General features: G+C 51.5%; 1 pseudogene; it reads left to right on the forward strand.

Moving 5' to 3' along the window:
• Positions 1-9,783: 9,783 nt before the first annotated feature.
• Positions 9,784-51,274, forward strand: LOC136157331 (myosin-16-like; annotated as a pseudogene).
• Positions 51,275-55,098: the final 3,824 nt, after the last annotated feature.

Genomic DNA, 55,098 nt, shown 5'->3' on the forward strand with positions numbered 1-55,098 from the left:
CATCCCTTGGGGTATGCAAGATCTTAGTTCCTTGACCAAGGGTGGAACCCGTGCCCCCTATAGTAGAAGTGGGGCGTCCCAACCACTGGACCACCAGGGAAGTCCCATGAGTCCAAGTTCTTGACCACCACCCTGCAGTACCTCCCAGGAGAGAGATCAAGCCCTGTCATCACCACGCTTATGTTCTATGAGGACAAGACCCCCAAGTCACCTAGCAGATCTATAATGCATTGTTGGATAGTGATAAGTGCCAGGAAGAAAAACAAAGTCACGTCTCAGAGGCTGACTCCTGTGTGCTTTCTTGCAAATTGCTTCATATTCCTGAGCCTTGGTTTTCTCATCTGCTAAAAGCAGGTCATTTACTCATCCACCCGACCCACCTGCCCAGATTGTTGAAGGATCAAAATGAGCTCATGGACAAAGGAGCCCTTTGTTTTCATGGTTGAATCAACACCAACCCCTGACTCCACGAAATTCTCCCCCAGGGGATTTGGGTCAGCTTACCTCCTACAGAAAGACATCACTAGACTTCCCGCAGATACCTTTAGGAGCCAGACGACTCCAAGCCCAGTGCGATTCTTAATGTATTTTTATACGCAGAGAACAGTGCATGCGCTCACTTACTCTTGGTTACCTTGGGGGCCTTCCCCAGACCAAGCACACTTACTGAAATGGAACTTTCTGGCATGCTGACCATTAAAAACTCCTCCATGGAGACGTCCCTAGCGGTCCAGTGGTTGAGGCTCCACAATCCCAATGCAGGGGGCACGGGTTCAATCCCTGGTCGGGGAACTAAGGTCCTGCGTGCTGCACAGTGGGGCCAAATAAATAAATAAATAAAATGGAAAAAAAAAGATGTTTTTTTAAATTAAAAAATTTAAAGAACAAACCTTCCCCATGAGAAACTCAAACCACGGGATACCAGGGGGGCAGATGCTGGATCCCCTAGGTTTGCTTCAGGTCTGTTTGTCACCTGTGGGCCAGCTGATGCTCAGAGCTGACTCATTGGAAAAGACCCTAATGCTGGGAAAGATTGAGGGCAGGAGGAGAAGGGGGCGACAGAGGATGAACGACATCCTCTATCTGTTGAATGGCATGGACACCGTGTCCGACTCGATGGACACGAATTTGAGTAAACGCCGGGGGTTGGTGATGGACAGGGAGGCCTGGTGTGCTGCAGTCCATGAGGTCGCAAAGAGTCGGACACGACTGAGCAACTGAACAACGGCAACAACATTTTGCCACCCATCACCACCCTGTCCGGTGTCCCGGGAGGCTGGCCTCCCCTGGCCTCCCAGGTCCCTGCGCTCCCACTGGGTCTGGCTGGGCGGTAGCTGTGTCAGCCCCTAAGGGCCACGCTTTTCTACAGCTGTATCCAGCTGGCGTGGCTTTGCAGTCACCCCAGGGATGGGGGTGGCCCCTCACCATCCTCCGCTGGTTTCCCGTTGCACTGCCCCAATTAGCGTGTTGTCTCTTCATCCAACATCCTACAGCAGTGTGTTCTTTCTTGCTGGGTTCCCCCAGGCTGAAGAACCTCCTGTTGGGAAATATCCCTTCCCAGAACCATGGCGGGACAGGGTCCAGGCTCTTCTCACTGGCCTCTCACTCGTTAGCCGGATGAGAATCCCGAGGGAAGAAGCTGGGAGCGCCCCGGGCTCTGGGTGGGGCATTGCACTCTGAGGATGGACTCCAGGCTCTGGCTGCTGGGGAGGGGAGGAGGGCCCCCCTTGCCCCCCGCTTCCTCTCCTGGATGTCTGGGCGCTGTCCTCAAAGGCCTCCTCCTTGCTGTACCCAGAGAAGCGCCACTTTCATCTTTCACAACCCAGACTTTTGCACAAAGTTCTGCTCTTTAGAAGCCCTGCTGCTGAAGAGATGAAAAACAACCCCATCGGGTGAACAGACTCTGAAGAGCAGCAGGTGGGAGGGAACAGCCATGCTGGGAGGAGTCTCAGCCAAGATCTGATTTTTACCTTTGGGGAAACTAGGGCCCTGCTCAGGAGAAGTGAGGTTCATCCTCAGGTGTGAAGTATTCAGGCTGAGCGAGTGCTGGTAAAGGGTCGCTTGCCAATATGATTCTTCATTGATGGATTCCAGTTTTCAGAATACAGTGACATGCTCTAGGAATCAGGTGATAATAGAAAACATATGCAAGACATTACTATGTGCTAAACAAAAGGTTCTTTGGGTCTTAAGTAGTTGGTTCCCACGTCCAAACCTAGAGAGAAAACAGGGAAATTAGCTCTGTCTTAAGTGGGTTCCTTTTTCCTTTAGGAGTGAATTCAGGGATGTCCCTGGTGGTCCAGAGGTGAAGACTCTGTGCTTCCATTGTCGGGGGCCAGGTTCAGTCCCTGGTTGGGGAACTAAGATCGCACATGCCACACATGGTGTGGCCAAAAAGTAAATAAATAAGTGTGAATTGAGGCATCAAACCTAAATGTAAAAGTTAAAACTATACCACTCTTAGAAAAAAATGCTGGACAAATCTTCATGACCTTGAATTTGGCAGTGGGTTCTTAAATATGAAACCAAAACCACAGGTGGCAAAATTAAAAAAAAAAAAAAGATAAGTTGGACTTCATTAAAATTAACTTTTTGTAAAAAAAATAAAAAAATAAAAAAATAAAAAAAAATAAAAAAAATTAACTTTTTGGGGGGTAGGGGAAGGAAAGATTGGGAGTTTGGGATTAACAGATGCAAACTAGTAAATGTGTTAATAGGATTGATAAACCACAAGATCCTATTGTACAGGGCTTCCTGGATAGCTCATATAGTAAAGAATCCGCCTGCAATGCAAGAGACCCCGGTTCAGTTCCTGGGTCAGAAAGATCTGCTTGAAAAGTCATAGGTTACCCACTCCTGTATTCTTGGGCTTCCCTTGTGGCTCAACTGGTAAAGAATCTGCCCGCAATGCGGGAGACCTCGGTTCAATCCCTGGGTTGGGAAGATCCCCTGGAGAAGAGAAAGGCTACCCACTCAATATTCTGACCTGGAGAATTCCATGGACTGTACGGTCCATGGGGTTGCAAAGAGTCGGACACGACTGAGCGACTTTCACTTCACTCACTGTATAGCATAGTGAACTATATTCAATATCCTGTCATAAACCATAATGAAAAAGAACATGAAAAGGAGTATATACGTGTAACTGAGTCATTTTGCTGAACAGCAGAAATGAACACAAGGTTATAAATCAACTACACTGAAAAAAAATTAAAATAGATAAATAAGAAAAAATAAATAAAATTAACTTTTGTGCATCAAAGGACATTATCAGAAAACTGTAAAAGCCCACAGAATGGGAGAAAATATTTGTAAATCATATATATGATAAGGGTCCAGTATCTAAAATATATAAAGAACTCTTCCAACTCAACAACAGAAAGACAAACCAATTTAAAAATGGGCAAAGGACTTGACATTTTTCCAAATATATGCAAGTGACCAATTGTGAGGCTGCCAGGGTTAATACCATGACAGGCAGCCTGGACCTAAGTTTTAGCTTTCCCCGAAATGGTAAGATTCCCTACCCCCATCAGGTAACCTGGAGCCAGCCAATCAATATGCGCCCAGTAAGAAACAAAGGGAGAGCTGAAAGAGCCCGCGAACGCCCAGGTTTGAAAAAGCCCGTGAAAGTCTGTACCAATAGAATTGCTTTGCAAACATGTAACCAATCCGCTTAAGCCAGCTACTAATTGATTATGCATATCTTATAAATTTGCGTAACAGCTTGGGCTCAGGGCTTTTCTGACCCTGCACCACTGTGATGGGTGAGGCAGAAGGCCCTGGCTTGAGTCAGTAATAAACTTCCCTTTTTTTGCGAGTTGCATTGTCTTGGAAGCCTTCTCTCTTCCCGCTCGGGGATTCGGACATCGGGCATAACACAATGAGCATATGAAAAGATGCTCAACCTCATCAGGCATCAGGGAAATCTATATGAAAACCATAATGAGACACCACTTCCCACCCCTAGGACGTCCATAGTTTTTGTTTTTGTTTTTAAGGAAAATAACAAATGTTAACGATGTATGTGTATTAGCTGCTCAGCCGTGTCCGACTCTCTGTGACCCCATTGACTATAGCCCACCAGGCTCCTCTGTCCTTGGAATTCTCCAGGCAAGAATACTGCAGTGGGTTGCCATTTCCTTCTCTAGGGGGATCTTCCTGACCCAGGGATTGAACCCAGGTCTCCCGCATTGCAGGCAGATTCTTTATCACCTGAGTCACCAGGGAAGACCAAATGTTAGGGAGGATGTGGAGAAATTGGAACCCTTGTGAATTGCTGGTGAGAAGGTGAAATGATTCAGCCTCCTGTCGAAATAGTTTGGTGATTCCTCAAAAAATTAAACATAGAATTACCAAATGGCCCAGCAATCCCATTCCTAGGTAAATATCCAAAAGAACTGAAAACAAATACAGGTACACCTTTGTTCATAGCCGCACAATTCGCAGCAGTCAAAAGGTGGAAACGAGGGACTTCCCTGGTAGTCCAGGGGTTAAGAATCTGCCCTGCAATGCAGGGGACACGAGTTCAATCCCTGGTCAGGGAACTAAGATCTCCCATGCGGCGGGGCCGCTGAGCCCACACGCCACAACCAGAGAGCCTGTGAGCCACAGTGGAAGATTCCACATGATGCAACAAGGATCCCATGTGCCCCAAAAAGACCTGACACGACCAAATAAAAAAATTTAAAGAAAAAAAAAAAAGGTGGGAACAACCTAGATGTCCATCAGTGGATAAATGGATAAAGAAACTGTATTCCGTCACGCAATGGGTGCAAAGGATGATTATTCAGCCCTAAGAAGGAGTGAAGTGCTAATACATTCTACAATGTAGATGAACGTTGAAACCATTATGCTAAATGAAAGAAGCCAGGCACAAAAGTCGTTGTACGCCACTGTACGGTTCTACTCCTGAAATTCCTAGAAGAGGTAAAACCGTAAAGACAGAGAGCTGACTGGTGACTGCCTGGGGCTGGGTGAGAAACTGTTTGATGGTTTGTAGATTTCCTTTTGAGCTGATGAAAATGTTTTCAAACTGTTAATAGATGGAGGTGGTAAGCAGCTACAGGACATTGAGAATATACTAAATGCCACTGAGTTAGTTACTTAAAATGGTTAATTTTACATTTTGTTAGTTTTGTATCAATTAAAAGAATAGTGAATTAGGGATCAGAGGGTGGAGATGGGGTGATTGCAGATGCCAATAAGGAAGTTCCCTGGAGAAATTTCTCCCTCCAGACCCAGAGAAAATCACAAAGAATTCTTGCTGTGCTTAGTCACTCTGACTCTTTGCGGCGACCCGTGGACTGCAGCCTGCCAAGCTCCTCTGTCCATGGGGATTCTCCAGGCGAGAATACTGGAGTGGGTTGCCATGCCCTCCTCCAGGGGATCTTCCCAACCCAGGGATCAAACTCAGGTCTCCTGCATTGCAGGTGGATTCTTTACCTTCTGAGCCATCAGGGAAGGACTCTTAAGGTCCTTCCATCCCCCTTTAAGGATGGAGAAGACATGCCCTAAGAGGACAGGGATTTGTTCAAGGCCTGGAGAGCAAGGAAAACCACAGAAGAATTAGAGGTAAAGATTCAGAACTCAAAGTTGGCATTGTACCATGGTGTCCCATGGGCTCTGCTGGCCATGGTGGGCTGGAGGGGGCCCATGACCACTATCAGATGAGGGAAGTCCAAGCTCACACTTCTGACCTGAGCATATGAAAGGGACTGAGTCATCAACCAGCTGTTATCCAGGCTCATCCATGCCCAAGGCCTTGTATGAGCCCACCCACGTCTTCTTCCTTGAGCGTAAGCCCCCTGCACGGTGCAATTACAGTTTTAAGAGGAAAACTCATTAGCCACCTCTTCTATTTCTGCCCACTGCCTGCACCCCCGGGCTGAGGTCATCAGTTTCCCCACAAAGGCAATGGGAGGAAGGCAAATGTACTAGCAGCAGGGCATTTAATGATCCCCGCGGAGGGACCCAGGAGCGTCTAGTCAAGCCCTGGAAGGGGAGGCCTGCTGAGCCCGCTGGAGCCCTGGAGGGGTTCTTTTCTTCTTTTTTAAGTTTTGCTGGCTCAGACCTGCTGGGCAGGTATCAAAGGGAAAGGCCAGCCTCTGGGGGGCACCCAATCTCTTCCAGTGTGGTCTCAGGTGAGTACCACAGAGGTGACTGGGGGAGGTTGGGAATGGGGAGGGGGTGCCATGGAGAAGCCGCCCAAGGAGAGGAGATGTAACAATGAGAGATTCGCAAGGGGGAGCGGGGAGGAGGCATTTCTTGAGGGGCTGCAGAGTGGGCACGTCACTCAATGCTCCCAGGGCTCTGAACCTAGGGGACAGGAGAGAGCCGCCTCGTTCCACAGCGAGACAGGAGCAGAGGGGTTTGAACCGCGATCAGCCCCACTCCACTGCACAACCCAGCTCCCACCAGGGGACGGAGGGGATGTTGGATTCAAGCTGGGTTCAATCCCCACCACCCACTTCCCACACTGTGCAATGCATCTCTCCTCTTCTTAAGACACTTTAAGCTTTTGTGTCCCATGCACTGAATGTTTTTTCTCTGTTTTGTGGTTTGTGGTTTTGAAAAATGGGTCTTGTTATCAAAGATGCCTGGGAAAAGCAGTTGTCTGGGGGGCAGGGAGCAGGAGTTGTTTAGATGCAGAGGGCCCTGGAAGATGCGGTCACAACTGAGCAGGAGGCTGGTGGCCACTGAGAGGGGTGGTTCCTGGTGTCAGAGGCCTGCACGGCCCTCAGGGTTCCTGGTCCCAGGGATCTGTGCCCCAGGCCACGAGGCCAGGACAACGGCCAACACACCTTAGCCTGTGGTTTGTGGCAAAACCACCACAAAAAAAAAATACAAGCTACTTAATTGGAATAAAGGAGAATTTCTGACCTCTCCTCCCCAATTAGGACAATTGAAAAGGAACCCAGAATAGAGACAGGAGTAGTTGTTCTGTTTTCAAGACAAATCGAATGCATTTTAAAAAATCTGACCTTGCGGGTACTCGCATTTTCTTTTCATGTGGATTTTGGTCTCATCTCCCTGGTGACTTCCATCTATGTCAATCAGAACCACTAAAATGAGACCACAGAAAGGCAGTGTGATCGTGCCGCCAGGGACAGCAAATGACAAAAGGAAGTTTATGTCGAGACAGCATATCTTCCAGAAAGGGGGTTGGGGGACGCCCAGCGAGGCCGCTGAGCTGCCCAGGGTGACTGGGGCAGAGCCGAGAGCCTGGTCTCCTAGATGCTGGACGAAGGCTGTCCAAAGCTACTGGGGACCTCCCAGCCCCATGCTCCCCGTCAGAGATGGGACTCTGGGGGGATCAGGTAGGGTTCCCACCCTGGGCTTGGGGGTCTTCAGTAGGAAAACAACTGCATCGTGATGTTCACTACCTTTACCTGAAATGTATCATTTCCTCCCCTTTCTAACACAGGTGACAAGTCACAATCATATTAGCAGTGCCTGTGACTTTGTCAGCAATGGAAATCACCACTATTTTCACATCATGTCACAGTTATTGCAGAGAGCTCAAAAGATTGCTAATTCTCACGGCTGCTTTAGAACAAAAGTTACTAGACCTGCTGTGGTTGTAGCCACACATTCCGGGAAACAAACTCACTCAGAAGGACAGTTCAGATGGTGGAGTGCAGTTTATTACACTGGCGGGCCCAAGGCAGAGTCTCCTCTTAGCTAAGGACCCCGACCAGTTTTTGTGAAAACCTTATATACCCTAAGTGTATAAGTTTCCCTGAAACTAGTCTGAATAAAGGAAAAAGAAAGATACAATCAAAGTTAACCCGTGATCATATGCCTTAAGCCTAGGTAGTTAACAGTGGACAACTGTCAATAGGCCTGTGGTCGTACCCCAATAAACATAATAGAATGTATGATTCTATTCGACTACACAGATAATTAGAGTATTCTTTTAGGCAACGGCTTCCGGGAGGGCCTGATTTTCCAGTTGGTATGTCGTTTCCATAGATACTGGGCATAGAGCTCAAAGTGCACAGTCCGGCCCAAGATGGAGTCCTGCTTTCAAGATAGAGCCTGTTCCGTGTCCTCCTTCACTGTTAGATCGTGTTATCTGATAGCTTCGTAAAGAAGTGCGTGTACTACCGTATCATGCATGTTTAATGCTGTGCTCATTACATTTCGATGTCATTTGTTTCCTTGGTGATCTTACTCATTTTATTCACCTGAATTTAAAGTTTTGTCCAATGAGAGCACAGACATCACCAGATGGACAAAGAGGTCAGTGGTCCACAAAGGCACAGGACCCCTAATACCCCTTCTCTCATTCTCATTTTCTGTGAAATGACCAGCTTAAGGATTGGGGAACCCAGGCTTCAGTCAGAACTCTCTAACCTGGACACCACACTGAGATGAGAAGGGGAGAAAGCGTCTGGCTTTGCCTCCATCACTTTCTAATCTCAACTCGGCCTCTTTTGGAAAACCTGGCAGGGAATGCTGGAGCTCCCCCAAGGATACCTCAGTGCAGTAGGGGTCCAGGAGCACCATTGTGAGAGCCTCCATCTCCAGCTTAAAGGTGAAGGCTGTCCCCTTGGCTTGAGAACAGCGCTGCTGGCAAAGGGGCTCAGAACCACCTGCTCCCCAAACCTCCAGGGAGGTCCTTCACCCTCAAGACAGACTGAAATGTCCCTGACTTCTCTCTTTGCCACTGAAAGTCCTCAGTCCTCTGCCTTCCTGAGAGACTGTCTGCATTTGGAAACCAAGAGGCCCAGCCTTGACTCCGGGCTGGCCTCATATTAAGAGAGATAATCACTGAGCCGGGACAATTATTCAGCACCAGGGACTCACTTAGCACCTGGTAAAGCCTGTGGACCTCTGCTCGGGTTAGTGTTTTTAAATGCACAAAATAAACTCTTTATTTTGGAAACCAGGGGTATTAAAATTCAGTTATCAAAATATTTTTAAAAATCAGTTTGTGATATAGCATTTCAAAGTAGACTTTACTGTTAGTAGATTTAGATAACTTCTAACTGAGGTTCTCATGAGACCATCATTTCAAAGTTGAGATGAGTGTAAGTCATGCTTAGAGATGCCTGCAGCCATGCTACTGTGAAATGAGAATAGCTGTGATTTCTGTTGGGGACAGGCCACAGCAGAGCAGGACTGTGGTGGCTTGTGGCCTCTGCTCAGACCTTACGGGAAAATGAAAACCAAACGGTAATTGTTTTCTCGTCCCATTTCATGGTTAAAAGTCCATGCTTTAACCTCTCTTGGTCATCATCTTCTCCTCCATAACATCAAATCCCTGATCCCTACCTCACAGCCTTAGTGTGGGTGCATACGGGACCACAGACGCAGAAGCGTTGTGTAGTGGTTGGGGGTACACAACTCGGAGGAGTTATCAGTCTATTTGTTATTCTCAGTGGTATGTGTGTGCTTGGTCACTCAATCGTGTTGGACTCTTTGCAACCCAGTGGACTGTAGCCCACCAGGCTCCTCTGTTCATGGGATTTTCCCGGCAAGACTACTGGAGTGGGTGGCCACTTCCTACTCCAGGGGTTCTTCCAGACCCAGGGATCGAATCCTTGCCTCTTGCATCTCCTGCATTGGGAGGTAGATTCTTTACCACTAGCACCACCTGGGAAGCCATTATTCTTGGTTATTAAGACCTAATAGCACCAAGACAATGAAAGTGACATGAGAAGCAGCCCCAGCCTGTACAACAGTTTTCTAAACCACCCTCTCTTTTTCCTCTAGAACCCAGGGAAGCCCTGGTTCCCACCAGTGGTTCCTTTCTGCTCCTCTCTCAGCTGAGCCACGATGCCCGGTGCATACAAAGGCGAATGTGGGGCTAATGTGGACCAGTTGCCCTTCCTGGCACCTCCCGATAAGGGGAGGATCGAAGCCACGAACAAGCCCTATGACATCAACAGGTCCGGGTGGGTCAAGAATGAGAAGGGGGGCTTTGTCGCTGGGGAGAACCAGTCTGAACAAGGTGACCAAGTCATCATGAAGATGATCACCAACCAGGTGGGTGGGAAATGATCCCCAGGATGAAACTGAGCTTTAGGAGTGCTGAAACCCCAGGACTCAAGAGGCAGGGTGGCAAGAAGAGCAGATGCCTCTGAGTCCCCTGTGCTGGGTTCAAGTGCAGACTCAATGACACTCAGCCTGTGGGGCCCTGAGCAAACCACTTTCCCTCTCTGACCTTTGGTTTTCTTACAGTAGAGATTCGAATGGGATAGGACATGAAAGCACTTTGTATGCTCTGTAAAACAGTGAATGTGTGGAAGAGATCATAGCAAGAGTTGCGTGTGTGCGCGCTCAGTTGTTTCAGGCATATCCGACTGACTCCTTGCGACCCTATGGACTGCAGCCTGCCAGGCTCCTCTGTCCATGGGATTCTCCAGGCAAGAATACGGAAGTGGGTTGCCATGTCCTCCTCCAGGGGATCTTCCTGGCCCAGAGATCAAACTTGCATCTCCTGCAGCTCCTGCATTGGCAGGCAGACTTTTTACCACTTGAGCCACCTAGGAAGCCCATCATGAGAGTTACTTATCTTTAAAGCCCCAGACAGCTCTCATGTGGAATCAGTTTTCTAACAGTGAGAAGGAGCATCCCTTCAAGAGTGAGGAGGAGCATCCCATCCATCAGGAATTGTGTGATGTGCCCATGATGGCGTGAGGACTGTGAGACAGGACCTGGAATGCCCTGGGCAACCCAGCTGAGCTCTCCAGTGTCATGAACTGCAGACAGTGGCACCGAGCCCCTTGCTGCATGGTGGTGCTGAGCTGGGGCTGCCTTGTCCTGGCTTGAAAGAATCCAACCCTAAACATTCAGGGGCTTTGCAGGTGGTCATTAAACCTTTGGCATCCTGGTGTCAGCCATGGTGGAATTGACAAAAGCTACAAATCATGGATTTTTTTCCCCCTGTATAGCTGGTTTACTAGCACAACCCTCTCTGTTGGTCCACCCTGTGTCCAGCTACAAGGACGGACTTCAGAGAGTGGCTAGAAAATTTGGTTTAGGAGACCCCTCACCTGGGGCAGACTCCTGGGGAGGCACTGGATATTTTGCTTAATCATTTTAACAACCTTATGGTGGTAGGATGAATGAACCCTATTTTGCAGAAGATTAAAGAGATTTTAGGGAACTTGCCTACAGCCACAAAGACAGTGAATGATGAATTCAGATTCAAAGCTTGCTGCATCTGGACTCACAGAGAACAAACTTAGGGTTGCCAGGTACGAGAGTAAGGGGAAGAGATAGGGAGTTTGGGGTTGGCATGTACACTCTGCTATAGTTAAAATGGATGGCCAACAAGGTAGGTCCTACTACATGGCACAGGGAACTCTGCTCAATGTTATGAGGTAGCCCGGATGGGAGGGGAGTTTAGGGAAGAATGGATACGTGTATATGTATGGCTGAGTCCTTTTGCTGTCCACTTGAAACTATCACTATACTGCTAATTGGCTATACTCCAATACAAAATTAAAAGTTAAAAAAAAAAACTGACAAATCAAAAAAAAACACAAACTGACAAATCTGGAAAAAAAAAAAACCCAAAGCTTACTGTGTCTGGCTCCAACGTCCATGCCCCTTCTACAGCGTCCCTTCATCTTCCACGTGGGCTGCGGGGGATGGGGGTGGGGGTGGTGCATGTGATCAGCCCTCGGGTAATTTCAGGAATAAGGGCACAGAGACCTTCCATGATCAGAACTTGGCAATATCTAAGCTTTACTCTGTGCCTCTCCCCTCTTTGAGAGGAGCAGCCACAGGAAAAAGGAGGCTGCCGCTGGGGCCCAGTGGGTTTGAATGTGAAAGTCAAGATTAACTTGTGGGAGAAGCATCCTTCTCAGAAGGGCAGGGCACTGCAGTGTTGCCAGCAATGATGGATGATGAGAGCGAAGCGCCAGAGGCCCCAGTTTGGGTACAATTTAAAGACAACACAACTTCTGGGAGCATCTGCAGTAGACACGCATACAGCAGGGTTTGGGACGGAAAAGACTGACTCATCTGGCTCTTAATGATAAAGGCGCAGAATTCCATTTCTCTGCTGGGGCTGAAAGACAAGTGTTTGCCTGTGGGTGAGGCCCAGAGATCAGGAAATTACCAGAAATGGACCCTGAATGAAACCTAGCTGGATTTACTGTGGGCGTGGTGACCATTACTGGGTGGATTTTCCAGAGCCGTCAAGATTTCAAATTATTTACTTGTTGAACTCATAAATTATTAAAAGTCCCAGAAATCCCAGTAGGTGTTTGAGCCTCACATCTCAGGCTTCAGGCAGCAGAAAGATATTTGTTTTCTCGATCACATGCCTTGAGCTCTGGTCCCAGATGCTGCCACATAAGAGCTGGTGCTAGTTTTCATTTACAGAGGAAAAGCTGGGGTGCAGAGTGGAAATGGGAATTGGTTGTATTATTTTTACCCTAAAATATCTACTGTTCATCATTGTTGTCTTTTTTTCTTTTTGGTCTTGTTTGCTAGCTTGCTTTCAATTTTATCCTTCAAGGTGGTTTAGTGGGAGCAGGGGGAATGACTTTTTTTAATGGAAAAGTTCATTGCTATTTAGAAACCACTGCTAATTCTCAAGGCAGAGGGCCAAGAGTGGCATCTCTGCACAGGGTCCCTGGGAACAATGAGCAAGTTCAGCTACCAGAATGGACTTGGCTGAAAGAGAAGCACCGGTTGGAGGTACTCTGAACATAGGCAGGGAACATCAGGGTCTTTATACTTGATGCCACTTCAGTTCATATAATCCTCCCAGCAACCAGCCAAGGAAGCCACTGTCATCCCTACTTCAGAGGGGAGGCACCTAGAGCTCAGAGGGCCATGGATGTTCCTCCCCATCCCAACTCGATGGGACAGGGCTGCACCAGGAGTTGGACCCACTGATCCAGTTTTTTGCACGACGCCAGAGAGTGGGTGGTACTCTGCCCCATGCCGCCGTGGTGGTGAGACAGTACTATTTCCTGATGCGTGTGCTGTGTTTTGACCCCCAGACGCTCATCGTGAAGAAAGATGACATCCAGCAGACGAACCCTTCCAAAGTCTGCCAAGCCAGAGACATGGCTGATGTGACTTTCCTGAACGAGGCCAGCGTCCTGGACAATCTGCGTCACTGCTACATCAACATGAGGATCTATATGAGTGTCCGGGCCAGGGTGGGGAGGAGGGGGTGGCTGCAGTTCCTCGGCCCCTCTCCTGACAGGGAGGGCACAATCCCCTCCCCAACAACCCATGCATGTTATGTCTGGGACAAGGGCAGAGGGACCATGTTTTTGACAGATCAGAATTTCCACCCCGAGGCTTTGGCACCTCAGTGATGATACGATCTCTGTGGGCAGCTGATACACCCTTTGCTGAGGCTGTCATCCACAAGTGCTCCTCCTGACCCATCCCAGCAAACCCTCCAATCAAAACATCATTTCCACCCAGTGACGTCATCCAGCTTCATTAAATGTCTTTCCCTGTCCGCCCATCCATCCTCCATCCATCCATTCATCTTTCCTTTCCTACCATTCTTCCATCTTTCATTTCTCCCTTCCTTCTATCCATCCATTCAAGCATTCATTCACTCAACAAGTACTTTGCTAGGATCAGCACAGTGAGTTACCATCGGTCCCTTAACTGTCTTAGAAATCCTAAGACTTCCCAAAGGTGCTGGAGGCTAAACTCAAAACTGGGATATCAGGAAGTTTACATGTCTGCCTAACTAGATGTCTTTACTAGAAAGGAAAGAGGCAATCTGGTAGGGCTGGGTGAGCTGGGGCCCAGCTTCAAGGTCAGGGGACTTCCCGTCCCTGGGCTTTGGCGACAAGAGAGCTGCCGCTGGCTTCTTCCCCTTGCCCTACTTCAATACTGCTTCAGTTCCAGATTCAGACCTTCGGCAGCACCAGAGCTACAGGCGGTGCTGGAGGGTCTCTGGAGAACTCTTGGGGTCATTTGCTGGGCCCGTAGGCTGGTGGGGCATCACTGGATTTCAGTCTGGGAAGAGCCACGTCTGCAGCCTGGCTGCGCCTTGAGCTTGGGCGGAGAATGTCCGTGTGGGCTCAAGGTCAAGCTCAGGGCCTGGGTTTGCTCAGAGCCCCTCTGCAGCTGAGCGCTTGCTCCTAAAGGTGGCCACATCACGACTCTGGGCAAAGGGACTGCAGGCTCTGTGGAGAGTGGCAGGAGTCTCCTCTTGAATCCAAACACCTCGGTTAACCACTGACTGAAATACTGGGATAGGCAGGGCAGCCGCCCTCTCGTGTCCCTCCTGCAAGGGCGGTGGGGGACCTCTCCTTTTCCTTCTGGCCCAAACACAGACAGAACTCGCTTCTGGTCTGCTCTGTCTGCCCCACCCCAACCCCCAGGACAGGGCCAGAGGGAAAGAGCAACTCAGTGGCTGGATCCCAGCTGAGACACAGTGCATCATCCTCTTACGTCTTCACTTGGGTTCTCTGCCTCCTCTTTGCTCCTCTTTCTTTGGGTCGCTTTCTATTTAATAAGGTTCCTTTTTAAAATGCAATATAATGCAGCTCTGCTAAGGAGAAGCTGGGGGGTGAGTACCCGGCTTGGACCAAAATGGAAAGTTTTCGAGTTGACATGAAGAGAGGCAGAGAGTGGAGGCAAAAGAGGTCAGTGTGAACGTCCACCAGGAGAAGTTTGGGACCCACGGATGTGGCCATTTTCTGCCCTCAAATAATTTCTTTCACTACTTCATTGGTTTTTCTGATTTTTTTTTTTAAAAATGGGATGATTTCCTGAAAAAATTGCATAGGGTAAAAGAGTATCTTCTTAAGAGGAAACCAATCCCTGTTGCCCACCAGTTGGCGGATTGTGTCCACAAAGTAAGAACTCCCTAAACTGTCAGGGAAAACCTCCCCCATGAAATAAATCCAAAAATCAAGATATGAAACAGTATCATGTATGTGAAATCTAAAACAGGACAGAAATGAACATGTCTACGGAACAGAAACAGACCCAGAGACACTGAGAACAGGCTGGAAGTTGCCGAAGGGGATGGGTACGGGGTGGGACGGGGAAGGAGTAGGGCTCGGGGATGAGCGCATGCAAGCTTTTATCTACAGGAGGGGTAAACAGCATGGTCCTACTGAACAGTACAGGTAACTATATTCAAGATTCTGTGATAACCATAACGGAAAAGATGATGAAAAAAGAATATATACGTATAACTGAATCACCTTGCCGTACAGCAGAAATGAACACAACACTGTAAATCAACCATGCTTCAAAAAAAATTTTTTCCGGTAAAAAAATAAAAAATAATCAGTATCTGAGAAGACGATTGTTTGCTTTAAGAACAAGGTGAGGGGATAAGAACGTATCTCTGGGTTTGTCTGTATACTACGAGAAAAGGATATTAGAAACCAACACAGTGCTTCCTTCTGGAAGGAGGGGGCGGGCACTTAGCCACTGGGGAACGTTTTGCTGCGTATTTGCCCATAGAAACGATTATGTTATCGAGTCAGATGCTGGGGTTGGCCAAAAAGATCATCTGGTTTTCCCGTAAGATGTTACAAAAAAACCCTAATGAAATTTTGGCCAACCCAATAATTAGACCAAAAGAAAATGAAACAGATACATATTAAAGAGAAGCCTGGTTTTGCCTACTGGATAAAGAGTCAAACACAGATTCTGCTCTCAGGGAGAGCATCACGGAATCTTTCCAGGCTGTCAGGATGCTCCAGCCAGGATGCTCTGCGACGGGCCGGGGTCCAGAGGGAAGAGGGTGTCGGGAGAAGGGCCAGCTAATCCTCTTCCTTTCCTCCCACCAGATCTACTCGGGCTTGTTCTGCGTGACAGTCAGCCCCTACCGGTGGCTGCCCATCCATGGGGCCCGCGTGGCCAACATGTACAAAGGCAAGAAGTGTGCACGGAGATGTCACCCCACCTCTTCTCCATCTAGGACAGCACCTACCACGACAGGCTCATGGGTGTGTGTGTGGGTGGGGATAGGAGGGGGCTGCCAGGTCTGTCATGGCGTGGCAAGAGAAATCCCTTTGCCGCTGGGGCTCCAAATGCATAAGACCCCTGTGCTACCCACAGGGGGTGATCCCTCATCACCCACTGAAGATTTTTTTTTTAATATTGCTTGGTGAGTGCACTTGCTAAGTACCAGCCCTACCTCACACCCCATCTCATTTAAGCATCACAAAAACATGGGATAACGAGCTAAATAGTGTCCAGAACTCAAGTCAACCCTTAACCATTCCCTGGGCCATCTTTGCCACTCAGTGCAAAGTGATTTTTATTAATGTTACTATTTATCTTTATGTTGCTTAGGACTAGGCAGTTTTCTGGGATGGGGCTGGTAGAAACGGAGTGGATGGTAAATTCTTGGGCCCTTCGGCAAGGATGTGGGCTGCAGCGGCAGGCGTGTCGCCTCAGACCCCACGGGATCCTAGCTCTTCTTCATCCGCGGGCCACTGCAGCTACGTTCCAAGCCGGGAGGGATGCAGGGAGATGCAGGCGGCAAGGCTAGGGTGATGCCAAATGTTGAGTTTCTAAGTGTTTTCTAATTACATCTTCCTGTTGACTGTTCCCTCCCTACAAAGTGTGAAAACCAGTCTATGCTAATCACTTAAGTGTCCTTCCTGCCTCCCAGTCTATAGACATGTAATTAGGTCTGTGTCTTACACATGTAATTAAGCCTCCTTAGAATTAATTGGGGGGACTTTGTATGGAAATCTGCAGGCTGTGAACAAGTGGGCCTAGCAGAGTAAGGCTGCATCTGCTCAAAGGAGTTGGGGTGAGGGGTTTCTGGGCTCAAGTTCCCTCCCGCCCCACCCTGTCTACCCGGATGGCTGGGATGTGAAGATGCCCAGCCCGGACCTTGCATCGCTTTGCCTCTCTGCAGCCACTCCCCTCTCTGCCCTTCATGTGTCTGCTCCTGCTCTCCACCTGCGGTGGAGAATCTGGTGCCGGCAAGACCGAGAACACGAAGAAATCATCCCGTACTTTGGCAACATCGGAGGAACTGGCAAACAGTCCTCGGATGGGACGGGAGGGCCGTCTGGGACACTTGGGGTCTCTGGGTCCACACAGCAGAGCCCTGTGACCCTCGCAGCTGCTCTCTGGGTTAGGGCCACTTTACTGATGAGGAGATGGTCGCTTAGAGATAAGCGACTTGGAGTCCCATGAGGAGAAGATGGCTGCAGACCCGGAGCTGACCCACTGGACAGACTCTGATGCCCCAGGCCACATCTGCCCCTAGAAGTGCCGTGCCAGAGCCCCATGGGTTTGGCAGGGGAGAGAAGGGACCTCCAGCTCCTGGCTAAGCTGCTTCTGCAGGCCTGGGAGCCCCAGGGCCCAGGGAGCACTAGCTGGACCAGCGGCAACTGTAAAAAGCCAACAGAGAGGAAAGGAAGACTTTGGAGGAGCACCAGGGATGCCCAGGGAAGGGTTTTAAGGTTCACATAGGAGTCTCTCCACCAAGAGCAAAGGAAAGAAACAGCAGCTAAGAATCAAGGCCTGTCATCTGGCAGGGGGCTCCGATGGCAGGGGCTGCGGGGGACAGTCCTCAGGTGGTGGCCCTCCTCCCACGTCCCCTCAGTCCTTCTCTCTCCCCCTCCCCAAGGCCGTGCCTCTCCTGGGCTCCTGGCACGTACACCACTGTCATTTGAAAGCCCTGGGTTCCCAGGCAGCAGCCGACAGGCCGCCCCACCTTGTGTTTCTCTCTGGGTAAGGGGCCCCTGGAGGAGCAAGTCATCCAGGCAAACCCTGTACTAGAAGCATTCAGGAACGCCAAGACCACCAAAAACACCACCTTCTCCAGCTTCATCAGTGTGACGGTGGCAGGGGTGACCCCAGGGTGGTGGGAAAGGCTTTATCACCCCATCCCAAGGGAGGAAACAGGGCTGACTGACACTCACCAGTGGGATGACACAACTCCCAGCATCTCCTTCCCAGAGACTGTTATCAGTCAGGAACTTGCCTGGCGGTCCAGTGGTTAAGACACTGCCAACTCAGGGGACACAGGATCAATCCCTGGTTGGGGAGTTAAGACTCCCCCACAAGTCGTGCGGCGCGGCCAAACAATATTAATAAATAAAAACAAAATGGTTTATAGTAAGTAATGCTTTAAAAAACAAACAAAAAGAGTCCAATTCAGTATTTAAATCCAGGGGCCTTGAGTGCAGAGAAGTGGGCACACGGTGATGGAAGGACTAAGAAGTCAGAACAGGAACCCAGAGATGGCAGCGGCTGGAGGCTGATCCCCCCACCCCCACCCAGGGGCCCCTCGGCGGCGGGATGCGGGAGAGGCGCTGTCCCCAGGGCCCTGGTGGCCTTGAAGCCTGTCTGGTGGGAGCTGGGTCATGGACGGAGCTCAGTGGTGACCTGCCCTTCCCTGCTGACCCCAGCAGGAGATACTGCCTGGGGAAGAGGGCTGGGCGGGGAGGAGGTGAGGGCAAAAGGTGATGGAGACGCTGAGACTCCGATTTCCAGGAGAGTTTGTCCGCGACTGATTCGGTGTCTCTCTTTAAGGAGACGTGGAGCAGCGCCCTCTATGTGTCAGTCAGTTCAGTCGCTCAGTCATGTCCGACTCTGTGACCCCGTGGACTGCATCACGCCAGGCCTCCCTGTCCATTGCCAACCCCCGGAGCTTCCTCAAACTCATGCCCGTTGAGTCGGTGATGCCATCCAACCATCTCATCCTCTGTCGTCCCCTTCTCTTCCCACCTTCAATCTTTCCCAGGATCAGGGTCTCTTCTAATGAGTCAGTTCTTTGCATCAGGTGGCCAAAGTACTGGAGTTTCAGCTTCAGTGTCAGAATTTCCAATGAATATTCAGGACTGATAATTCCCAGTACGCCTGCCTAGGGTGGAATTCCAGAGGGTCCTAGCAGGGCACTCCTCTGCTCCATAAGATGCCCCAAAGCTGCAGGCTACCCCCAGACCATAGGTTTAGCTCCAAGACCTGCCCACGTCCTCCTCTGCCTGTCCGAGGGGGAAATCCAGAACTCCACGTACAGCCACCTCTGGCCCAGTCACCTTCCTTCAGTACCCTTAGAATTCGGGGGTGGGGGACGCGGCATGGTGGGGGGGTCAACGAGCGACCGCAGCCAGTGAGTGACCAGGTGACAAGCTTGGTCGGGAGTGCCACACGTGCTCCCTCATGACCCTCCCTGCCCAGGGCAAGTTCATCTGGATCCACTTCGGAGCTACGGGCAAGTTGGAGGGAGCTGACATCAAGAGCTGTGAGTCAGGCCTTTTTCAGAGGGTTCTTGGGGGGCAGGACCAGCTACCATTATGGGGTACAGCGCACAGTGAAAGCATGGGCCCCTTGTTCCAAAAGTACTGAGAATTTCCACATAGCAGCAGAGGGACTCAAGCGCGGGGCCCGGCTGAGCATAGCCTGGCTCACACGCAGGAGGTCAGCCCTACTCCCAGGCCCCCCTCCCTCAGAAGCCAGCCCCCTGCCCCGGCCATGGGTCTGGGGGAGAGGGAAGAGGGCCTATGCCTGGACATGGCACTGGGCTCTATGGGGAGGGGAGCCCTGCACTCCAGGGAGAACGGGCTGAACTCACGGGCACGTTGGCTTCTTCTTTCCCAGATCTCTTGCAGAAATCTCGTGTCACCTCACGGCAAGCAGCCTAGAGGAGCTACCACATTTTCTACCAGATTCTCTCCATCAGGAAGCCTGAGCTTGTCAGTAAAGATCTTCACGTCTCTCTCATCGTCCCTTAACTGCTTTTCCACTATTTCCAATAACGAAAGAATTTCCTGTGCATGGAGGGGTTCTGTGGTTCTACACAAATCTCTTTAGTTGAGAATTATGTGAAGAGGTTACAGGGAAGTTTCTCAAAGCTCGATTCACACCCACTTTCACAATAGCCTATGAGGCTTCACACCGTTGCTGGCCCCTTTCACAGATGGGGCTTTGAGATGCCATAGTTGAGACATGGACCTGGGGCGCAGGGCTTTAGATCCACCTGCCTCCTCCCCTGACTCCTTGTCTGGGTTTCCCAAGTGACTCAGTGGTGAAGAATCTGCCTGCCAATTCAGCAGAGGCAGAAAACGCAGGTTCGATCCCTGGGTTGGGAAGATCCCCTGGAAAAGCAAATGGCCAGCCCACTCCAGTATGTTTGCCTGGAAAATCCCACGGACAGAGGAGCCTGACAGGCTACAGTCCGCGGGGTCGCAAAGAGTCAGACACAACTGAGCAACAGCATGCGCGCACGCCTTCCGTGTCTTACTCAGACACCAGCAGAGAGGTCAGCCCAGGACCACTGCATGTGGACACAGTCCACCCTGTGCACAGTTCAGCAAGCAGACTGCATTCATGCCCTCAGCTGAATGCCCTGGTGCAGCCAACAACCTGCTCAACTGTCCATGGCAGACCCGCTCAGAAGCTAAGGTCCAGAGAAAGAGAGGCATGCGGCACACGTCAGGGAAGTTGAGTGTTAGTGGGCCCTTTGGATGGAGCTCAAGCTCTCCTGTCTACCACACTCCCCACCAAGCCCTACTGCCTTCCTGACCCTGGAGCAGAGTGGCAGGCACCATTTATGTTCCATCTCAGGCTGTAGAGAGAAAAGGAAAGGACAGTATTTCTTACATCCATGTCTCTTCCAAAAGTGAAAAAGACAGAACAAGAGGGGCACGTATTTGAAGAAAAATAGAAGTGAGTGTGTTTCTTTGTAAAAGTGACAACATCCCAGGCATATTATATGCAAGTGATTATCACTACCTGCTGCAATCTTTGGTTTACTTCTGCCTTTGAGCATGACCTGCTTTTTACAGGAGAGAGAATAGAAAGATGTGCATTCATTTATTCCAGAAACATCTACTAGTTGTCTACCAGGTGCCAGGTCCTGGGCCAAGTGACAAAGGGCACAGCCACATTCCTGAGACCCTCCTGTCACTCCAGAGTTCCTCACGTGCCTCATTCAAGTCCCTCCCTGAGTCCAGGTGAGCTCGAGGGGCACGGAGCACGTTGTATTCAGCTCTGTAACCACCACGATAACACCATCATACACGGCACAGGGAGGCATTTAGAGGTAGAGCTTAAAAATGAAAACGAAGGGACTTCTCTCGCATTCCAGTGGTTAAGACTTCGCCTCCCAACGCATGGGGTGTGAGTTCCATCCCTGTGGTCAGCTAAGATCCTGTATGCCTCAGGGCCAAAAAGACAAAACAGAAAACAGAAGCAATATTATGACAAATTCAATAAAGGACTGAAAACTGCTCCAGGTCAAAAAAAAATCTTTTAAAAAAACCAAAAAAGAAGGAAACCACATGTCACCAGCCCGCTAACCTGCTTTCTTGCAGAAAGGCTGCTGCTGGTCCCCAACCCGAAGGAGTGCCCCTGGGTAAGCCAGGGCGTCACCGTGGTGGGTAACATGCACGATGGGGAGGAGCCGCAGATCACGGACGTGGGTGGGCGGGCATAGCCGGCGAAAGACGGGGCGACTCTGGGGCCCTGCAGGCACTGCCATCTGAACTGGGTGGGGCGGGGTCGGAGGCCACACGCAGAGTTGCCAGGCGGCAGCCTGGATTCTCCCTTGGAGATTTCTGGGGTTGCAGCCGGCGTTTTCCCCAAGCGCGTCGTAGTGAGCAGAGTTTCTCTCTGCAGAGTTGAGCTGTTACTCAACAGGGACTTGCCAGGCGGTCTACGCCACGTAACTCCTCCTCCCCCCCAGCCCAGCGAGACATCACCCTTTAGTCCCACCAGTTCCCATGGCACCTCTTTCTCCTCCTCTGTGATGCTGAGCACCTGGGACTTCCGTTAGAATACTGTGTAACTCTCTCTCTTTTTGACAAAAGAATCAAATGCTGATGCATCTTCGCCTTCCCCTTCTCTCAGGACCTAGCAAGGAGCCTGTACAGTAATAGTGGTGGGGATTATAACACTACTTCCCGTTTGTTCCTATCACTCTGGCCTATCTTTATGATCACCTACAGGCCCCATTTTGCAGATGGCTACACTGAGGCCGGAAGGTTAAATGAATACAAGGACTACCTTGCAGAGCATCTGGCCTGGGCTCCTGGGAGGAAAGACTCACCCCGATCAGGGTCTGTCTGACCTCCAGCGCCCAGACCGAGCCGCCATGGCCCATTGGTGACCCCTGATGCTGACCTCCACCCCGAGGAACAGGAAGCCAGGAGCTCCTTGGTGTTCTTCCCCCGCTGGCCTTGCAGGAAGCCTTCGATGTGCTGGGTTTCAGCGCCGGGAAGACTGACGTGTATAAGCTGACTGGGGGGCATCACGCACTTCGGCAACGTGAAGCTCAGGCAGAAACCCAGAGAGCGGCAGGCCGAGGTGGGCCCCACAGAGAGCAGGCGTGGGGCGGGGGCTGTGCGGGGAGCGGGTGGCCAGCCGCGGGGGCAGGGGGGGGCTTGGGGCTCTCCAGGGCTTCCCGCGCATGTCAGAGACATCCGGTAAACCAAGGATGTTCCTTTAATACCAGACGCCGAGAGCCACGAACAGGCACGACAGAGTCAGAGACATAATTGTGGTTTCTGTATCGCTTTGCCACTTGACCTGGAGCGAGCGAGTGCAGAAACCGTTATCAGACTTCTGTTTTCTTTTTTTCCCCAATATTTCTAAATTTTTAAAATCAAAGTATAGTTGATGTACAATATTATGTTACGAGTGTACAACATAGGTTATACTCCATTTATAGTTATTATAAAATATTGGCTATATTCCCCGTACTGTACAATAGATCCTTGTAGCTTATTTTCTACCTAATAGTTTGTACCTCTTACTCCTCTACTCCATCCTGCCCCTCCCCGCTTCTCTCTCCACACTGGTAGCCACTAGTTTGTTCTCTGTATCTGTGAGTCTGCTTCTTTTAGGTTATACTCACTAGTTTGTTATTTGAGATTCCACATACAAGAGGTCTTTAGCTGTCTGACTTATTGCACTGACCAAAATGACCTTCCAGTCCTGCCACACTGACGCAGATGGTGAAATTTCGTTCTTTTTCGTGGCTGCATAGTATTCCATTGTATATCTATGGCACAACTTCAGACCCGTTTTCTCGATGGCAACATGGGTGGGGGTCTCCTCCTCTCTCCCCACAACCCCTTCTCTAAATACAACAGACAGGGACTGGGGTTCTCCAGCGCAGGTTCTCTCCTGCTTTATCTGTCCCTGCTCAGTGGCCGACAAATTTGCCCACCTCATGGGTCTCAACTTCAGGGAGTTCCAGAAGGGCATCACCAGGCTGCGGGTCAAAGTAGGCAATGAGTTGGTGCAGAAGGGCCAGAACATGGAACAGTGCCAGAAATCCATCGGGGCCCTGGGCAAGGCCATGTATGACAAGATGTTCAAGTGGCTGGCGGTCAGGATCAACAAGATCTTGGACACCAAGATGCAGAGGCAGTTCTTCACTGGGGTGCTGGACATCTCTGGCTTCAAGATCTTGGAGGTGTGTCTGGCCTCACTTTGGCATAGCCACCCTCCTTTGATAAGAGCCTTTTCATCAAGGTTCTCTCGCTTCTCACCTTCAACCTGGGGCCAGCCAATCTCAGTCTGCTTCTGGCTCTCTGGCTTCTGGCCTCCAGAAAGTTCCATCTTTCATGTATTGGTGCCAAGTCACAACAGATAGAATGAACTGTGCGCTGACTGAAGCCGGCCTGTCCCAGCTCACCAGAGCTGATTGGGGGAATTTTCAAGAATTCTGAGAGCTGGTCAACACCCTGTAGATAACATGTTCATGGTGCATTTACACTGTGGAGACTGGCCAACACTACAAAACAGGAGATTTTTTTTTGAGAGAGAGCTGATTTATCAGCACAGCACTGGTGGTCCTCGTTTCTTGCTCAGACAAATGAGACTCAGGCCTCATCACAAGATGGGTGCTGTGGGTCAGGAAGATTTGACCTTCGTGATTAGGAGTCAGGAGACCTGGTTCTGGATTCAGGTTGGCCACCAACCAGCTGTGTGGCCTTTGGACAGTGGCTACCCCTCTCTGAGCCTCAGCTGTCTCAATTCTGAAATGAGCCGGCTGGAGGTGATGACCGCTAAGGTGTACTCCAGCTCTGCTCTCCTATTATTGCAGGACTTTTGTTAGCCACAGCTGGGGTTTAAAAAAAATAATTTAGCTGCATTTCTATCAGGCTTCCCTAGTGGCTCAGCTGGTAAAGAATTCACCGGCGATGCAGGTGACCCCAGTTCCATTCCTGGGTCAGGAAGATCCCCTGGAGAAGGGAAAGGCTATCCACTCCAGTATTCTTGGGCTTCCCTGGTGGATCAGCTGGTAAAGAATCTGCCTGCAATGCGGGAGACCTGGGTTCACTCCCTGGGTTGGGAAGATCCCCTGGAGAAGGGAAAGGCTACCCACTCCAGTATTCTGACCTGGAGAATTCCATGGTCTGTATAATCCATGGGGTTGCAAAGAGTCAGACATGACCCAGAGACTTTCACTTTCAATTTCTCTCAGGATCTAGAAGGCTAATTTGGCTGCTGTCTACAATAGAATCATTTCATTTCATAGGTGGAAAGGGCCTTAGACAGAGTCTCAAACTGTGCTGCCTGGAGTCCTGGGCAGCTGCCGATGGCCAGCCGGGTGGGGCTGGGGAGGGAGGAAAACGCCTGCGCCAACAGTGGGGCATGTGCTGTAGACAAACAGGGCTAGACTCCCAGCCCCGCCACTTTCACGCCATCGTGCACCCCCAGGTCCCCATCTTTAATGGGGTCACCGATCATTCTTGCAGATGCAGCTTAGCCGGTGTCTGACACATGTACACGCTCGATGCAGGTGGCTCTGTGATCACAACGGCCCCTCTCCTCTGACCTGTTTTTTGTAAGACCCTTCTGTGTAGGCTTTCATGAAGAGAAAGCAGTATCTGGTTTTTAAAAAATGAATAAAAAAGGCTTGCAAATTCCTCAAACCCCTTCATCCTCCAGATGAGGATGAGAAAAACTAGACAGAGAGACCTATCCAAAGGCACATGGGGTGGGGGGTAGTCAGACCCACAAAGCATCTCAAAGGATTTCTCTGCCTAGAAAGGAAATGATTCTTTCCACGTTGGTGCTCATGCACTGCATGAGGCTGGAGTCTGAGTTTCGGGTGCTGCAGCAGCAGTGGGAGGCTCAGGCAGGCCCTGTGGTCGAGGTGCTCCGAGCCTTCACGGGGAGGGGGGCTGAGAGGCACTTCTCACAGGGCCTGGGAGCACTGACTGGGTAGTTGGTGTTAAGGCATCTGCAGCTGTGCCAGACACTGGCCAGCTTTAGCTCTGCTGGTGGCCCAGCCCTCCACCCTTCCAGGGGGAGGCTCTGTCTGCATCTGGGCTGACCCCCTCTTTCTATCTTCACCCCACAGTTCAGCAGCTTCGAGCAGCTGTGCATCAGCTTCACCAAGGAGAAGCTGCAGTAGTTCTTCTACCACCACATGTTTGTGCTGGAGCAGAAGGAGTGCAAGAGGGAGGGTATTCAATGAGTCTTCATAAACTTTGGCCTTGACCTGCAGGCCTGCATCGACCTCCTGGAAAAGGGACCCCGCTTCTCGAAGGAGGGGCTTGGAGAGAGGTCAGGACCCTGACTGGGGCACGGCTCAGGAGGGGATTTCACAGGGACCAGTGCTTTTGCGGGAATCAGCAACACAGCTGATGGCTCTGGTTTATCTGACCTCAAGCTTCCTCTCTAAAACAGCACAACATCCACTGCAATGGTTACTGTTAGCTCGGCTGTATTAGGCCTTCACTCATTGGATCATCATAAGCTCCTGTGTGCAGGGGGTAATTTATTATAACCATTTCATAGATGGGAACACTGAGGCACCAAAAAAATGAAGTTACTTGTCCATGGTCATCCATCCTATGAAAGGCAGAGTCAGGTTTTAACCGTCTAATAGCCTTCCGTGTAATCACACCATAGGGAATGTTTTAGCAAATGGCCCTCACTGGAGAATATATAAGATTAGTAGATGCAAACTATTTTATATAGAGTAGATAACAACAAGGTCCTAATGTAGAGCACAGGGAACTATTGTCAATATCCTGTGATAAACCATAGTGGAAAAGAACATGAAAAAGAATTTGTCTACATACATATAACTAATCACTCTGCCGTACAGCAGAAAAAACACAACACTGTAAATCAACTATACTTCAGCAAAATAAATTTTTTAATTGGAAAAGAAAATAAAAAAGAATATGTATTGTTTGACTAAATGCATAAAAGGGATAGAAAGAGGACATTAATGAGGCCGATGACAAAACGTGAACACAGTCTGTGTTTTCCTAGTTTTCATTATTGTACAGAGTTTTACAGAAACATTTGGAGAAGGATGTACATTTGGATGTAGGGTGTACAGGAATGCTTTGCACTAGTCTTGCAAGCCTGAAATTATTTCAAAGTAAGAAGATAAAAAATAAAGAATATACCTTGCCTCCAAAGCTCATCCTCGGGTCCGTCATAGAGAAGTTATCATCAAGGCGGCCAAGAGTCCTCAGTGGGAGGCTTACCTCCCTGGAAAAGTCACCAAAAACAGGCTGTGGGGACTTCCCTGGTGGTCCGGTGGTTAAGACTGTGTCCAGCTGTCACAGAACCCGAAAGGCTCTCATGCTTGAGCTTTGGGAACAAGCATTGCCCTCTTCTAGGAGTCTGCTTCAGAAATCCAGACCTTCCACGGGAGAGGGCATATTAAGTCGCTAAGGGCATTTGTGAGCTCCTTTTTCTGGTGGGAAGAAACCTAGAACCACATGAGGCCCCTGGTTGCCAGGAACGTCATTGAGAAGGAGGAGCTGATAAAGGAGACATGTGGGAAAGACAGGTGTCATTGATCTCACCATTTTTCTGGGAGTCAAGTTTGCCTGGCACCTGAGATTAGCATTTAGGGAGCTATGTAGCAGCCTAGAGACATCAGTCTTCCCTTCTCTTGGACCTGATGAATTCTAGCCTCTTTCAAGTCTATATGGCCATGGCATTCGAAGACCATGGACGACCAGACCATGCTCAGAGGTGGCTGTCCAGTTCTGCATCCTGGCTGGCCACATCGGGTCTGGGGCATCCCTCCCACCAACCCCAGGCCAGCAACCAGTCACCCACTGGCCTCCTCTAATGCCATCCATTCCTCTTTCCTTCCATCCCATGGGCATCTTCTCCATCTTAGAGGAACAGTGCATCTTCCCCAAGGCCACGAATGCCACATTCAAGGCAGCCCTGTAGGACAACCACCTGGGTAAGTCCAGCAGCTTCCTAAGCCCAAGAGGCACAAGGGCAAGGGGCTCTAGGCCCACTTCGAGCTCGTCCACTACACAGGCGCCGTGAGTACCACCCCCGGGGGCCACCTGCCCAGCACCTCCACCTCCCACCCGTGGAAGTCCATCCTGCCATGCCCTCCCTGAGGCCTCCAGCCTTCTACTAACATGGCCATCATCTAACAGGGTGACCAGCAGACTGAAACAATCTCCCACTCCTACTTCCGCCTCGCTTCTCTCTCTGGGAGTTCCAAAGCAACCAAGCCAAAAATGCCCCCAGACATGCCAAGCCCACACCATTGTCTAAGGCCTTCCGTTTGATGACTGGACTTTGATCTTGGCCAGAAATGGAAACACTTGCAGGGGATTAGGACTCTGCCCTTCCAATAAACTGTGAAAAGTTCTGAAAGAGATGGGAATACCAGACCACCTGACTTGCCTCTTGAGAAATCTGTATGCAGGTCAGGAAGCAACGGTTAGAACTGGACATGGAACAACAGACTGATTCCAAATCAGGAAAGGAGAACGTCAAGGCTGTATATTGTCACTGTGCTTATTTAACTTATATGCAGAGTACATCATGAGAAACACTGGGCTGGAGGAAGCACAAGCTGGAATCAAGATTGCCAGGAGAAATACCAATAAGATAGGCTGATGACACCACCCTTATGGCTGAACGTGAATAAGAATTAAAGAGCCTCTTGATGAAAGTGAAAGAGGAGAGTGAAAAAGTTGGCTTAAAGGTCAACATTCAGAAAACTAAGATCATGGCATCCAGTCCCATCACTTCATGGCAAATAGATGGGGAAACAGTGGCAGACTTTATTTTTGGGGGCTCCAAAATCACTGCAGATGGTGATTGCAGCCATGAAATTAAAAGATACCTACTCCTGGGAAGAAAAATTATGACCAATCTAGACAGCATATTAAAAAGCAGAGACATTACTTTGCCAACAAAGGTCCATCTAGTCAAGGCTATGGTTTTTCCAGTAGTCATGTACAGATGTGAGAACTGGACTATAAAGAAAGCTGAGCACTGAAGAATTGATGCTTTTGAGCTGTGGTGTTGGAGAAGACTCTTGAGAGACCCTTAGACTGCAGTGAGATCAAACCAGTCCATCCTAAAGGAAATCAGTCCTGAATATTCATTGAAAGGACTGATGTTGAAGCCGAAACTCCAATTTTGAAAAGACCTTGATGCTGGGAAAGATTGAAGGCAGGAGGAGAAGGGGACGACAGAGGATGAAATGGTTGAATGGTATCACCGCCTCAATGGACATGAGTTTGAGTAAACTCCGGGACATGGTGATGGACAGGGAGGCCTGGCATGCTGCAGTCCATGGGGTCACAAAGAATCAGACACGACTGAGGGACTGAACTGAACTGAACTGAACTTCCTTTGCAGGGGGCATCAGTTCAATCCCTGGTTGAGGAACTAAGATCCCATGTGCCTCGCAGCATGGCCAAAGTAAAATAAATAAATAAATAAATAACACTTGCAAAAAGAAGGAAAAAAATCCATCAGCCCAATCAGTTATTCCCCAGTTGATTGACTCATCCCTCTGACAGTTCATGGCCCCTGAACTAGCAAAGTGACATCGATAGAGTGGCTTTTGCACTCATGACAAACCTAGTCCTTGGGGAAGAGGGAAATTAAGTGCAGCCAGGACTCAGGTGTATTTGAATAACTGACGGGGGAGGCAAGCAGTGTTGCGGTCAATGCCAGTGCCTCTGGTTACCACGGTGTTTGCTGAACCTCTGTGGGTTTAGCTTTGGGGAAACGGCAGGCTTAGGACCAAGCTGTCAGGAAAGCTGCTGTTTGACTGGGCATCAGAGCTGAGCTTTTATGATCTTCACAGCCATGATGATGCCCATTACTGGCCAAAGAGACTGTGCCGCTGCCCAGAGCGGGCTTGGGGCCGAATTGCAGTGCTCCACCTCACCCCCTAAGATGAAATGAAGAGGGCTCCGTGTTTGTAGCAATGGGACATCCCAAGTCAAGGGGGGCCTGTGCACTTCCAAGAAGGCTCTAAGATGGGGCCTGGAGGTGACGAACGTCGTACATCATGTAGCAGAAGGAGAGCCCAAAGGTGCTGGCTTCTCATTTGCATCCCTAGATTCTCCGTGCTCAGGGGGAAGAGCTGAAAGACGCCTTCCTCTTTGCCTCTCCAGCTGGGGCCCCTGCAAAATGGAAACCAGACAGTAGTGTGTGGCCAATGACTTGGGCCCATGGCGCTGGATGGATGGAGCCCCGCTCCCAACAGGCAATGTGGTGGTGGGGGAGGGAGCTGTGCTTCTCAGCTTCCCAGCAAGGAGAGAACCGATGCCCTTGTAGGGAGTTCTTCACGTGGCTTGGGATTCCACAGGTCAAGGCCAATTGCTGAGACTGAATTAAGATCAGCCATCCTGGGTAGAAGGAGACCCAGGGGTTGGGGAGGCTCAGGGTGACCAGCAAAGCCAGACATGCAAGAGAAGGTCACACCTGGCAGAGAGTAACTGGGGAGTCCTGGTATGTGGGCACAGCTCAGAGATGGGGTGCCCTACACAGGCAAACTGCAAATGCCCAAGACGTGGGGCTTCTGGGGACATCACAGGACTCCAGGCAAGTCATCAGGATGAGAACTGGAGCCCCAGGAGACGGGGCCGGGGATCTGGCTGTGAGGTCTGAAAGGTGGCCCTGGGGCTGAAATATAACCACTGGCATCTGCTCCCCTCCAGGAGGGTTATAACATCACGGGCTGGATAGAGAAAAACAAAGACCCCCTGAATGAGTCAGTGGTGGGCTCGTTCCAAAAGTCAAGCCTGGGGATCCTGGCCCTTCTCTTCAAGGAAGAGGAGGCGCCGGGTATGGCTGCCCCCTCACGTGTCCAGTCTCTCTGTGCTGATGCCCTTTACTGACCAGGAGAAGAAAGAAGAAAACCAAACTCTCATATTCAACTATTGTTGAATGAATGAATGAATAACAAGTTGCTTGAGATCGTCTATGGATGTCAGTGCAATAAAAAGATGCAGAAGCATCCTGGGAGCTTCCATCAGCCGACTCAGTCACGGGGCCCATACCACCTCTAAGGAGAGCAATATTTCTTCGGAGAAGCGGACACCCAAATGCACTGTGCTTGTTTTCTGCTTCCCGCTCTCCTGTCTGAGCCAAATGTCAAGCCCAGCCCTGCCTCCTACCCTGCTGAGGTCCTGTGGCCCCAGGGGAACACCCAACAGGGCCACCACTCAGAGGGACAAGAACAGCAAATATTCCTGGACTGGGAGATGTGCTCGCCACCAACACGCAGTTTCTCTGGATGGTCTGGGGGCTCCGCTCCTCAGGCAGTGGTGGCAGCAAGCGGCCTCGGGCCAGCCTGAAATCACACAGGGCCACAGACCCTCCAGGGCGCATGGCACTCCTTGTGATTGTTATGCCACAGGGCAGCCCGTTCACCTTCTCCCTGGTAGATCTCATTTACTTGGTGTGGGGGCCCCCCTCAGCTAGCCCCCAGACAAGCCTCTTCGAAACCAGAGAGCATACATCCTTGACACTGAGTCTGCCCCTCTGCTGGCCACTGACATGAAGCAAGGTTCTCTCTCTTCCTCAGCTGGAAGCAAGAAGCGGAAACGAGGGTCTTCCTTCAAGACTGTCTCCAGCTACTACAGGGTAAGTAGGTAGGTACTGCCCCAGAGGCCGCCTGGTGGCCAGTACCCCCAAATCTCCCTTTCACTGGAGATGTGGTCTGGCTGCCATCTCGCCGCCCAGGACAGGATGAGTCCATTTCTATGCCTTTGGTCGCCTCTTTCATTCGAGGGGTCCGTTTCCTTCTGCAGGTGGCACAGAACCGCAGACCGCAGGGCAGGAAAATCCCTTAGAGACGGTCCAGTCCAACTGCACTGTTTCAGACTGAAAATCCAGGGGATGATGGGACTTGGCCAACATAACAAGTGGAAATATCAATGCCTATGGTCTTGTGCCAGTGGATCTTCTGGGCTGGTCACAACTTCCACAAAGTTTGGGCATTACTGGAAACATGTTTCAAAGTGCAGAAATGCAGCCAATGGGGGAGATGTTGCACATAGAATGATTTCAGTACTTCACAAGGATCTGGCTTTCCTAAGGCAGAGTGGGCCACCCCACCGTATCCCAACTGGAAGAGGAGGGATCAGTAGGGAGGTTTATTTATTTATTCAAAAAAAATTTTTTTTCAGTAGGGAGGTTTAAATTGGGGAGGGATTTGTACATACAGGCATATGATTCCTTCTAGAAGCAAGATTCTACAGTGAGCCGGCACTGAATTCAGAGGATCCCACTTCTTGTAAAACCTGTCACTCTGGGCAAGTCCCTGGACCTCTGAGAGCATTGCTATCTAACAGAACTTTCTGCAATGGTGGAATGTTCTTTTCTATCCAATACAGCTGCCACTGCCCAATATGCTGTCTGGTACGATAGCCACCAACCATGCGTGGCTCGTGAGTACCTGAGAAGTGGCTGGTGTGACCGGAGAACTGAATTGTAATCATAGTTAAATTAATTAAACTCTAAACAAATACCTCTCCTGAGCACAGCTGTCCTGCCACACCACCACCGAGCTAATGCTTCCTTTCCCTCCATCCCCAGGAGCAGTGGAACAAGCTGATGACCACCCTGCACGGCACCTCCCCCCTTTTTGTCTGCTGTATCGTCCCCCATGAGTTTAAGCAATCAGGTACCTCATAGAACATGCCTCCCAGTTGGAAGCTTTCAGGATGTGTGAAGTTGGGGTTCGCTCCACATTAAGTCCACTTGTAATCACAGGTTGACTGGGGCAGAACCGGGCATTGAAAGAACCTCCAACAATGGATCATCCGAAGATCACGTTCTAGCTGTTACTTTGTACAGCAGAGTGGGCTGGTCTAGCCAGAGTCACACTCAGGAGAGCCTTTGGTCCTTGGCTGAATTGCGGGGGATCTGGGACCCACCCCGGGCAGTGACAAGAGGAGATGAGGACATGGATATGCAGGTCTGCGTCCTTGAGGGACAAGGAGTGGCCTCGGATACCCCAGGGTAGTAACTCGCTGTTCTGTTCCTCCCTCTTGGCAGGCGCGAAGGACGCCCACCTGATCATGCACCAGCTGGCTTGCAACGGAATCTTGGAAGGCCTCCGGATTTGTGGGAAGGGTTTCCCAAACAGGCTGCGGTACCCAGAGTTCACACAGAGGTGAGCGGTAGTCTTCCTGATACCTCAAGCACAGTTCTCGGTGTCCGCAGTTGGCTCTTGATAAACACAGTCCCGTTGGAGAGGCACTGTGCGCACCTGATGGACAGGGCCTCATTGTCACTACTTTTGTACACAATGACGCGACTTTCGGTGGCCAGTACCTGCGCTTCTTTGCCTGCGGGCTCTCTTTGGCTGCAAAAGTCTGCTTTGCTCTTGGCACGCTGAAATGATCAGCAATTAATGACCCCCACCCCGGCCCAGGAGCAGCCCTCAACCGATAGGACTAAGGACAGTTGGCGTATAAATACTTCAGCTCCCCAACCCTGGTGATGGGCTAACTCTGAGGCATCTTCTATACTGGCTGTCAGACAGCTGTGTGTTGGTAAATGTTTAACAACAGGGCTCCAAGTTAAAATTTAAAAGGAAAAAAAAAAAAAAGAAGAAGCCCTGATTTGTGGTATCTACTGATTTCCATGGTATAAATACTCCCACCATGTGGTAATTTCAAGCTACTAATGTGACATCACTGTATGCGGGGTTGGTAAGAGACACACAGAGGCTCTTGTGAGCTAGGGGGAGCTGGTCCCGCACACCAGGGTCTCCCAGTAGCATGAAGCCCCAGATGGTTTGGTGGTAACTGACTCGATAACATGCTTTTTGCTGGCCTCCCTGCCCCACTCCCCAGCTCTGGCACCTCTCAGATAAACTGCTTGCACTTGAATCCTGGTCTCAAGTTCTGTTTCTGGGGAGCCCAAACTGAGACCTCCATCTTAGGGGTTCTTTTACTTCGACCCCCTTCCTAACTGCTAGAACACATGGTCACAGAAGATAGAGCAGGAAGGGTCAGTAGAGGTCATCCTATCCAAGTCCTCTGAAGCCCCTAACTGAGGAACGACTAAAGGGGCTGCTGGCAGGTCAGGAAAAGGAGTGGTTCTGCCATGCCTGGAGGAAAAGATCAGGAAGGAAAGGTTTGGTGCCTTCCTGTAAGCCCCCACCCTGTGCCTGCCATGGGCCTCTGCAAACCAAGTCTAACACCTGACTCAAAGGCCATCTCACAGACGGACGGTGACCGTGCAGGCAGACTTTCTGGGCTGCCAGCTTGGGGATGATGGGGACTGTCATTGTTTCTCCCAACAGGTACCAAGTGCTGAACCCCAATGTGATTCCTCAGGAAGGCCTCAGAGCTGCTCCTGGGGTCCATCAACCTGGATGTCAATGAATACAAGATCGGACACACCAAGGTAGGGTCTTCTCCCTCAGCCTTGTCCCAGGAAGGTGGGTGTCAACATGTGAATTCCAGTTCAGCTGTGGACCAGTTGGGTCAAGATGCTGAGAGCCTCTGTTTCCTCTTCCGAAAAATTGGGGCTGATAAAGCCAGAGGACTAAGATTAGCGTGCGTGAGAACTCAGTTCAGACAGAGCGGTGTTCAGTGAACAGGAGAACTTTTCTTAGGACTGCATGGGCCCCAGATTTCTAAGAATAAAAGGAGACAACCTGAATCAAGGTCCTGGATTGGACCAGGGCACCATGGTACGTGTACGGGAGAGGTCTGGGGGTGAAGTGCCCAAGCCCAGCCCACCCACACTGCGAGCTCTGGCCCTGAGCTGGCAGGTGAGTTGGGGTTGACTCAGACTGAGCGAATGCCCGGCCCTGACTCATGGGGCCTGTGTCTGCGCCACTTCCTGGCCCTGCAGAATCCTGTCGGGATTGGAAGGGCAAGGCTGAGGGTGGGAGGTGTCCCTCGACAGCAGCCCAACCAGCCTGCACCCCGACGTGACAGCCAGGGCGATGTGGGAAAGGCACTGGCTTTGCATCAGGCTCAGCGCGGGCCGCCAAGCAGCCCTGAGTGGGTTGCCTGCCCGGCCAGGTCTCGTGGGGGCCTAGGCAGGCACAGCTTCTCTGCTGGCCTGGGGTGGCTGGAAGCCCGGGGAAGTTCCAGGTTGCATGTGCATCCAACACCTATGGAGCACCTCCTGTGTGCCAGGCATGGTTCCAGGCTTAGGGATATGCAGGCAGACAGAACAGAGTCCCTAATTTCCTGCAGCTTGCTCTGTAGCCAGCGGTGTCAGCAGGATTGTAGCACCACTCTCAAATCTGCCAGCACCATTAGCTTTGGCCTCCTGCACCATTGAGCTAAACTGACTTATGGGAACTTGGTCACAGAACTGCTGAATACCTGAGCCAGAGTCTAGCTCCTTCCCCTACCCCACCTTTGATGGGTGGGAAACTTAGGAAAGCCTGGAGAAGGTGTGGAGGTCACGTGCCCAATTTCACAGAACTAGGCGGGACAGAGCAGGCCTCAGGCACCCCCAGCCACAGTCCTGTGATCAGGCAGGCCGGGGCTGACTTTGCCTGTATCTGACACAGCTGTCTCTGGGCAGGCAGACTGCACCTTGCTTAGTCCAAGGGTTGCATTGGGCACCTCGGGTCCAGGTAAAGGCCCGGGGCTGCTGGGGACAGTTCCGCTCCCTGGGGGCCAGGCAGGCTCTGGCGGCAGGGGCAGAACAAGGGACAGAATGACTCTGCCTGTATGCGGCGTCCCCACCTGTGACTCACGTGGGCTCTGCCCCACCAGCCACATGCTCGCCTCACTGCTCCTCAGAGACCAAACCTCAACCACATGCAACTTGGAAATATCAAGCCCAATGTCTCTACCCCATGACGGCTACTCTTTGGGGTTTTGGTGGAAAGTGGGCAGGGGGAAGAAGCATCCTTTTCCACCTTTTTCCTCTCAGTCAACCACATAGAGGATTCTTCTGAGGGGGTTCCAACCCCATATCCGTGGGACCATGACTGTCCCAAGCCTGCTTTGTGAGGTAGTAAAGAAGGAAGAATTGATGCTTTTGAATTTGGGGATGGAGAAGACTCTTGAGAGTCCCCTGGACAGCAAGATCAAACCAGTCCATCCTAAAGGAAATTAGGAGCTAAAGCTCCAATACTTTGACCACCTGATGCTAAGAGCCGATTCATTGGAAAAGACCCTGATACTGGGAAGATCGAAGGCGGGAGGAAAAGGGGATGAGAGAAGCTGAGGCGGTTGGATGGCATCACCGACTCTTTAGATATGAGTCTGAGCAAGCTCCGGGAGTTGGTGATGCACTCCCGTCACGTGCTGCAGTCCATGGGGTCGCAAAGAGTCAGACACGACTGAGCAACTGAACAACAAAGAAGGAAGGCCCCTGGGCGTCCTGCTGCCGAGCAGTCACCTTACATAGCAGTGAGGACCCTAATAATCTGTCATAGTTTACGAGCTTCACAGTCTGCAGAAGCACTTCCTCCCATTATTTTATTTTTATAGTAACCCTCTAGGGGAGGGACCGACACCCCCATTTCCCAGATGAGGCACTGAGGCCCTGAGATGTGAGGAGACATGTCCGAGGTGACCCAGCTAGTAAGCGCCAGGCCAGGCTGGAGGCCACAGGAAGGTCCACGAGGAGCAAGAGGAGACAGACGCCGGGGCTGGGGTGCTCTGCCGGGCAGGTGTCCAGGCCGACGCCAGCTGTTTCCCAGGGGCCCCAGATGTCGGCACCAGGGTCTCCAAACGCTGAAGGACCTCTCTGAAATATCGCTCTTTGCTTTTGAACTGCCACCCCCACCCCCACTCCGAAGCATCTGCCATTGTGAGCCGGGCTATTCTCAGATCACCGTGTCTTTCCCCCAGGTGTTCTTCCGAGCGGGCATCCTGGCCAGGCTCGAGGACATGCGGGACGAACGCCCCGCCAAGATCATGACCACGCTGCAGTGGCGGCTCTGCAGTTTCCTCGCGAGGGTCGAATTCAAGATGCTGGAACAAAGGTAACACCAAGGGGGTGGGCTTGAAGCCTCACCATTCACATGGAGCAGCTGGGAACCCCTCCACACACACGGCAGTCAGCTCCACCAGTGACAATGGGCAGTGCGGAGGGAGGCTGACAGCGTCTCTGCCGGCCCGAAGGACCCTCAGCAGGAATTGATTTCCCACAATTCTGGAACCCAGGAGTCTGAAATTAAGGTCTTGGCAGGCAGGCTCCCTCCAAGGCCTGCAGAGGAGCCTCTCCTGCCTCTTGCAGTCCTGGTGGGCCAGGCCCTCCTTGGCCCGTGGCTGCCGCGCTCCAGTCTCCGCCTCTGTCCTCATATGGCCTCCCTTCTTTCTGTAAGGACACCAGTCATCTGAGGTCAGCCACCCCCGCACTCCAGGATGGGGGCTTCCCACGTGGCACTAGTGGTAAAGACCCTGCCTGCCAAAGCAAGAGATGTAAGAGATGCAGGTTCGATCCCTGAGTCGGGAAATCCCCTGGAGGAGGAAATAACAACCCACTCCAGTATTCTTGCCTGGAGAATCCCATGGACAGAGGAGCCTCGAGTCCATGGGGTCACACAGAGTCAGACACGACTGAAGCGACTTAGCACACACACACGCGCACTCCAGTCTGACCTCATCTTAACCTCAGTGATTCCATCCGCAAAGACTGTATTTCCGAATACGGTCACAGTCACAGGTTCTGGGAGGCAGGACTCCAGCGTATCTTTTGGGAGGGGACACAGCTCAATTCCTGACAGGGACCACCGAACACAAACCTTTCTCTTTACAATCGACAAGTCACTCACAGTCTTCTTACTTGATCCAGATGATGATGCTGAGAGAGGGGTGTGGTGGGGCCAGCAACCCCATTTTACAGATGTGAAAACTGAGATCAAGAGGGTGGTTAAGGTACTGGGCCAGAGAGAGTCATGATCAGAACCCAGAAGCCTTCATTCCAAATCCCTGCCCTCAGAATCGTGTTTTTCAGCCATCTCCCTAAAATGGGAATTGGAAAAAAGCTCTGGAGGCCCTGTGGTGGACTCTGGCCCTCTGTGGTCACAGTATAAGTAATTAAAACAGTAGTGAAGAAGTAATAACAGCAGTGAAGTCCGGAAAGCCACCAGCAGGCCCCCTGTGATCCGGCCAAAGGCAAGGGCACGAGTCAGGGGCTAAGTGGTGGGACTCAGTGTCCAGAAGCCCCCCACTGGATGACAGCTGAAAGAAGCTGTTAGGGGCCAGGAGGGCTGATTCCAGAGGCTGCAGACGATGGGATCTGAAGGCTAAATGGACGATTCCGGTGAGGGAGTGGAAGGAGGGGCAATGCAGGAGGAAATGTCTGAGAGGAGCTGGTGCCACTGGGGAGCCCAGTCTCCTATCACTCTCTCCCCATACCTGCATTTTAACCACTGCAACCCCGCATTCTTTTTTGCAGAATAGGCCTGAAGGTCATCCAGGGGAACACACGCAAGTTCCCGCAGCTGCGTTTCTGGGGCCGGTGGAAGCTCCACAACAAGGTGCAGGCCTCGGGGCCTTGGTCGTTCCGGACACAGGGGCCTCTTGGGGGTGAGAGGCCTCTTAGGGACTAGGGAGGCTGCAGGGACGGCCTGGAAATGAGAGTGCCTTGGAGGAAGAGTGCAGCCTCCTTTCAGGCAGGGATTGACTCCCCCTGAGAAAAATGACGGTGTGTCCTCCCAACTTTCAACTTATTCCTCAAAATAAAGCCCTCTGAGGATGCAGAACATGCCCACCCTGCCCCCCGCTGAAATGTGGGCCTGGTGCTCAGTGCCTCACCCCTGGGCATGCTGAAGCCCCTTCAACTCCTTCAGTGACGTCCTCAGCTTTAGGAAACCATGGGATCCTGTCTTTCCTTTGCCAGGCTGCTCTGAGGCAGTGAGGGTGAGTGAGTCAGCCGGGTGGTGGGGCTGCAGGTGCCCAAGCAACCAGGCCACTCTCAACCAATGCAGGAGTCCACGAGCCACCTACTCTATGCGCATCGGGTCATCTTGGGGCCTGGCATCCCGCCCGGGGCCCCCGTTATGAGGAAGCATGCCACTGGACACCGGGGCCAGGGCTGCTGTGTTCAGGAGGCCAAAGAACAGGGTTGTCTTGAGGGGCGAGGTGTTCAGGGCAGCTACGAGGAGGGCTGGACAGGCCACAGGTCATTTCTGGGGGCCCGGAGCCCCCCACAGCTCACGCAGAAGCTTCTTTCCCCTCCCCGTAGGAAAGGACTTTCTAACAATCGGTGCTGACCACAAGTAGAAAGGTACGGTGGTGGTGAGAGGCGCGTATAGTAAATTCTGCATGACCAGATGAAGCCATGCACAGGCCAGCCTGCTGGAGGGCTTGAGATTGCAAAAGGAGCTAAGTAAGAATTTCTCAAATTTGGACATCATGGGACTTTCCCCACCTGTTCTATGTCTGACCTTCTCTCCTTAAAGCAACTCCCTGTTTTACTTTGAAATTTTTATTTTAAAAGGAAACTTTGTATCCTTACCTGTCTCATCCCCCGCAAGTTATCCATAAAAACTGAAGATTTAGGACTTCCCTGGTGGTCCAGTGGTTAAAAGCTCCATGCTCCCAATGCAGGGGGCATGGGTTCAATCTCTGGTCGAGGAGCTAAAATCATCGCATGCCTCGCATGCATGGCCTAAAACAACAAACAAAACAAAACAAAAAAAACCTTGTAGATTTAACAAGTTCTTTTCCATGTTCAAAAAAAAAATTTTTTTTTCAAAATTATTTATTAAACCATTACTTTTCAAACCTTAAAAATTTTTATTGTAGCTCATTTACCGTGTTGTGTTAGTGCCTGCTACACAGCAAAGTGAATCAGCTACATGTATACATGTATCCACTCTTCTTTGGATTTCCTTCCTATGCAGGTCAGCACAGAGCACTGAATGGAGTTCCCTGTGCTATACAGTAGGTCCTCATTAATTAGCTACTTTATACATAGTATCAATAGTTTATATATGTCAATTCCCATCTCCCAATTCATCCCTTCTTCCCCCACTCCCCACCCCCCCTCCCTACCCCGGTCTCCCCCAATGAAAATCTAAAGGTTACCATGCGATGGTGGAATCCATCTCGCCCGCCCCGCTCAATTTATGAATTACCCTTCGGGAAGCCCCAGACCAACAACCTTTAAGATTCCTTCCAAGCTGGACATACGTGACCACAGATGACAAGGGGACAGAGCCTGAAAACTTTCCTGCCTCTTTACCAGGAAGCGAAACTCACTAATTAAACATAGCAGAGCAAGTTCCTGTTCCAAGGAGTAAAAATGTAAAATTAACTCAAAATCCTTCATTCTTAGTATGTTAACTAAACTCTAATCTGATTTAACTAAGCGGGATAGGATGATTCAGGGGAAAAAGCAACACTCTGGGGGAGGTTTTGCTGGGATAAAAAGTGTTACTGAGTTACAAGTGATGCTTACCATCACCTTGTTATGCAAACTTTTCGCGGCAGGATCCCAGATTCCCACAGACCAGGCTGGTGAGGACAAGTTTATCTGAAATCCTCAAAGTGAGGCAATGCCTCCGCCCTAATCCATTTCCATTTCCTAATCTATCCTGGTGTTTGCCCTCCAGAAAAATGTATCCACTGATCAGGAACTATCCTGGAGAGCCTGTCCCGCCTACCCTGCTTGGTGCTCTGAGGTCAGGATGGAGCTGGGAATGGTCGGCGCAGGGCTCCTGGTCTGGCAGGGCTCCTGGTCTGGCGGGGCTCCTGGTCTAGCGGGGCAGAGGAGCAGATGGGCCCAGGCCCTCTTGAGGAATGTGCCCAAACCATGGAGACATCCAACCGAAGAGGAGCCGCTGCTTCCGGACGAAGGCAAAGCAGGCCCAGCCACACAGCGATGGGAGGGAGGGGGGTGGAGGCCAGAGGCAGAACACGCGCCAGCTGAGTGGGAGCAGGAGTGAGCCAGCTTCATCGTGGGAGACCTGGAAGGGCACTTGGGGAATTGGACCTTCATGCTGGGGAGAAGATGAAAGATGCAAAAGAAAGAGAGTGAGAGAGACAGAAAGACAGACACAGAGAAAGACAGAGTGCAAGAGAGCGACAGAGGACTCAGCGGGCAGAAATACAAGGGAAACCGGAGCTGTGAATTCAGCCAGTGCTCCTGAGCACACAGAACTTACAGATCAGACATAACCACAGGGCACGGCAAGACTGCGCCTAAATGTGTCTCTCGGCTCCCAGAGCGACCTGAGGGCTGGTCCTGAGCAAGGATGGACCTGCGGTGGGTGATCAGGGATGCACAGCTGCAGCGAGAGCTTCTTTTCACGCCAAAGGGGGTATGAGGGCCCATCGGAGGCAGAGCCCCCACGCCACCAGGCAAAGCCCACCCCCCAACCCTCTTTGGTGTTGCTCACCGCCCAGATCAAGCCACTCCTGAACATGGCCCGGCAAGAGGAGGAGATGAAGGTCAAGGAGGAGGAGCTGAGGAGTGCCATGGCCAAGGCGCAGGAGCTGCTAGGCAAGGTCGCGGAACTGGAGGAGAAGACGGCCACGCTCAGCCGGGAGAACGACCTCATCGATGAGCTGCAGGCAGTACGTGGGGCCTTGGGCAAAGTGGGACGAGCTGGGGGCCTTGGCACGAGTCAGACCCAGAAAGGGAAAGGAGGGTCACCTTCCAAGAAGCCTTGTCCATCCAGGCCATGGGGAATTCCCAGTCTTACCTTTCCTTCATTGCCACGTCACCCTGACCCAACTACCAAAAATCTCCATCACATTCCTGTTTGCCCACAGCCGCAGGCTGGGCACGCACACATACAGCACATGCTGGGTCTGGGGGATTATCCAGACATGGGGGGGAGCAGTCACAAGATGGTGGGAGGAACGCCCCTGGCTCCCCTGGGGACCTGGGACCTTGCCCTCTTTTCTCTGACTCCTCTTCCTCGCCCATCAAGTGCAAACACAGTAGGGAGAACAAATGACCTAGTTTCTGTGGGAAGCCGGACTCCCAACACGATGAGTGGGTTCACTGCCATGACCCTGCTAGTTTACTGAGGTCCTTCTCTGATTTGACCGTCACAACCACCTCTTAAGACACCCAGTTCTCACGTGTATCTTCAGGGTAGAAAAGTCCACTTGACTGAACTTTGGAGACTGATCATGGTCCCAAGGCTATCAGAAGAAGACCCTTGACCCGTGACCGGAAGGGGCCCAGTGCCATCTCGACCCTCCCTGCTGTCACGGCCGTATCTCCTTGGCCAGCATGGTGTCAGCACTTGCATCATCCACCCACCTTCCCTAAGCTGTCTCTAACATCATTCCTCCACAGCCTCTCCACAGTCCGGAGAAGTTGCTCTGGCTGGGACCCTCATTTGGTGTTTGGGAGGCTGAGACCAAGTGAGACCACAGGGATAATAGGATCTTCCACTTACAGAAGCACCTTCATGATGACCCTTTCCCTTATTTTGCAAAGAACTGAATTTCCGTAAGTTTATGCCGCAAACTGAAAGTCATCTAGCTGGTCTGGTCTTCTACCTACATGGCCACTGACCTCATCTCAGGGAGACCCCAGGGGACAACCCCACTTACTGCCTCTGTGCCTTCTGACAGCTCCACCCTCCTCTGCATGTCGGTTCTCTCAACACCTGCGTGGCTTGCTTCTCAGCATTGTTCTAAGGATGAACTGCAGACTACGGAACTGGATTGTTAACACAAAAGTGCTAAACCAATGCTGGGAGTTATTTGGGTGGAGAGGCCCCTCCCCATGGGTGGATGGAAGCACAGTCACACCCAGGGTCAGCGGACCAGATGGCAGAGCCTGGACTTCTCCTAGACCACTCTCCTAACACCTCAAGGTGCATCTGATCACCTGGGATCTCGTTAAAATGCAGACTCAGATGAACAGGTTACAGGTGCGGCCTCAGATGTCGCATCCTAACCGGCTTCCTGGTGATGCTGCTGCTGCAGGTCTGGCACCGCGCTCCTGGATGACCCTTGGTCCCGCACATTGGCAAGGAGCTTGGAGAGCCCGGCTCCCCATCCAATCCCCGGGACACGTTTGCTTGGGGCCCACCAGGCTCAGGCCAGTTTGCAGTCATTGTCCCCTGCAGGTGCTGGGACCCTGCCTTTGACCAACGCTCTTTCCTCCACCAGGAGCAAGAGGACCTGCTGAATGTGGAGGAGCGCCTGACCCCGATGATGAAGGCCAAGATAGGGCTGGAGAGCCCGATCTCCAACACGCGAGAGCGGCTGGAGGAGCAGGAAGGCCTGTCAGGCCCACTGAGCGCCGACAAGCGCAAGCTGGAGGGGGAGCTGAGCGACCTCAGGTGGGACCTGGAGGGCCGGGGAGACCATGCTGACCAAGACAGAGAAGGAGAAGCAGGCAGGGAGGCCCCAGGCCTGATTCTAGTTCTCCCAGGGCCAGGGAACTCCTAGTCCACTCACCTTGCAGGAGCCACAGCCAGAGCCCCGCAGCAGTGCTGCCTGGGACCCGAGCTGCCAGCCAGATGCAGCTATTTTAACTTAATTCAGCACAACTTCAAAGGCGGCTCCTCGGTCAACCTGGCTGCATTTCGAGGGCTCAGTAGCCACGCACAGCCCATGCTACGGTGTCAGACAGAGCAGCTGACTTGGGGTCGAGGGTTGCTCCCCTCGTGGGGGCACCCGGGCCTGGCTGGGTCTCCTTGTGCCTGGGTTCCCGGGTGTCTGCCTGGCCCGCTGCTCACTCAGCCTCAGCATCCCTGGAGCCCCTCATGGAACATCTTTCTGCACCACCAACCATATCTGCAACCCCCCTTCCCAGAAGAAGCAACCCTGTTGTAAGGCGGAGTCACCTTCAGTTGCTCAGTTTCTGCCCAAACAAGCAGCTGCTTCCCCTGCAAGCAACTCCCCGGCTCCTGGTACTGCCTGGCTGGCCCTTAGCCCCAGGCCCCCTTCCAATCTCACATGGATGGGACCCCCCAGCAAGGGAAGGTGGACCAGGGTATCTCCAGTGCTGAGGTGCACACAAACCACCAGGACCTTGATAAGATGCAGACTCTGGGCCAGCAGGTCTGGTGTGGCCGAGGGACTGTGTTCCCAACAGTCCTGGTGATGCCGTGGCTGCTGTCCAAGCACCAGCCGTTGAGAAGCCAAGGCCTGATGGTGTCCTCGCTGCCCTCTCACCCCAAGATCCTGACTTGGCTGGGCATTGGCATCTCCTGGGCCCCCAAGTGACCCTGGGGTGCAGCCATGCTGAGGACCTCCTCTCGGAGCATGTGCCCCCTCCCCTCTGCCCCCAAGGATATTCCCAGCCTTAAAGTCCCCCACCCCACCTCCAGGCCCTGGATCACAAAGTCCGTCTGCTGATTGGGGACCTCTCCCTTTGAGAAGACTCCATCACCAAGCTCCAGAATGAGAAGAGGGCGCTGCAGGAGCTGCATCAGGTGGCTACCACCTGCCTCTCCCCTTGAAGGAGCAGGTGGAGCTCGGAGACAGGAGACCCCTGTTCAAATCCCAGCTTTGCCACCCCTCAGTTGGGGGTCCTGGGAAGTCACTGAGTCTCCCTGAATCACAGTGCCTTCGTCCATCAAGCAGGCACGGGCACTGGCGGCCTCCCTTCCAGGTTTGCTGTGGTGGGGGTGATAGTGGCATTTATCACCCAAACTAGAACAGGTTCAGAGTGAAGGGGGGCAGCAGGTGGGGGTCAGAATGGCCCAGGCACCAGGCAGGGATGCTCCTAGCGTTGTAAGGACAAAGCGGGCCCATGGAAGTGCCCTTGAGCTCTAAAGCATCAGCAAACCTCGATACATCGCAGCAACAACAGATGTGAGCTCTTGAGATACAGGACTCGGAGTGCAGAGCCAGCTCTGACCACCCACCAGTGCCAGCAGTGGCATGGAACACCTCCTAGCCCAGACAAAGGCTCCAAGAGCAAGTTGAAGCCCCGAACCAGATTCAGTGGACCCGCATCCCTGTGTTTGCTGACATCATGGATCTACCTATGTCCCCAGATTGCCTCTCTCTACTGCCTCTGGCAACACCTCCCCTTAGACTCTGACTCTCCATCGTATCAAACCCAGGGCCCCCTTTTATAACAAACACACTCAGTTCTCATTATTCAAGGTGGTGAAGTCACTGAATTAGCAAAGCCTGAACCTCTGCTCTCAGGGAAATACAGGGTTAGTTTCCTGCAAACCTTTGGTCAGTGTTTTTTCTCAACCCATCAATACATCATACATATGATTTCGATGAATACGTTATCCTGTTTTATGTGTGTTTCTGTTGAAAAACACACAGTGTTTAGTACGTATTGTTGATTCCTTGACATTGAACTCACAGGCAACCGTCACCATATCTCAGATCTGAACAAAGCTCATCTGACACAGATTTTCTCTGCAAAGCACTGCAGAGCCTTCTTGTGTCAGGAACACCAGGCAGCTTGGTAGCATCGTAAGCAGTGAAATCACCAAAATAGAAGCACCGATGTAAAAAAAACAGGCACTAAACAGAGCAGGAAAAGGACACTTGTTTGCAGTAGGAGCTGAATCGAGATGATAGAGCATCATTTATCCAACCTCAGCTGGGAATGTGCTCCTCAGGCGACTTGACATTTTCGCTGCTCTGCGTGTCTGCAAATGACCCACAAAAGCACCATGAGTATTGATCTGGGGATTACAAATAAACTTTAGCGAGTAGGTCAATTGGCAAATAGATAACTCACAGACAACGAGGATCAACTGTATTTTGGAAGGCCCTCTTACTATCCTGAATTGAAGACAACGATAATGTGACTAATACATATCTTCAGGAAAATCAATTGGGTGCCCTTCCATATAAATGGGGAAATGAGTGACATTAATTCATAATAAATATTGAGGCTGTCAAAGTGCAAAAGCGCGGGTGGATCTGAGAGTACAGCCTGCCCGAGCCCGTCTCTGACGGCTGCAGATGGGCACTGGAGGGGGTATTGGTGACTCAGGTAGCCAAGGGTGGGTGCTGCCAGTGATGAGATTTTACGGAACAGAGAATAATTCTCAGGGAAGTTTCAATAACAAGTAAAATCCTCTCTCAGTTTTCATGGTAGATCACTCTTTTAAAATGTAGGGTATACTAAATGAAAAAAAAAATTTTGAGTTAAACGTGAAGAGGTGCTGAGTTCTAGGTTCAGAAGGGCATAAATAGTTGTTGACTTACATGAATGCCTGGCTGGACTGCAGAATTATTCTTCATGACCCATTGTCCAGAGCAAAACCAGACATCCAGCAAAACCTCACCCACATAGTGAGGACCCCAAACATTATGACAACCAGAAGCCACACCTCTGCAGACTTCCTATATGCCCCTTGGAGAACCAGAGCGCCCAGCTGCCCCTGGGGTCCACACGTGGCTGATGGGAGATCAGTCCGCCCTGGCCTCACGCATCACTCAGGAGCATGTGTTCTGTAACTGGTCACTGACATCATCAACTCGGCCCGGAAGTGATGGCAGAGAACCAGCTCTGTTCAGTTGCTCCCACCCACCTCATGGGACACATGCGTGTATCTTTCCAGAAGATCCTTGGTGACCTGCAAGCTGAGTAGGACAAGGTGAACCACCTGACCAAGACCAACAGCAAGCTCAGCCCCCAGATCCACAAGGTAATGCCCCGTCCCTGGGCCTGATTCTACACCCTGATGGCCAGGTCTGTCCATTCTGGGAACCAGGAAGTGAGGGTCTTTCTGATGCCACAGCTAAGGAACCTGGCCCAGTCTGGTTCTTTATTGCATTCTGGCCTCAGACATCCCCCTCCCCCACCATACACACAGCTCTATTTTCTCTTGTATTTTTTGTCTCCGCAGCTGGAGGATAACTGGAAACAGGAAAAGAAAATTTGGGCGGAAGAGGAAAAGGCTCGCTGGAAAGCTGAGAGTGACTTGAAGATTACCACCGACCACCTCCATGAGATGGAGCTATCCACCTCCAGGAGGTGGTGGGAGAGCACGCAGTCTTTCCTTTCGCCTGCAGCAGTGTTAGCAACGCTGAGCACTTCCTGGACAGCGCCGTGCTCAGGGCCTTGTGTACTAAACGCACTTCCCCAGCACCCACTCTGTGCCAGGCACTGTGCCCAGCACGGAGGATCAGGGAGGCAGGAGTAGGTGCTCCCTGTGCTCAAGGAGCTCCCAGCCGTACACAGGGCATGGATGCTGGACAAGAAGCTGATAGCGAGCAAAGCGGCCACCCCGGAGGGAGGGAGTCTGCACAGAAGCCTACAATCCGAGCTGTCCAAGATCACGAGGAGAGGAGGGGCTATGTTATCAGTGTCATCCTGGGGATAACGTGGAGGACAGGTGGGGTGAGAAAAGCTGGCAGCAGGAAGACAACTGGGAGGCTCCTGCAACAGTCCAGGCATAAACCAGAACCAAGTCAGAGGCCAGGGAGAAGGGAGAGAAGGAGGCAGGTAAGGAGGGCCATTGTGGGGCAGAAGCTGCATTCTGTGTCCTTGAAGCACATTTCGCCTAAGGCAGGTCTAAAGTGCCACTGGCTGCTCAGAAGGCGTGTGCAGCGAAATCCTCTCAGCCTCTCTGGAGGCACACCCAGGTGCAGGTGGGACCCTGGCCCATCTTCCCCCTCCATCTGCTTGGTCTCTGGCCTCTTAGTTCTCACACGTGGCTCCTGACACGTGGGACTCATGCATCAGGAGGAGACAGCCTTTGGTGGCAAGTTTTTGGAGTAACATTTTCCCTAAAAAGGACAAGTGTTTTGTGCGATTCTGGGGTCTGCAGACTGTAAGCTGCACCAGAGCAGAGACTTCTGTCCGTTTTGTTCACTGAAGAGTCCCTGGAATCCCAGGCGATGTCTGGCACCAGGAGGGACTCAATAAGTAAGAGGCAAAATAATAAAGGCACGAGTGAGTAAATGAATGGGTGGGTGGGTGAGAAGCCAGTGGGACAGAGTCTAGGGCTCAGTGGGGTGACTCATCTATAGGGTGAGAAGGCCAGAAATCGGGGTGAGGGGGTCTCAGCAGGGTCAAGGTCTCCCCCAGCTCCACTCCCACGCCAGCTCACTAGCCCAGCCTCAGAGCTTTTCCTCAGGAGGGCAAACCTCCTCCAGCAGGACGGAAATGGAAATCAATTCTGTCAACTCTAAGCATGAGGACGAGCAGTCTCTGAATTCCACATCGCAGCGGAAACTAAAGGGACGCCAGGTCTGTCCAGGGTAGAGGAGACCCGGCTCCCCTCCTGAAATGCACTGGCCTGGGCCTCGGCCCCTGGCTGCTGACCAGCTGCTGCCACAGAGTCTTTGGAGACGGACTCACGGCCGCCTCACGCTGGCTTCAGTTCCAAGTCCTCACGGTGGCCGCAGGGTGCTCCACGATCTAGCGCTGCTCCCTCCCTAGCTCATCCCCCACCAGCCCCCACCACTCTGTCCAGGCCAGCCAGGCCGGGCCCCTGGCGCAGTCGTGCGCACCCCAGCCTCCCTCCTGCCTCAGGGTCATCGCACACTGTCTGTGCCCTGCTTTCTTCTGCTTTTGACAGCGTCCCGCATGGACTTAAGCTGCCGTCTCTCATTTCCATCCTACAAGGCCGACGGGTAGGTCTCTAACCTCACACCATAGAGAGAAATTGCTCTGTCTGCTTATTTGCCTGCTAGGCATGAATCGAGGAGCTGGAGCAAGAGCTGGAGGCTGCGAGGGCGATGAGCCAAGGTGAGTGAAACACGCCCATCCTTCCTGGAGTCAAAAGACCCAGGGAAGCCACAGTCCAACCAGGTGCAGAAACTCCTCGGGAAGCCAACAGGAGGAGGACAGGGTTCCAGCTGGAAGGGCTTTGTTAGTTTCTTGAGCGCCTCCTGTGTGCCCGGCACGTGGTACACGTGCATACTGACGATGACAAAAGACCCACAGATGCTCTGTGCTGTGGTCCAAGCGGAGGCGGCAGCAGTAGCCTGGGCGCCTGAAGACTGACTTCAACCTGCCGGGGCTGGAGGAGGTTCCAGGCAAAGGGGATCAGATAACACCTGCATGCGCAGGTAGAGGTGTGGAGGGGAGAGCCAGGAATGCAGGGAGGCTTGTGGGGAGGGATCCTGCAGGGAGATGAACCCAAACACACATACTCCAGCTTCAACCCGGTGGGACTGGGGGGCAGGATGGGCACTAAGGCCCCCCAGACAGCTCCCTTTGCTGAGGGTGGGGGCGGGGGGCAGAGGACAGACCCCCTGCAAGCGCAGGCCCCTGGCCTCACAGATGCCACTGGGTCATCCCAGTCTTTACTAGAGGAAACAGGGGCTCTTGGACAGTCAGGGTCAGCGTCGTTCACCTCCCCTGGGTGGAGAAACAGCACAGCAACCTGTCCCGAGCCCTGGAAGGCTTAAGTGACAGGCTGGAAGAGGCTGGGGGAGCCACCTCTGCTCGGGTACCATCCTCGGGGGCCCCAGGACCCCTGTTCCCGCCTGCCTACTGGACGATGAGCAAGGGGAGAAAGACTGGTTAGTTCTTGCTGAATTCCCGGGGCTACCTAGGGGAGAAACCAATTGATAACAGAGAACAGGCAAGAAGGGGCTGGTTCAATCCACTTTGCTCTGGGCTGCTCAGTTCAGTGGGTACAAGCAGAGCTGAGACTGAACGCCTCAGGGGGGCCAGTGCCAGCCTGCCCATGAGCCCTGCCTCTGCTCCGCCCCGGACGGAGCAGAACTGCAAGCGGGAGGCCGAGCTGCTGCAGCTGTGGCGGGAGCCGGAGGCGGCGGCCCTGCAGAGTGCCGCGGCGGCCTCCAGACTGCACAGGAAGCACACGGACTCTGTGGCCGAGCTAATCGAGCACCTGCAGAGGGTGATGTCCAAGCTGGAGAAGGACAAGCAGGGCATGAAGGCCGAGATCAACGCCAGTGTGGAGACCACGCAGAAGTCCAAGGTGAGGGGGATCCCCGCAGAGCCTTCTCAAATAGTATCCTCCGAGCCCTCTGACAGGTCTGAGGTGCAATCTAGATGCTGTGAAGGGAACCGAGACAGACCCATCACAGACCCCACACGCTGGGGATATAACCTTGGCCAACACCCAACCATGCCTCAGCTTTCCCATCCATAAAACGTGGATAAAGATAATCCCCATCTCACAGTGCTCGCCAGGGCCACAACAGTCCCTGGCACATAAGGAAGAGCTCCGCAAACGTGAGCTACTAGGATCACCATGACATTAGGACGACTGTATCCTCGAGGAGCTAGAGACATAGGAGAGACAAGTGCAGTCACAGCCACGCTGAAAAAGCAATGCATGGCGGGAAAGAAAATGAAGTCAGTCACTCAACATGCATTTATCCAGTGCCTGCCACAGGAAGAGTCTTCGTAGGACGTGAGGGAAGTGAGGGGCTCCAGGGAAGTGGGGGGCTCCAGAGGTGAGCAGGGAAGAGGCTTTGGGGGCCCAGGTCCCAGCCAACAGGTTTCTCCAAACTGCAGACACTCCCGAGGCACCACCGCAGTGCCTGTCTTATCTGAGACTCCTGCTCTAATGCGGCATTTTCTTACTGGGTGAGGTCAGCCAGGGCTCACAAGTGAGGGGCTGTGTGCCAACCCAAAGGCTCTGGGTTTATGTTGATAGAAAATGGTGAGCTGCTGAGATGAGGGTGTTCTAAAAGGATGAGGCAGGTGGCCTGGGAGGCTGCAAGTGGGCAGCCCAGCTGGGAAGCAGGGTGGGCCTGGCCTGGCCTGCTCATTCCCCTACTGGGTCCATTCTTGCTGAGCAGATGAATGCTGAGGCCCACATCTGAAAGCTGGAGGACAACCTGGCAGAGGCTGACGCGAAGGTGGCCGAGCTGGAGCAGAACCAGGTGGAAATCAACGCCAATCAGAGCCGCCTCCAGGGTGAGCTCGCCCCTCCCCACAGCTTCCTGAGGACAGAATGGGGATCCTCAAGGAATCTGAAAGAGGACCTGGGTCCCCTCCCGGAGCCTCCCTGACCTTGGAAAGCCCACATCCCCTGTGATGAGACAAGGAGATTTTCTTCCACCCGCTGAGGGATTAATCAAAGTAATATCTTTACAGCGTAAAACAGGGAACACTACCCAAAACATTTTCTTGTCGGTTCTCTCCATCTCTCTGTGAGATCAGCGGGAGGAGCAGTACTACTCACATAACACAATTTTCAAGCATTTTAAAACATGATCTGCCTACAAACGTAAAGCAAACATGGGTCACTAATGAGGGAACCAGAAAGATGTTAGAGCCACCTTTGAAAAGCATCCGAGAGGCCAAGGTTTACACAGCCAGTCAGGAAAGGAACGCTTCAGTAACTCTGACAAGTTAGGTACAAAACTGGTTCCTGTCCAACAGGGCAATAATACTGCAACCTCTGGGTTTGATTTGGAGTTTTTTCTACCAGAAGAAATTCTTTACATCTCTAGGTCAAAAACGATTTGCGACTCATCCATATGCAAGTTAACATCTAACTTCACAGAGTCTGGGCCCTAGACAGGGGTTAACAGTTGGGTCAAGCAAAAGTGTAGTTCCCTGGAGAGGTTCACACTCCTTAGGCGTGCCAGTGAGACACGGCTCTGGAGCACAGACACCAGAGAACCCGAGGCATCATTTGGCCTTACTGCCCACATCCTCAATACTTTTAAAAATCAATTTCCCCACTGGATGGATAAGAAGAGTGGAACAGTGAGGTTGGGGTGACCTGGTCATAAAACTGAAGACAAATAGGGCAGAGCTGGAAACCCTCACTGGTCCTCTGGCACACGCACCTCCTCCTGGCCTCTGGCTCCAGAAATCAGTCCTCAGATGACAGGAGTGTGGGTTCAGGGGCTGAGAGGAATGGATTTTTCAAAGTAAACATTCTTGACTTCACTGTTGTCTCCAAACTTCTTTGGGTATCCCCTGCCAGGGGCTGGGAGCCTCATTATCTGAAGCCACTTATCCCACACACATCACCTGGACAGTGGGGACCCCTTGGGCACTTGTGCCCCTCCTGGGCCCACTTAATTTGGGCAGCTGAGGTGGGGGTCACTGTGTTCCCCATCCCAGCTCTGCTGGCCAAGCTGCCATATTGATGGGTTCTTTGAGAGCCAGGCTTAGGATCTGGCTCCACACTTCTGCTCCCTTCTCACCCACTGAAAACACTGAGCTGACCTGGGAGTATGAAGAATCCCAGAGCTGGCTCAACCAGATCCTGCAGATAAAGACATCCCTGACGTCACAGGTGGACGATTCCAAGCGGTAGCTGGATGAAGAGTCCGAGGTTGGCTTAGGCGTGAGGTCGGGGGCGACAGGGCCGCCTCCTTGAAGAAAGTTGTGTGTTATGAAGATGCAGAAGGAACGTGAAAATTATCTGATTCCACAGCGAGTAAAAAAGTTAACTGTAAAGCTAGAGCATGCGTGCGGGTGCACGAGGTTAATTAAATGAAAGAAATTATGTATCCTTGTGGACGGCAATGGGGAGAAATCAAGGAAAATTAAACCTCGGCGGTTTGGGTTGTAGACTCCTATGTCTTTTCACCTCTGCTGCACTGTTGATCAACATCACATGTCTTTAAGAGCTGGCCCCAGGTGCCACAGAGACCAGAGGGGCAGACCACTGAGAGGAAAAAATATATGAAAAATATATGAAAAATGGAAAACTGGGTCTATTCTGAGAATACTATGCAAAAGAAAGTGCAAGCCAGAAAGAGGTGCAGAAGAAGAAAGATAGCTGTGGGGGCGAGAGGCTTGGGGATGTAAATTCCTGGCCATTAGAGGCAGTAAAATTAGCATGGCTTCTCTGAGAGACGCATCAAGCACCAGCACTTGGATAACAGTAACTGTGTGTCTGATTTAGCTGAGATATCCTACATGTTCATGTCAAGGATGGAATGTGTAATGTCTCTGGGACCTGGCTATTCTCTAGAAGTAATTTCTCATGTGGACAATTTTAATACCTTGTCCCCATGAATCTTAAATACAAGAAACATGAAAAATAGGCTGACTGGAGATTGTTTTTACGTGAAGAATTTTTTCCTGAGACTTCGAAATCCAAAGGCAGTTTTTACAGTCTTACCAGGGTCCTGTGGTGTCCTGTGTCCTCATTCACAGGCCTGTGTATCAGAGACATGAAGACAAAGAGAGCTGATAGTTACAGGATGCCCCAAAGGGATGGTAAGACCCGTCCAGGCTAACGACCCAAAGGCCCCCCCACATACACACCCTGCCTCAGTGTCTCCCCTGATGCTCAGACACAGGCAGGTGAGCTCTGTGAGGGCAGATGGTTTTGTGTACTGTATTTCACTGCTGTTAATCCGCAATGAGAGAGTGCCAGACCTGAAGGGACAGCAGAGTGGAGTGAACGCCCCCCCAAAGAAATGCAGTGCTTTCTGACATTGCACAGAGCACTTCCTAAAATCAGGCTGGGGACTTCCCTGATGGTCCAGGGGTTAAGAATCTGCCTTGCATTGCAGGGGATGTGGGTTCAGTTCCTGGATGGGGAACTAAGATCCCACAAGCACTAAGCCCCTGTGCTGCAATGACTGAGCCTGTGGGATGACCTGAGGCAGCCAAATAAACAAATAAATGAACATCTTTTAAAAAAAGAAAATCAGATCCCTGCCCACTGGTGGGATCCACTTGCCAACCCTGGTGTTGATAACCCAGGACCCTGCAGAACCACCTGAATGGAAGAGAGGTCTCAGGGTCTCTTCAAGTTACTCTTCTCTTCCTGGGTCCTTCAGTCTCCCCAAGTGTGACCAGATTTCTTTTCTCATCTTCTGACACTTCTCAACCCCATTCCTCTCCTTACTGTCCTAGTCTTTGGGGTGCAGGGGCAGAGCCCTCAGAAAGACCCCCACCCCAGCCCTCTGGAGATGGCGGCTTCCGTTTGAATCTCACCACCTGACCTCTCTCCAATGCATTGGCAGACAGAAGTCATTGTTCAGGCTGGTAGAGGAAGGGATAGTAATATTCTGTTGGTGGTGCCCACATCATGCTTGTGATGTTTCTGAACTTGGCACTCTCTAGACAGCTCTGGAGGGAACCCAGTTTGGGTCCTTGGGTGCAAACACACCAATGTGAAAACACTGCCCTCTGGTGGTGGGGTCTCCAAATGCTGTGCATGACTAACTGGGGAGACACCAAATCACACAATCTAAGAATTATTATATATTAGAATTTTAGGAACTTCCTTGGTGGTTCAGTGGCTCAGACTCCATGCTCCCAGTGCAGGGGGCCTGGGTTTGATCCCTGGTCAGGGAACTAGAGCTCACACGCTGCAACTAAGCTTCCACAGACACAACTAAAAATCCTACATGCCGCAACTGAAGCTCCTGCATGCTGGTGCTGCAATTAAGACCCAGCGCAGCCAAATAAGGAAATAAAGAAATATTGGGGGGGGTGGGGGCGGGATTTTAGAACTGGAAGGGACAGTTAGAGGGTGTTGAGTCCAGCTTTTGGCCAATTTGGGATTCCCTTCCAAAGCATCCCTGAAAAGTAAATGGTAATCCAACTTGAACTCTTCCAGTGGAAAAAGGCAGCCCATTGCTGTTCTGGCTGACAATCGTGGTTCAAAAGTCCCACTCAGTACTGAATCATAGTATGTCTCCCCTATTTTGACCGTATTTCGATCTAGTCTTCACCTCTGTAATTACACAAAATAAGTCTAATTCTTATGCTTTGAAGTCAGACGGATATGGTTTCCACTTTCCCACTAGTATGACCTTGGGCAACTTAACCTATCTTACCTCCTGCTTTCTTGACTATTAAATGAGGAATAATAACAGCATCTGCCTCATAGGAATGTGAAGTTTAAACAAGATAACTTGGCAGAGCGCCCATTATGCTAACACTGAGGCATTTGCCAAGTTCCTTCTAGCATTCCATATGACTTCCGCACTTGCCCTTCCCAGGGAGGCTCTCCCAGGCTGTTAGTCTGGTAGCTGATGGCAGCAAGCCTCTTGCTGGAGAGATGCAAGGGGCATCCATGAGGTTTTAGACCTGGAGGACAGCCCACACGTGGAGAGTTCACACGTGGAAAATTCCACAGTAGCTCCTCACTCTGCTGGGGAGAGTGGTGGCCCAGACAGAGACAGGCTCAGTGACTTGCCCAAGACCATTCAGTTAAAGCAGAGATAGAAATAATTCTCTGTGGCGGGAGATGAGGTGAAGTTTCTGACCCAGTATTTATTTAAAAAAAAAACAAAACAGAACAGACTTCAGTTAGCCACATATGCTGTTTTTGCCTGAAAGTGTTAGTCGCTCAGTCATGCCCAACTCCTTGGGACCCCATGGACTGTAGCCCACCAGGCCCCTCTGTCCATGGGGATTCTCCAGGCAAGAGTACTGGAGTGGGTTTCCATGCCCTCCTCCAGGGTACCTTCACAACCCAGGGATCAAACCGGGTCTCCTGCACTGCAGGCGGATTCTTTACCAGCTGAGCCACCAGGGAAGCCCACTGTTTCTGCCTAAGGACATGTAATTTCAGAATGACTTAAAAGATCTAACAGGGTATAATCTATGCAGTCTTGCAAAATAATATTAATTGGTATCTATGATGACTGAAATCAGGGCATTGGCACCATGTTCTGTAGAGTAAGTGGAGCAAAGATTTATTTAGATGGTTTTGCTAAATGTTTTGGGAACATTTTCAAGACTGCTAAATTTTTTATCACTGGCTATTTTAAATATATATGTTTTATCTTCTATACTCTTAAAGCTCTGGCACCTGGGGGCTCCCTGGCTGAGGAGATGCTGCCTCTCCCAGGGCTGCCGATTCTGAGGAACAGCAAATGGCTCTCATACACAGGCTCACCAATCCAGTGCCCATACCCTGAACCACCTCCTCTACCCTGTTCTTGTACCTTGGGAGGCAATACTTCCCTCCGTAATCATCCCAGGACCAGGACCAGACAACAAGGGACCGCCCTTCTGCCCCAGAGCCCACTGAAATTACGCCACCAGTCAATCCTAACCCTGCTCACCCAGCCGCCCCCTTTCCTTCCTGTGGGAGCCATAATGAAAGCTCCTGGCCTGCTTTCCCCTTGCTTCTCTGGCTCCTGACCAGCCCTGGGGCTTCCCCACAAGGTCCTGTGTGGCATGTCAGGCTGTACCTCCTGCTTCCAGGGACAGGTCTCTGAGTGAATAAAC

The sequence above is a fragment of the Muntiacus reevesi genome, chromosome 2, assembly GCF_963930625.1.
Source record: "Muntiacus reevesi chromosome 2, mMunRee1.1, whole genome shotgun sequence".
In the NCBI taxonomy this organism is placed as follows: Eukaryota; Metazoa; Chordata; class Mammalia; order Artiodactyla; family Cervidae; genus Muntiacus; species Muntiacus reevesi.